The sequence below is a fragment of the Cupressus sempervirens genome, chromosome 6 (genome assembly GCF_028749045.1).
Source record: "Cupressus sempervirens isolate cs-2001-9-10 chromosome 6, ASM2874904v1, whole genome shotgun sequence".
NCBI lineage: Eukaryota > Viridiplantae > Streptophyta > Pinopsida > Cupressales > Cupressaceae > Cupressus > Cupressus sempervirens.
Genome location: NC_143123.1, coordinates 54753895 through 54825983, shown reverse-complemented (window position 1 = coordinate 54825983; position 72089 = coordinate 54753895).

Here is a 72089-nt window from a genome sequence, read left to right as displayed (position 1 = left end):
ATTAATAGTATATACATATACATATACATATACATATACATATACATATACATATATATATATATAGTATGCTACATATGTCGTCAATTAATGGGTCAAAGGGGGTCATACGTCACCCTATGACCCCCTTTGACCAATATAAAAAATTCTAATATGTCCCTAGGGGTCCTAGGATGACCCTTAGGGACATATGTCATCATTTAATGGGTCAAAGGGGGTCATAGGTCAACCTATGACCCCCTTTGACCCATATTAACAATTCTAATATGTCCCTAGCGGTCCTAGGACCCCTAGGGACATATATCATCATTTAATGGGTCAAAGGGGGTCATAGGTCAACCTATGACCCCCTTTGACCCATATTAACAATTCTAATATGTCCCTAGGGGTCCCATATGTCATCATTTAATGAGTCAAAACCTATGACCCCCTTTGACCCATATGAACAATTCTAATATGTCCCTAGGGGTCCTAGGATCGCTAGGGATATATATTGTCATTTAATGGGTCAAAGGGGGTCATAGGTCACCCTATGACCCTTTTGACCCATATGAACAATTCTAATATGTCCCTAGGGGTCTTAGGACTGCTAGGGACATATGTCATCCTTTAATGGGTTAAAGGGGGTCATAGGTCACCCTATGACCCCCTTTGACCCATATGAACAATTCTAATATGTCCTTAGGGGTCCTAGGACCCCTAGGGACATATGTCATCATTTAATGGGTCAAAGAGGGTCATAGGTCACCCTAGGACCCCCTTTGACCCATATGAACAATTCTAATATGTCCCTAGGGGTCCTAGGACCCCTAGGGACATATGTCATCATTTAATGGGTCAAAGGGGGTCATAGGTCACCTTATGACCCCTTTTGACCCATATGAACAATTCTAATATGTCCCTAGGGGTTCTAGGACCCCTAGGGACATATGTCATCATTTAATGGGTCAAAGAGGGTCATAAGGTCATAGGTCACCCTATGACCCCCTTTAACCCATATGAACAATTCTAATATATTCTTAGGGACATATGTCATCATTTAATGGGTCAAAGGGGGTCATAGGTCACCCTATGACCACTTTTGACCCATATAAACAATTCTAATATGTCCCTAGGGGTCATATGTCATCATTTAATGGGTCAAGGGGGTCATAAGGTGAACCTATGACCCCCTTTGACCAATATGAATAATTCTAATATGTCCCTAGGGGTCTTAGGACCCCTAGGGACATATGTCATCATTTAATGGGTCAAAAGGGATCATAGGTCACCCTATGACCCCCTTTGACCCATATGAACAATTCTAATATGTCCCTAGGGGTCCTAGGACCCTTAGGGACATATGTCATCATTTAATGGGTCAAAGGGGGTCATAGGTCACCCTATGACCCCCTTTGACCCATATTAACCATTCTAATATGTCCCTAAGGGTCCTAGGACCCCTAGGGACATATGACATCATTTAATGGGTCAAAGGGGGTCATAGGTCACCCTATGACCCCCTTTGACCCATATGAACAATTCTAATATGTCCATAGGGGTCCTAGGACCCCTAGGGACATATGTCATCATTTAATGGGTCAAAGGGGGTCATAGGGTGAACTTATGACCCCCTTTGACCATATGAACAATTATAATATGTCCCTAGGGGTCCTAAATGAATCACCCTATGACCTCTTTTGATCCATTAAATGATGACATATGTCCCTAAGGGTCCTAGGACCCCGAGGGACATATTAGAATTGTTCATATGGTTCAAAGGGGGTCATAGGTTGATCTATGACCCCCTTCGACCCATTAAATGACGACATATGTCCCTAGGGGTCCTAGGACCCCTAGGGACATATTATATTGTTTATATGGGTCAAAGGAGGTCATAGGCTGACCTATCACCCCCTTTGACCCATTACATGATGACATATGTCCCTAGGGCCCCTAGGGACATATGAGAATCACTCTTATTATACATATTAATATGTATGTTATTAATATATATATAATAATGTAATATTTTCATTAAATATAATATGTATTATACATTATTATATTAATATGTATAATAATATAATATATGTATAATAACGTAAAACATTATATATATATATATATATATAAAATATGTATTATATATTATTACATTAATATTATTATATTAATATGTATGCTATTAATATATATAATAATGTAATATTTTTATTAAATATAATAACATTATATATATATATATGTTATTAATATATATTATTATATTAATATGTATGTTATTAAGATATATGTATATTATTAATATATATGAGTCAAAGGGGGTCATAGGTTGACCTATGACCCCCTTTGACCCATTAAATGACAACATATGTCCCTAGGGGTCCTAGGACCCTTAGAGACATATTAGAATCATTCTTATGGGTCGAAGGAGGTCATAGGTCACCTTATGAACCCCTTTGATCCATATGAACGATTCTAATATGTGCTTAGGGCTCTTAGGACCCCTAGCGACATATGCCGTCATGTAATGGGTCGAAGGGGTTCATAAGTCAACCTATGACCCCATTTGACCCATATGAATGATTCTAATATGTCCTTAGGGGTCCTAGGACCCCTAGGGACATATGTGATCATGTAATGGGTCGAAGGGGGTCATAGGTCAACATATGACCCCCTTCAACCCATAAGAACGATTCTAATATGTCTCTAGGGGTCTTAGGACCCCTAGGGACATATGTGGTCATTTAATGGGTCAAAGGGGGTCATAGGTCAACCTATGACCCCCTTTGACTCTCATATATTAATAATATACATATATATTAATAACATACATATTAATATAATAATATATAATACATATTATATATATATAATATGTTAACTTATTATACATATATTATATTATTATACATATTAATATAATAATATATAATACATATTATATTTAATGAAAATATTACGTTATTATATTTAGTAAAAATAATAATAATAAAAATTATATTTATAGATTATAATAAGAATAACATAATATATTATTATATATTAATAGATTATATCTTATATCTTTACATTACATTATATATATATATATATATATATATATATATATATATATATATACATCTTTCCATAGTAATATAACTGAAATAATTTATAAATCATAAGCTATAACTCTTAAACCCAGTTTTCCCTCCAAAATGGGTTGGGATTTCAAAATTTTTGACAAAATTTATAGAGCCGTATCAAATATCCGATTTGAAATCAGATATCTGATTAGGCTTGGTATTTACCAAGCCTACTCGGTCAACCTAAAAGATGTGTTTGAAGAGGTTTTTAGTAATACTCAGACTTCAGGTAGTCATCTGATAATGTTATTTTGATCGAAATTGAATGAAACAAAAAGGGTTTTTTAATATCTCTTTCGAGATTCCATCAATATAATTTTTGTTAAATTCTAAGTTCGATAAGTATTTATTAGTTAATTATCAATGAAGATTATTGTAAAGTGTTGATTGGCATACTGATTGAAAAATAGCTATAATTTTCAAACGGTATAACTTTTTTTAAATCGTCACATTCTATGCTTTGCCTAGTATAAGAAAAAAAAAAAAATTTGATAAAATTTCTATTAGTTTAGGTGGTTAGACACGAAACTTTTTTTTTTTTCTGAAAATGTTTTGGTAGAAAATTCATATTTAATTATTTATTTGGAATAAAAATATCAAAAAATATACGTCACATCCAGGCATGATTCTACTTTTCATATCTATAATTATATTAAAAACATATTATCATTTGATTTTGATTAAGGTCGTTAGACATACACTTACTTTTTATTTTTACCTTAAAATTTTTGTAGTACTGCATTAAAATTCAAACTTTTGACCAATCAATTATTTTTTTCCCCTGATAAGGCCTAGTAGTTTAGAAACTACATTCAATTTCCTACATATTATTTTCTTACAACTTTTTGTATATAAAGTCCATAACCACTTCAAAATTATGTGTCAAGTTGACATAACCCTGATTTGCTGATTTTCCACTGCCACTTAAGGCCATAGTTTGGTACACCATGATCCTGCACATACCCTATAATTAATTGGGAAAGCCTCAAGTAAGACTCTAGGAATTATTTTGTGGACACAATATAAAGGAAGGTTATTTTCCTTGTTTGTATGTATGCATTGAGGTTGAGATCAAGTGAGCAAGAGAAGAGCATTTGGTAAATGTGTGTAAGCGATCCAAGGGATTATTGGATGTGAAGTTGGTGATATGATTTTGAGATCATAAGAGGTTTGGTCTGGTCAAGAGCATAGAGAAGGAGCTAAGGTTAATTCATTTCTATTATTCTGCAAGGAATAATATAGAGATAAGTTGGACAATGAGTTCGATTGTCTTGCTCCTGAAGTTGTTTGGATAGTGGGTCCTTCTGACTTCTACAACTCCTAATGGGGCTAGAATCTCCTAACATGGATTCAAAGTCTCCTAACAAGGATTGGTATGTACTGAATGTATTTCATTAACTCCTAACATAGTCCATCCTCTTACAGAGGACTTTCATATTAGTACATCATTTTGTGAGCACCATCCCCACCGAGGTTTTCCCTCTGATCAAGGGTTTCCCTAATTACCATATCTGATGTCATTGTGTATGCTTATCTTCTTATGGTTGCTGATTATATTGTTCACATGGTTAAGGATTAATAAGGTTGATTGTGTTTTAATAGTTGGCTAACTTATTCACTCCCCTCTTCCCCCATCTCAATTATCTTGGTGGACTTTACATTCTAACAATTGGTATCAGAGGATTAGGTCCTTGAAGAAAAATCTTAACTTAAGGAGATCAATGGTGGGCTAATTCAATAAAGAAAGTCCTAAATTTGATGGAGTTAACTATGATAGTTGGAAAGAGAAGATGAAGACTCAATTTCTATGTATGGATCCAGGGTATTGGCCAATGATAAAGAATGGTAAGAAGATTGTGGAAGAAAGAAAACTTGAGAATTGTAATGAAGCTGAAAGACATATGTTTATGTGTTACAATATTCTTACAAGAGAAGCATTATTCTCACCTCTTCCTAAGAATGAATACAATCAGGTAAATTCCTTAGAGACATCTCATGCAATTTGGAAAGCTTTAGAATCTACATTTGAAGGTGATAAACATGCTAAAAGAATCAGAATACATAATTGGATATGTTTGTTTCAAGATGCTAAAATGATGGAAGATGAATCTATAAGAAGCTATAGTGGTAGAATATCATAAATTGTTGCAGGAATTAAGTCTTGCATTGGACCTAAAGATGAAGATGAGATTATATGGAAGATCTTGAAAAATTTGACACCACCATCCAGACATACAATGTAGATGATTGAGCAAGCAATACCTTATACTCAGAAGCTTACCAGAGAGAGTGACTCTACTTGGAAACATCAAAAGTGAGCTAAAAGAAATCAGGAGAGTTGCCCAGAGTGGAAACAACTTTTAGTGCATTAAGTGTTCATTCTTCCTTATCAAGAAGTGAAAGTACTGGTGGGTACCATGCTAGCAGTAGAAAATCTAGATCTAAGGAGGACAAAAGAATTGAAGAAGGAATTACCCTACTTGCAAAAATAGAACTAGATTGTAAGAGAATCTTTAAATGTTGGACTTGCAAATAATTTGGTTATTATGCTTCTAAGTGCCCTAAAATAGAGAAAAAGTATAAGAAGAATTTCAAGTCTAGAAGATCTAGAGATTATTTGTATGCAAATGAAGATGATGAGTCTGAATAAAGAGTTTAGACTGAAAATGACAATGAATTAGGATTGTAGCTATAAAATAAGAAAATCTTGAAAAATAAGTCAAAGAAGAGAAAGCCATAGTTTCACAAGTTGAAAAGAGAACTGATTGGAATATAGTAGTGGTTGTTCACATCATATGACTGGAGACATGAATAAATTTGTGAAGTTTAGTAATCATGATGGAGGAATTGTCAGATTTGGTAGCAATGCAACTTGTCATATCAATGGAATAAGATCTATTACTCTTGATGGAAAGAATAACACTAATAATGTCTATTTTTTGATGGATTAAAGCATAACCTATCGAGTGTTGGACAATTGGTTGATAAAGGCTATCGGTTGCAATTCATAGAGAAGACATGCATTATCAAGGATAAAGATGGTAAGCTGATTGACACTGGTACAAGATCCAGACTTAATATGTTTCAATTGAATCCTACAAAGATGAATTGTTTGGTTGCAAAGGTGGATAATAGATGGTTATGACATAGAATATTTTGGCATATAAACTTTGTCAATATTGTGAAGGTTAGTAGTGCATTTTTTGTTAGAGATTTACCGAGAATTGTGAAGCCTTCTAATGTTGTGTGCAAAGAATGTGTTATGGTGAAGAAGAAGAAAGTTTCTTTTCATAGAAATAATTTCACTACTATGACAAAATTGGAGATTGTTCATACAAATTTGATTGGTCCTACCATAGAAAGAGGATTCTATGGTGAAAGGCACTTTATGATTTTTGTTGATGATTTCACTAGAATAATGTGGGTAGCATTTCTTAAAGAAAAGTATGAGTTATTTGAAAAGTTTAAGTTGTTTATGAACATAGTTGTGAATGAGTTAGGAGTAAAAATAAATTTCTTAAGATTAGATAGAGGTGGAGAGTTTAACACCTTTTGTGAAGTAAATGACATTAAGAGACAACTTTCAACACCTAAGACCCTTGAGAAAAATGAGATTGTTGAAAGAAGAAACAAGTCTATACCAAAAGCATCAAGAGCCATGATGTTTGAGAATGATGTATCCAAAACATTTTGGAGGGAAGCAGTCAATACAACATTATACACAATGAAAAAAGAGCAGATTAGAAAAGGTACAAACAAGACTCCCTATGAATTATGGCTTGAACATGCACACTAAGTAAAACATTTCATAATTTTTGAAAGTAAGTGTTACATAAAGAGAGATGATGATATAGGTAAGTTTGATGCAAGATGTGATGAAGCTATGTTCCTTGGTTATTCATTGAAAAGAAAAGTTTATAGATGTTTTAATCAAAGAACTAAGACTATTATTGAATACAAAAATGTGAAAGTGGATGAAAAGTTTGGAGTCAAATAGAAAATGCTAGATTATAATACTAATGAAGAAGATAATCCTAAACCTATAGGAACTATTGAAGTTTTCTTTGAGACTGACAATGATTTGAAGAATGTTTTCCAAATTGTTGAACAAAGAGAAGAACCAAGATTTGAACCTAGAGATGAAGTAAGAGTTGAAATACCAATGCCTACACCTAAAAAGAATTTGACAAAGAACCATCCTTCTAATCAGATCATTATAAGAAAATAAAAAGGAGTTATGACAAGAAACAAAGTACATGAAGAATTGTGTTTGATTACTCAAGTTGAACCAAAGAGTGCATATGAGGCATGCAAAGATGACCATTGGATTCAAGCAATAAAGGAAGAACAAGATCAGATTGTGAAGAATGAAATATGGGAATCAATTCCTAGACCTAAAGACAAGAATGCTATAGGAACTAACTAGGGTTTCATAAAAAAGATGAATGAAAAAGGTGAGGTTGTGAGGAATAAAGAAAAATTGGTATGCAAAGGATATTCACAACAAGAAGACATAGATTATGAAGAGACATTTGACCTTGTTGCCAAAATTGAAGAAGTAAGAATGTTCTTGGCTTATGCAGCAAATAAGAAGTTCAAAGTGTATCAGATGGATGTAAAGTCAACATTTTTGAATGGAGAACTTGAAGAAGAAGTCTACATTGAGAAACCTGAAGGATTTCCTTTGACAAAATAAAAGGACAAGATATGTCGATTGAAGAAAGTATTGTATGGTCTATAGAAAGAACCTACAAACTGATATACATGATTGGACAAATATTTGGCAAAGTTGGGATTTGCTAAAGGTATGACATATAGAAATTTGTATTTAAAAGAAATTGAGAATTTTTAAATTATTGTGATATTTTTGGATGACATAATATTTTGAGGAAATCATGAAGAAAGTGAAAAATTTGCCGATGAAATGAAGAATGAATTTGAGATGACTATGATTGGTGAGATGAAGTATTTCTTAGGTCTATAGGTTCTATAGAATAGTGATCATATTTTCTTATCACAAGCTAAGTATTTGAAAGACTTACTAAAAATATTTGGCTTGGATAGTTGTAAGCCTGATGGTACACCCATGATAACTGGTCACAAGTTATCTAATGAAGATGAGACACCTACAGTTGAGAAGAAGAAGTAAAAATCTATGATTGTAGGTCTACATATCTGATCCACACCTCACTAGATATAGAAAACGTAGTTGGTATAGTAACAAGATTTCAAAAAGACCCTAAAGAAGCACATTATGTAGTAGTGAACAAAATATTTAAATATTTGAAGGGTACACCTAAATTTTGGTTTATGGTATGACAGATCAAGTGATTTTACTTTGTGTGCATATACTGATGTAGATTGGGTAGGCATAATGGATGACAAAAAGAGAACCAGTGGTGGAGCACTTTTCCTTCGAGGAAGATTGGTTTTTTAGCTAAATAAGAAACAAGACTGTATTTCATAGAGTGCAACATAAGCAAAGTATGTAGCAGCAACAAACAATTGTAATCATATCATGTGGATGAAGTAGATGTAAAAGGACATTGAGATATAATTTTCAGAACATTGTGATAACACAAGTATAGTAAGTATGTCTAATAATCATGTGTTACATTCTAAGACTAAGCATATATCTATTAAGTATCATGTTTTGAGAGATAAAGTTGCAAATAAAGAAATTAGATTAGAGTATGTGAGTACAAAAGAGCAAATTGCAGATATTTTTATGAAGCCTTTGCCTAAGGATACATTTGAGTATTTGCATGGTATGCTTGGGGCTATGTCCTTGCCTATTTATGAGTAGATGATGCAAAGCATGCATTAGTCCAGTGGTATATAATACTATTATTTATCTGGACTGAATACTAATGCTTCCTGTATGGGGAGTATCTAAGATGAGCAGAGGCATCAAGGACTCTTGGTAGTTTATATAGAATAGTGTCTTTGGACAATTGAACTAGTTGAAGACTTGGAGTAGATTATTGACATAATGAAGCCTTTGTCATTGATGTCAATGGGGAGCATGATCACATGAAAAACATCTTCTGATAGTAAGTGGAAGATGTATGTATGGGGGAGAATTATTCATGGATAGACTAATATCAATATTAATGGGGGAAAAGAGTGAAAAATGATGACCATCCATAATAATGGTGAGTTGTTCATGTGAGCTAGAGTATGAACAACTAATGTCAATCCTAAGAGTGAGGAAGAAGACAAAACAATATTCATGTGGGTTTTAGATTTGATTTATGAAGAGGGTTTGAAAAGAAGAAGAGTAGCAACAAGAACATAATTAAATTTGGTATTCTTGGAACTTAGATGTTTTTCATCTGTGTTTCCATCAATGCTAAAGGGGGAGATTATTAGCATGAATGAGATGATATTCCTTTGGGGGAGTAGCCTAAGCATCAGAGAGATAGTCAACATGATTGACATGTTGCATTCATGACTGTGTTTTCTATTGATGTCAACATAGTATTGTTTCAGTGAAGAATAACAGAGCAACAAAAAAAGAATGAGGTCATATGGATTGTGTATTGATGATTAGGTCAAGCACAATTGAGGATGTATTCTACATTGTATCCTAGTTCCATGGACAAGAGCACGTACAAAGAATCAAAGACACGTGAAAGTTATTCATAAATTACAAAAGACAGTAAGTGGACAAAGTACTTGATAAGTGGTTTATGATGTTTGGATTGTATCTCTTAACATGGAAATAATTATGATAAGTGAAGTTAGATGGTGATAGAAGACAACCTAATGATGATGTCAACAAGTGTGCAAGGTTAGAGGTCACACAACTCCTAACAATGTTGGCACAACTCCTAATAGGGTTGGAATCTCCTAACATGGATTCAAATTCTCCTAACTCAGGACTGATACGTATTGAATGCATTTCATTGAATCCTAATAGAGTCCATCCTCTTACAAGGAAATCTCATATTTGTACATAATTTTGTGGGTACCATCTCCACCAGGGTTTTACCTCTGATCAAGGGATTCCATAGTTAATATATTTGGTGTCATTGTGTATATTTATCTTCTTATGATTTCTAATTATATTGTTCACATGGTTAAGGATTAATAAGGTTGATAAATGTTTTAATAGTTGGATAACTGATTCACCCTCCCTCCCTCTTAGTTATCTTGGTGGACTTACATTCTAATATTATCTTTATTAGTTATGGATCTTGTTCTTATTTAGCTTTTGTAGAGTCCCAATTTATTGCCTTTAACATTTGACATGACATGCACGTGATTGGTTTGTGATATCATCATCTATCATGGACATTAAAATATTTGAGTAGCTTCTAGAGGCACATAAAATTTGAATTTGGATTCCTACATCTTCCAATTTATGGGAGTGGCTTATCCTATCTCTAATGTATTGATTTCTTCTGAAGGGGAGACATATAGTTTATAGATAAAGGATCATTTTTTAATCTTGAGGCATTCATCATGTTGGCAAATGAGATAATTCTTCATTAGGAATATTCTTATCCTTATTTTATCTCTCTTATGGGGTTGGGGGAAGGGGTACTCATTGTACTATTGCGAAAGATTAAACACTTGTGGAACATCTTAAATCATTCAAGTTTGTCACATGTACTTTGTCTTCATGGCATCTCTCACTTATGGAGAGGGATTTTTTCCCATGTGGATTTTCTTCTTTTCTCCATCTAGAGAGACCATATTTGTGTGAGGTGCATTGCTTTACATTGGTTTTTATGAGTACCTAATCAACCTTCATCGTCATGACTCATTCATGCTACCATTCATTATTAAGTTTTTAGGTTTTCACTAAATTTATCTTAAGGGGTGTGTTAAAGTAATTAAGACATGTTATCTAATTGTTTATCGATTAGCTACTTTAATTTATTTTTAACTCAAACTAAAATTAGGTATTTTTGAGTTCATTTGGAGATCACTTCTTGTTAGCTTTCTCAACTTGTATTTGAGATTAACTTAGCTCCTAGTTTTCATTTCTTTAGTTCTCCTAAATGGCAATTAGAGAATCGATCACTTTTTATAAAGAAATTCATTTATGCATTCTAATTAATTATTGTTATGCAACCAATATGAAATTCTATGGTTTCTATAGAGAATATTATCTTTACTTGATGTCTTCTATATGATATGTGTTTATCTTCTAGATGATTCTTGACTCTTGAGATTGTTCCATTAACTCCAACACATTTTATTTCCTCAAGTAGAAATTATCATTGTATGTTTTTGTTGAGGCTTTTTATTTTGCAACCAATATGAAATTATAGGGGTTTAATAGATAATGTTATCTTTAATTGATCTCTTCTATGTGATAACATTTTTTCTTGTAGATGATTCATGGCCTTTGTGGTTGTTTCATAAACTCCAACACATCTTATTTTGTTAAGAAAAAATAATCATTGTATGTTATTTCCTTAGAAAAAATTATGGTTGCATATTATCTCTTGCATATTTGGTGATCTCAAAGATCAAAAGATTAAGTTAATCTTTCTCTTCTTTCTTTGAATCCTTGTATACCAAGAAACTCAACATGTGTATACTTCCACCTTGTGTTTTATAAGAAATTGGGTTGACAAAAAATCTTGGATCATGTTGTTTAGAGAAATTACCTAGAGATTATCATCTAGGGGGATGATCCCATTTTTTGTTCCTCGTGGAATATAAAGACCATGAGGTGAATCAAAAGATCCCTTTTAGAAGTAAAATCTCATCAATTTGAGCAAAGCTCCTAAGAACTATATAGCTTGGGGAATTTAAGGTGGAGATTTGGTTACCTTTTCCTCCATGTTATTTTGCATTATTCTATTTCATATGTGGATTTGGGCCTCATATACCTTGTGTATTTAGATAATTTTTTAACACCCTCATTTATCCTAATTTGAGAAGTTAAGTTGTTATTCCTTGTGGAAAACAACTATTAGGGAGAGAAAGTGATCAAATTGTATCTTTGTAAGGAGAGATAGAGTGACCAATTTAATCCTCTAAATTAAGGGGTGTATGGTGATGTATAATCTTACTTTCCCTAGCTATCCCCTGGATGTGATAATATGGTACCAAAGGAACAAATGTGGACATTCTACTAAAGTGTTGATGGATATTATCCTCATGAGTCCACAATATTTGACACATATTTTAATAATTTTAGTCTTGTAGAAGTTCTTGACATGTGTTTTTTTTTAATTTTTTTTTGCTAACTTATCAAACCAAATCTTGCTTATTTGAAATTGGTTTTGGGTTTTTTTGACTCAAACCCTTAGTCAAGTAAGATAAATTCAATCCATAATTCCATATTTTCTTTCAAATCCTTTATTCATCCCTCTAGTCCAATTCCTCATCCATCCAAACCTCCCCAAATCACTACCAACTAAGCTTAAACCAATCCTAGATCTGATTTGATCATTCACATTTATCCTCAAATCTCATTCTACTATTATTCAATCTTTGTCCAATGAATAATCTTAATTTCCATACTCTCTCCAAAATCAAAATCCATCTATCATAATCAATATTTTATGAATTGTCCTATTCTTCTCCTTTCAATCATACATCTAATTTAATCCATTGTCTTTAATGTTAGTTTTCATTCTTCTAATCCATCATCTTAATTTCCACCCTCCACCAAATAAAAGCAAAACTCTCTTAATTATTTTAATATCTTATTCTTATGATCCCACTCTTACATGAAATCAATCCCTAAACCCCACTCCAAATCTCATCTATTTTGAGACCTAGTCCCCATCCAAAGCTCCATAAAACCCTTAACTAAATACCATATTTAAAGTACTATGGATTAGTTTGAGAAAATGGTTATGGAAGTGCAATAATCAATATTTAATCTCATTCCTTAACCCATACCTCTAACATATAACTATACCAATATGACTTATCTAGGCCTCAAAGCTATCCAAAATTTTACTTATTGTTACATATCATCCCAGCCCACTTATCAAGTCCCATAACCTCATATCCATATACTATATCTCCAACCATTTCACCTTAAAAAATTATAAATATAATCCAAATCCATCTTTCATATCATATCCTTTCTCTAGCTTTGACAAGGGAAGATCATCTTATTTCTAGTGCATGTCTCTATCTTATCTCTCACCTACATATCCCTCCCAATTCATATCAATATCCTCATATTCTTTTGTATCCACATCCCAATCTTCATCTTTATACAACCACACCCACAATATGGGTCCCTAATACTGTAATATTCCAAAACTTAATCCTAATCCACCAAGTTCTAATAAAAATATCTCAATCCATTATCTTAATCTCACATCTAATCCTAAAGCTTTATAAAATCACAATCCTTATAAATTCAAAATGATTCCATTAAAAATTTCACTGTCCCAATCCTCCACATCATTTTTTCATATTTTTAATCAAGGATTATTAGAAAAGGAAATAGATTGACACCTTCAAACAAAACTATAAAAGATGTCATGCATCCACCTTCATCCCCTCTAAATCAAAACAAAACCCAATCTCCTAAGCTTCATGAACCTCCATTTGTCCTTCCACACATGTTGAATTCCCCTTCTCCTCCATCACATCATCCGCACAACACTAATCATGCTAATATATTCTTCCAAAGAATTCTATCATATATCTCATGCCATTTCCTAATGAAAACATCCAACCCATCTCATCATTCCATTCCTTCCATTTCACTTCATGATCCAATTCATAAACAACTTCTAGATATCCTTTTTGTTCTATCCAATGAACCATCTTTATCGCAAGGTCCAAACACCCCTACCATCCCATCTAATAAAACCTTTTTTTATCAAGATCAATACATCCACCCCACCCCACCCCACCCCACATGACACTCATGATCCTTTCCCAAATTTAGATCAAAATATTCATTCCCTTTAGAGAGGTTTCATAAGGAAATAGAAAAATAAACACTAAACATTTGATTTCTACTATCCCAATGAAATGAAATTACAACATTTTAAAAAAATAACATGCTACGACCACATGAAATTTTTTTATTGCAATAATTTACAAGCCAGAGGGCTTCGTACACAATACTATAGCAATCTTTTGTAACCCTTTTTCATCTTCTTTATTTAGAATTCATAACCACCCTAATATGCTTTGGAAAGTGAAATACCATTATTTTTTGTTCCAAAACTAACCAACCATTTTTTTGCTCAAGAGATTATTTTTTGGAATTCTAGTAGTTGAGCTTCTAGGAACCATAACTTTCTATCTAGCCATTGGATCTTTAATCATTATATATCTTTGGAAACCTTGAGATGATTCTTATGACAAAAAAGTCTATAAAAGCACAATGCAATCAAGTTTTGAGATCATTTGAGGTTTATAAGGTCCTCAAAATTGCATTTGTAGCTTTACTTTCCTTAAACTTATTAGAAAAATAGAAAAAATATTTGATGCCACATGATACTAGGTGTAATGTCCCCAATTTTATTAAATAATAATATTTTGTTATGTGTCCAAGAATCAATGTTTTTAATCTCTCAGGCCCACCCTTTATTTTTAGTACTTGTCGACCTATTGCCATTTTCTAATCCTTTTGGAAGTTTCCTCGAATCCCTTTATAAGGCCTTCTTGTAAGTTGTTTTAGGCATGCGATTTGGATTACTTTCTTTGTGCTACAAATTCTTATTGGAGTTCTCTATTTTTTGCCATTTTGGAAGTGAAAGATCTTCCCTACTTGGCTTTCTGATTTTAATGGGATTCAACTCTCACTGTATTTCATTGCTTGTAATACTTTGCTTAGAATTGACAAATCAGAGCACCATCTTTGTTTGTGAGTGTTAATTGGAGAATATCAATACTCAATATCTATTCATGCTTGGCATTTATTTGATAGTGTTGTATTCTAATATTACTTGTATATGAGTTTGTATTCTTTTTCCAATACAAAACCCTATGTACTCTTCCCTCCATACTCCTTCTTCCATCTACCTCTCTTTGTGCTCCTCCCTCCACCCCTCCATACTTCTTCCTCCATCCCTTTGTACTCCTTGTACTCCTTCTGCCAACTTCCAACTTCCAACTTCCATCTTCCAACTTCCATCTTCCATCTACCAACTTTCATCTGCCATCTACCATATCCATCTTCCAACTGCCATTTTCCATCCATCATCTTCTATCTGTCAACTTCCATCCTCTATCTTCCATCTCCTAAACTTCTATATTCCATTTTTAAATTTCCATCTGCCATCTTTAAACACCATCTTCCATCCTACAAAATTCCCATACGACATTCCATTCTTCTGTATGGGCATATCCATTCCACCATATGACATCCTTCTCCATCATATAGATTAAAAATTTCCCCCTTCAAACTTAAACAAATGGTAAGGTTCAAAAAAAGGAACATTACAGTGGTATCAGAGCTGGTGATTCTGCTAGCCTGTTGGGAGAATGGAGAACTTTGACTTGGATTACACTGTGGCTCAGTTTTCATTCAATTGGAGGGCACATCTATTAGTTGAACACTCCAAGAATAATTTTGTGTGCCAACTATTGGATGGTCAAGTGCAAGATGATAGGTATAAGGTGATTAACGATGTCATTTACCTCAAAGATAGAATCTATTTGGTACCTGAATCAAAGATGAAGGAAATGATTATGGAAGAAGGCACTTGCACAAATAACATTAAAGCAATGCTCGACAATCAACTTGTTGAAACTTTAGGTTCTACCAATGACCCTCTGAATAGGCAAGCTCTACCAGCATTTGTTCAACCTCTTGGTGATGCAGATTCAATTGAGGATTATTTGAAGGAGAAATCTTTATAGTTGGCTGATTATGAAATCTATTCCCCAGTGGAAATCATGATGGATTACATAGATGAATTTCAAGTCTAGGATCTTGGTGGCTCAGGACGGAACAATATTTATATTAGATTGGCGCAGCGGAGCCTGAATGATGGTCTACTCATCTTAATTGAATTCAATTATGCACATGTGATCCTAAAGAAGCATGGAGTTTTCAGCAATTTGTACCCATGCATGGTTTGGGATCCTAGAGTTTGCGTATTTCTTGAGGAAAAGCAATCTTTGGCCAGCAAGGATTTGTAATGTGCCCAATTTTATTAAATAATATATTTTTTTAATGTGGACGAGAATCAATTTTTTTAATCTCTCGGGCCCACCCTTTATTTTGATTACCTATCAACTTATTGCCATTTTGTAATCATTCAGGAAGTTTCCTCGAAGCCCTTTATAGGGCCTTCTTGTAAGTTGTTTTAGGCATGCAATTTGGATTATTTTCTTTGTACTACAAATTCTTGTTGGAATTCTCTATTGTTTGCCATTTCGGAAGTGAAAGATCTTCCCTACTTGGCTTTCCAATTTTAGTGGGATTCAATCCTCACCCTATTCCATTGCTTGTAATACTTCGCTCATATTTGACAAATTGGAGCACCATCTTTGTTTGTGAGTGTTAGTTGGAGAATATCGGTACTCAATATCTATTCATGCTTGGAATTTATTTGATGGTCTTGTATTCTAATATTACTTGTATATGAGTTTCTATTCTCTTTCTAATACAATACCTTGCGTACTCTTCCCTCCATACTCCTCCCTCCATGCACCTCTCTCTGTGCTCCTCCCTCCACTCCTCTGTACTTCTTTCTCCATCCCTTCATACTCCTTGTACTCCTTCTACCATCTTCCATCTTCCAACTTCCATCTTCCAACTTCCAACTTCCATCTACCACCTTCCTTCCATTTTACAACTTCTATCTTCCATCTGCCAACTTCCATCCGCCATCTTCCATCTCCATCTTCCATCTACCATCTTCCATTTTTCATCTTCCATCTACCAACTTCCATCCACTATCTTCCATCTCCCAAACTTCTATCTACCATCTGCAAACTTCCATCTACCATCTTCCATCACCATCTTCCATCCTCTCAAATTCTTGTAAAACATTCCATTCCTCTATATGGGCATATACATTCCACCATATGACATCTTGCTCCACCGTACGGATTAAACATTTCCCCCTTTAGACCTGAACAAATGGTAAGGTTCAGAAAAGGAAGATTACACTAGGGGACTCTTTCATTGGTATCTTTATAAAATTAATGAGGTTTGTGTAAGATTTTACACAAAACTAAAAAAAATACTAATTTAGTCACCCTACCAAAAATACCCCTTATTAAAAATTTGAACAACATTTTTGGGTGATGAAAGATTGATATTTCACCTTGGACTCTCCTACAATGACCATGAATATTGAAATCTTATAACAACTATGAAGAAAAAATCTCATTATGGTTTTGTATATAAGCACATAAAAATCCTAAACTCTTAGATAAGACACTTTGAAAATGGAAAAAAAATTCAAAGAGAAACTTACCATCACTTTTGTAGATGATCCAAATTCCCTATATAGAGTTTTCTTATGGAAAAGTGGTTACTACTATCAACATAAAGAAGAACACATACCAAATATTTAGGTTGTCATTTTTCCCAAGGTATCTTGGGTCCTCGATTTCCATGATCTTGTCCTTATTGCTTTTAATTTATGTTTTTTTCCCCTATGATTCTTCTCCTCTCCTTTATTTTCTCTGAACAATCTTCTACATGCTATCCACCCTCCATTCTCATGATCTTTTCTCTTCTTGAATATTGTGATTTATCTCTCATTAATCCCCACTATGTGATGAGAAGAGTCTTCAAAATATCAACACTCATTATATGGCACTAATTTAGTTATTTCCCATGTACTACCCAAGACTCATATACAATTGAATTTCACCAATATGTATATGTGTGTGTGTATGTGTAGTTATATGTATGCATGTATGTGTATATATGTACATACATACACACACATGATCATAATTCTATAACATATGTTCCTGTCTTTGTATACACACATTCATTTATACCATATGTTTATGTGCAAATAAATATACATTTATATACACACTTATAATCAAATATTCCAATTGACACCACCATAATATTCCAAAAGCTATTAGAATAATTTAAAAAGCCATGACATATTGATACATTTTCCATGCAATCTCAAAATTAAAAAATCATGATTTTGTACAAATAATTTTCATAGTGTAAAACATACAATTTCACACATTAATAGAATGCTTGAACCCATTATTCAATTATTAGTAAAATAATTTTTGAAGTGTGTGTGTGTGTGTGTGCGCGCGCGCGCATGCATGTGTGTGTGAGTTCCTATATTCGTGACATCTCTTTGAATGAGTTATTTTATGAAGTATAAGATGTATCTAGAAGGTCCAATGGGCTTCTTAGCAATAATCACATGTTTTAGTTTAATGCTAAGGGGAATATTAACAAAAATGAATGATAACTCAGACTTTACATGTTTATTTGTATGATTGGAAACATGAAACACATTGACTTGATTGTGATCTTTGATCTTCAAGGGGTCATCTCTAGAAGGGACAACATCAAAGAAAGTGTGGATAATGTCATCATATTTCTCCAAAGTATCTTAAATAGTGATTTTTTTTGGGAGAGAGATTAACACAATTTATCAATGTCTCATCTTTAGAAGGGAGGTCATTAGTCAATAAAATATATAGTATCATTAGGAAAGTAGCCATGATATCACCCTCTTGTAAAAAAAAATCCTTATGGGGGAGGTGCATTTTAGGAGATGGATTAACATCATTCCTCAATGATTCATACTTGAGAGTGAGACTTTTGAAAGAAGTGTTGATAACCCCTTCTTGCACCAAAATGTCCTCATGAGTGGGACCAATTTTGGAAGAGGAAAAACATAGCTATATATTGAAGGAAAAACTATGTTATCATCATATGCGTAAAATTGAATGCAATGAATATCTTGGATAAAATTAAAATTAAACTAGAAAAAGAAAATAAAATTCTCTCATCCTACAACTATTGACAATTTTTCAAATGACACTTCCTCTACTTTGTAAGCTTCAAATTTTTATTCTTCTCGTCTCCTTAATGGTGGGGAATTGGACCTAAGATGAGAATTATTGAGACTAGGTTCCCCTATCTATTAGTCTATTGCTATTAATCTGGAGGAGGAGATGATTTATGAGATTGATCACTGCACCTTTGATCTTTCTTCTAGTGTGGCTCTATGCAAGTTTAGGGGTTTTCAACCTAGTTTTCCTAGTCTCCACACTTAAATTTCTAAGCATTGGGAACCAATAATTTTAGACTTATTTTATATGTTACCTATAGCTAAGGGTCTCTTCATTACCGAATTTAACAATGAGGAAGATAGAAAGATCATTTTATGTCAGAATTTTTTCACTTGGGGAATCACTTCCCTTTGATTATTAAACCCAGATTTAAGGATTTCAATGCTTTTTTTTGAATCCTTCTATAAGATTCCAATTTAGGTTAGATTCCTCTATCTTCTACACCATCTTTGGGTTGATTCAATCTTAGAGGAAGTGGGCAAGGCACTTAGAAAATTTAGATGGTAGTTTAGAGTCTTCTAATATTCTTCACTCTATCTACACTCATATTTTGGTAGATATTAATTCCTTTAAGGGTTTTCCAATGACAATTTAACTTATGAATCTTGAGATTTATTGGATAAAAAATCTAAACTAAAAGGGTTTTCCTTTATATGTAGAACATGCTTCAATAATGAACATGTTGCAACTAAACATGAGCAGAGTAAGTAAAAATAATGAAGCACTCTTCATTTTGGAAATGGGCCTCTTTCCATCACTATATGGTATTAAAGATTTATTCTTAGGGATAAAAATATTTAATGGTTCTCAAATGGATGTGAGTGCTACTAGTTTCTCCTCCTATGGATTTTGGGATGAACTCATGAGAAATGTAGTTTTTTGATGTTGCTATTGGTGTTCTTACTATGGTTTCTTTTGGGGTAGTAGATGCTTCTACTATAATTTATATTGATCTTTTTATAGTTGTTTATGTTAGGGATTTTGTTGGTGAGTTTCTAGGTTTCATCCATATATCTTTGGATGTGGTTGACACTAGTTTTGATGGTTCTTTGTAGTGTACTATCCTATTAATGGGCGTTAGAACCTTTGTGTAAGATTCATTGGCTTGGTAGGAAGTAGTTGCTAAGGTGGAAGATGCTACATTTTGATTAAAGGTGAAAATTATAAGAGGTGTTTGTAATCACCTAAAAATGGTCATCTAGACTATTAGCCCACTTCTCAGCACTAAAGCTAAATTATTTAATAATTTACCTAGGAAAAATTGCTAAAAATCAATTAATTTGATTTAAACCTATAGTTTGACTATATTATCCTAAGTCCATATTTGATTAAAAAAAAATGTCCCCCTTTTAATTAAATAAAAGACCTCACTGTTCCAACCCACTCAATGTGCACACATAAAGTCTTTTTTCTATTTGCAAATTAAAAGAAAAGGATTTTGTCTCACATGAAAAGTCAACTCCTTTTCATTGGTTGACTCGCTCTTAAACATGGATCATGCCAAAAGGAAACCCAAACCCTTGAATTTCCACTTCCTTGATCTTGATCTCAACCATCCATCTAGCTTTAAAAGAGAGAGCTCTCTCCTTCTCGAAGTATCCATCTTTTGGAGTACTTTTATTCTACAGGTTTCTCAATAGATCTTCTTAGAGCTTGTGGAGAACTTCTACTTCTTGTCTAAATTCTCTCATTATCATCCTCATACTAGCTTAGATTCATTTTTCAAGTAGCTTAGTTCATTTTGTAATAGCTTAAATCACATAGTTTAATTAGAATGGATTTTGTAACACTCTCATTTTCTTAATCTAGTTGCATTGTAAATCTCATTTTAGCACATATCATACTTGTATTACACATTTGAGGACTTCTTTTGGACACTTACATTCTTGTTCTTGTCTAAGGAACCTCCTATTGTATGGTTTACTAGAAAGGGTTGCATCTCTATGGATCATTTGAGAGCTCATTTTATACTATTTTATGCACCTTTGCACTCAATGGATAGGGAGATCTAAGCCAACATTCAAGCATTCCAATTCATGGGATCTCTTGTATAGAAGGGTTAAGAAGAGTGCACTTTCTTAATGTACATTTTTGGCACCCACCGTGGGGCATAATGCTCTAGTTTTTCCTCTTAATATGTTCCTTTTCTTGCATTTTCCGTTTGTTGCATGGTATTTAAAAAAAAATTGCAATCATGATTATTGTATGATACTTTCTTAGTATCGTATGACATTTCTTAGTACTATTATGCAATACTTTTCCAGTAAAAGTATCGTGCGCCCATAGAAAGGTCTATCACACCAATATACAAGAAAGTATCGCTTGGGTATAGTGCAAAGTATTGTACCACTATACTAAAAAGTATCATATGATACTTTGTCAACAAAAAAGTACCACCCAATCTAAACTTGTTGCTGTTTGGATTCTTTGATCTATTTTTTGGTCTATAGCAATCTCTTTTTTGGGTTTTTAGTTTCATTTCTTTCTAATAGAGGTTTATTTTAGGTTTTCAATTTATTTTTGGGACTAACCTTTGTTGGACTAATGTTTGTGCTCATAGTTTTTGGCCCTAACGCTTGAAAAAGAGCCTTAAAAGAACACATGTCAAAGCTTCAAATGTAAAAAGGCTACTCAGAATTTTTTGCAGGGCTACCTAAAAGCATAGAAACCAAACAAGTTCTTGTATTTCCACTATTTTGTGTGTGGTAATATTGCAAATTTTTTATATTTCATAGGCACATAAGACTTTTGATTGTGGTCTCTTGGTGGTAGGAAAGTATACTCTTCATCCTTGTGGTGAATTAGAAATCTTGACCCACCTTTAGATTTCAAAAGCAAGAGGGTTAATGGAACCTGTTTGATGTGTTTGGGGTAAACAATTGGGATAGGAGAGTATGCTCTTCACCCTTAATGTGAATCAGAAATATTGATCCCCAAGAGTGGATCCAATCTATTTTAGTCTAGAATCCTTTAGAGGGCTTGCTCTTGAGCAATCAAGAGGAACAACCTAAGTGGGGACAAGTGAAATCGACTGTTCTAACCCACTATAAAATCAAGGGTATCAAGGACACAAAACCTTGATAGACATAATACTTTTTTTTCTCTTAGTGTGAGTACTTGTGGGATAGGAACCATGAGGAAAATGCAAACCAAGAACGCTTAAGGTATTCTTGTGACCACAAGGTCTATTACTTTTCGCAAGGCAAGGTGTCCCATATTGGGTACACAAGGAGTACTATGGACGCAAGCCTGATCTAAACACTCTAGGTTGGAAACTACCTTCTTTTTCTACTCAACTTCTTGGTGCAAGAATCAATCCCAGTGGACTATCTAGATCACCCCAATATTTTATAGTCACCATTTGTGTCCCCTTGGTTATGCTAATGACATCTCCATGACAAAGCCAATATCTCTTGTGGGCAAACACTTAGTGTGAGGCAAAGGGTCACTTAGTGTGGACCAAGTTATTGAGTAATGAACCTTGACTCTTAGGTAGATCTTCTTGGCATGCATTTTTGAATGTGCTCAACTTGTGTTAACGTTCTTTCAAATCAAACATCTCATTAGCATTGGTAGGAATTTTCTTTGATATCACAATTTCATGTTGGCAAGGTTGCTTTGTCCCTTGTCGAACTATTTGAGACATGCAAATTAACCTCACTATTTGCAAACCATGTTTTTCTCTGATGAAAACTAAGGTCCTATACTATCTGCATAACACTTTGGTCTGAAAACACTCAATAGTCAACCTAAAACATAAGTTTTTTTTTCTCAAAACTACCTTTTTCACAGTTCACTCACCCTCTATCGTATGATTATTTGAAAAAATATTGTGCAACATTTTTTGATAAAATTGTATCGCATACTTACTATAAATTCTTTCGCTTGACTATAGTGAAGTATATCGCCCTCCTTAAGGAAAAGTATCATTTGTCACAAAAGTATCACCCAACTACTATCAATTCTATCGTACGATATATTTTGCTATTCAAATATTGTCTTCTTCTCAGAGAAATATCACTTAGTTTCTATTGCTTATAAAACAGAGTCAAAACTACATCTTAGTTGGTCTAGGGGTGTTGTCATTTTATCCTACTCAAATCTGGTTAAAAATATCTATGTTAGGCATTGTTCTAAGTTGAAAAGATGGGTTTAGTCTATTAGAGGTAAGCTAAAAATGATCACTAATAAACACGTGTCAAAATCCAATTACCTTTCTATGCTAACTACTTGCTATCAAGCTTCTTGCTCACTCTCTTGGCTTGAGTCACTAGTTCTGTAAATTCTTGAGCACTCTTGACAAGCCACTCACTTCTTCTATATTTGACAAGTAATCATTTTTTACCCTGTAAGCTTGAAATCTAAAACACTTTTCTCATCCTATTAAAAAAAGACATATCCTTACATGCCGATTGTGACTAGGTTCCAAATTGGTAAACGAAGTCATCCTTTCACCTTTGAACAATTGGAAACTCTAACTAGGAATCCTTGAGAACAACCTTGTGTGGAGGATCCCATCTCTGATAAACCAAAATTAGCTAATACTTGGAATAACCCACTCTATAGCTTTAAGAATCCATTTTATATTCACTTTGACACACCTAGGGCTAAAGACAACATGTCACTCACCATGCATCCTAAGGAGAGGAAATGTCGCTTAGAAGAACAAGCACGAGAAATTGAAAGACTCAAAGAGGCCATACACATGGCCACTAGAGAAAGAGCCTATCATCAAGCCGAGTTTGATGCTCATGCGCATAATGATGAAAAAAAGCATGACTACCATAGAAAACCTTTTGATAACATCCCTCTTGGGGAAGTTATCGAAATAATACACCTCCTAGGACTCCTAGAGTAAACATAAGAGCGTGCCCATCACCACCAAGGAATTCACAATCACATCACAAAAGTGAGACCAACAAAAAAATCACTAGTGTAGACCTTATGAGATTTCAACAAGACGGGTCACCCAAAGGCTAATGCTTAAAGCCTTGAAACAAAATGGGGACCAATACTTTCAATACATGACAACGTAGGGATGGAAATTCCCTCAAGACTTTGATGTGCAAAGAATAATCCAAAAGCGAGAGCCTACTAAAGCTGAGATATTGAGAGAAGAAATGCAAGAATTCAAAAATCAACTTGCACAAATACAAGTCTCCAAGGAGCAACCCAAGACCTCCTTTGTTGAATCAATATGTACTCTTCCTTTCAACATAAGTCTTTACATGGTCCTATTTCTTAGGGATATAGAGGTCCCCAAATATGATAAATATGATAGAAATGGTGATCCTCACAACCATGTAAGGCACTTCTATGCTATTAGTATGAACTTCATGCATGAAGACACTTTACTCATGAGGTTTTTTCCTAGGATCTTGAGAGGCCAAGTCATGGAATGGTTCACAAAACTGTCACCTCTTCTCAAAACATTTGACAAGCTCGCATAATGTTTCATCCATCAGAAATATTACAACATTCAACATCCCATTACTATGCTAGATTTGTGCAACATCAAACAGAAACAAGAAGAACCCTTTGCAACATACCTCCAATGATGGAGATCTCTACATTCTAGGTACCCTCAAAAAATTCTTGAGATCGAGAAGAGTGACATTTTTGTCAATACTCTTATACCTGATCTCTACTACGACCTTACAAAAAAATTGTTCACATCCTTCAATGCCATGGTTGAAAGTGCATATTGCATTGAGGATGTTTCTATTATAAAATGTGACATTGTCTTGAATAAAGACACAAATGGCAATGAAAATGGTAAAGACAAAAACAAGCCTTGTAATAAGAACATGTTGTCAATGATGGAGTAGTGGATGCTCCTAAGACCAAGGAGTCTGTCTTTAACCTTTCCAATGCTATTTCTGTTGTGAAACAACAAGAGACTTCAAAGCCTCAAACATATGATAAAACCAAAAAAATTCTAAGCCAAGACATGTTTACACACCTATGGTAGAATCTTATGAAGTGGTCTTGAAGACCTTGCTTGCGAATAAATTGGTCACTCTTCCAGACAACTCCCGACCCTATGATCAACCCATCAGACTTACATGGTGGAGAGAGGACTATGTCTGTAGTTATCATAGGAGTAAAAGCCATAGCACTGAAAATGCTTCAATCGCAAAGATATTATCCAAGATCTCATCGATTTTTGCAAAGTAATAACAAATGGCTTAGTTAAGAATTCTGATCACAAGGACTTCAAACAACAGCTACCATAATATGAAAAAGGGGAATCATCTAAGGCCAACAAGAAAAACCTTGATTCAAAGATCAACTACACATATAATTGCACTGACAATGTCATAAACATGATAGAACCTATTGAATATCTCTGCATGATTGTTCATAAGTTTGACAAGGAATCCAATTATGATACAGATGATGAAAAAACTAAGTAGTCTTCAAAATTCACAATGTTCAACGACAACATAGGGACACTCGACCTAAGGTAGTTCTTAGGGTGGAAAAACCTTCCTCCTCACATGGTGAGACACTTAATGTTGTCACTAGGGGGAAATCTAAAGTTGTCCTTAAAGTTGCAAATGATCCTAAGAATGCCTCATCATCTAAACAAGAAGCTACCCCAACTATCTCCAACTATGACCTTGTCAGTTGGTTGCAAATAACCTTGACATAAATATCAATCTTTGAGTTGCTAGAACTATTTCCTTTGCACAAGGAAATTCTCAAAAAATCTCTACATACAACCAATATTCCAACAAATATTGGCACAAAGAAGTTCCAAGGTATGGTGAATCACCTATCTTCAGCACATTACCTCACATTCTCTGAAGAAGATGAAAAGTCACTAAGTCATCTCCATAATCTCGCCCTACACATAGAAGTCCAAATATTTTGTACTCACATTCCCCGAGTCTTGATAGACAATGGTGTAGGGTCAAACATAATCTCTTTCAATGTTATTCAATAGCTAGGCATGTCCAAATTTGCTATCGACCCTAGGTGAAAGATCACCATCAAAGCCTATGATGAGGTTGAACAACCTTCTAAAGGTCTTATTGTGCTACCAATATTTGTTGGTCATGTTGAAAAAGATATGATCTTCCAAGTTTTAGACATCCCACTAGCATATAATTTATTGCTAAGAAGACCTTGGATTCATGATATGAAAGCAATACCACTGACATACCATCAATGCATAAAGTTTCCTTTTAATGGTACCGAGATAAATAGTCCTAGGGACAACTCAATATCTATTAACACACTATCTACTATTGAAACACTAGTCTCTCATAATCTCTCTTCTCATTAGCTTAAACCGTCCCTCAAAGAGTGTGAACAAAAATTGAAAATGCTGAGCTTGATTATGGGCAAGTACATTTTGGACTCTATTGTTTCTCTTCTGGTTTCTCCTCAATATTATAGGAAACCTTATGCAAAATTGAAGCCCTTAGCTTCTTCTATGACCATTTTTGGCACTTTTGTTCAATCCTCTATTCCCTTAGAAGCAAAAAAAGAAGACCAAGCTATCAGAGATTGGATATATAGGGAAGAGGAAGATGTGGAGGAAGTTAACATCACTACTCTTATCTATCCTAAATGTTATGGAAAGGGCTACAAATTTATGAAAAAAATGGGCTATCATGGCCAAGGGTCCTTAATTGGTGATAAGAAAGCCCTTGTATAACCCTTAAGTCATACTGAGGGTCACAAACATAGGGATACTACCAGCCTAGGCTTTGGGCTAGAAGATGAATTACCAAGATTTGATAGAAGAGCCCCCATGTTTAGTGAATCAGAGGATGATGACCCACCTTTTGTTGCTTCTACTCTACAAGAAGAGGGTTTAATGCATCCCACATCCCTCTTTTGGGGAGAAGAAGATATGGTTACCTATAATTATGTTGAGGCTTCCACCTCTAGACAACACCAATCAGATGAATTTGATCATGAAGATCCAAATAGAGGAAGGATAAGAGAGAATATTGCTCACTTGATCACTAGGAACCAAAGTACAAATTCTAGTGAGTATGAATGTGTAACTCTCTCAAACGCATCTTGTGAACAAGGAGTGGATGTCATCCATGCCTATGCTACCCAACCAAACATAGTTGAAGAGTTTGGTCTACAGTCAGACAAGTTTGGTTCGCAAACTACTTTAGTGGATAATGCTGATCCCTCTAGGCCTATTCCTAATTCGGATTCCTTTGGAACTTTCACTATAGTATCGACCTATCATGTCACCAGAGATGAATCCTACCATATCAACAACCTTGAAGCCTCCATGTCTCTCTTGTTAATCCAACTCGATCTCATAGATTGGTCTACTCAAGTTTCAACACCAAAGACTTGAACTACCATCTTTCCAAAATGACTATGAGATCACCTACTACCTAAACGCTATCGACCCCATTATATCTTCCACTAGTGAACTTGTGGTTAACATGATGAAAAAAAATATCAAGTACCTCAATCATAAAATAAAAATAAAATAAAAAATGAATGTTTAGATGGCGAAAAAACTTTGTGGCAGTTTTGAACCTAAAAATAGTAAAAATAAAAATGTATCTAAGGGTGAAATTTTTTTTGAGGTGCCTGCAAATGAGGTACTTTCTAGTCTACCAAGCTATTTTCATGATAGATCTTCAATTCTCATCAAACCCACTCAATCTATAAAATTGGGTACATAAGAGTCTCCCAAAAATATTCATGTGGCTTAATCTCTATTGGTTGAAGAAAAAGAGAACTTCACTAAGTTCTTTCAAGAGAAGAAAATAAAATTTTGTTGGACCTACTTAGATATGCCTGGCCTTGACACTAATCTCATAATGCGTCATCTATCTATTTCTCCTGGTGTCAAACCTATTAATTTTTTTTGAGAAAAATGCACTTGTATGTGGCTCTCTTGGTTAAGACAGAACTAGAAAAGCTCTTAAGTGCAAACTTCATTAGAGCTATTGATTATGCAGAGTGGATCTCCAATATTGTACCTATGTCTAAACATGATAAGTCCATTCAAGTATGCATTGATTTTAGAGAATTAAGCAAAGCATGCCCTAAGGATGACTTTCCACTACCTAACATAGACATGATAGAGGACATGACCATGGGCTATGAAAATGTACTCTTTAATGGATGACTTCTCTGGGTACAACCAAATAAAAGTTGCCCTTGGAGATTAGAAAAAAATAGTCTTTACATGTGCATGGGGTACCTTTTGTTGGATTTTTATGCCCTTTGGGCTAAAAAATGTAGGAGCTACCTATCAACAAGCCATGACCACCATTTTCCATGACATGATGCACAAAAACATGGAAGACTATGTTGATGACACATTGGCCAAATCTAAAAAAAGAGATACACATTTGGATGACCTTAATTTGATATTGGACTGTATGGAACAATTTTAGCTTAGTTTAAATCTCAAAAAGTGTGCCTTTGGTGTCATGTCAGGAAAATTGTTAGGTTATATCATATCAACAAAAGCCATTGAATTTGGTCCTGAAAAGGTGCAATCCAGCATGGAAATTCCTCCTCCTAGAAATATTAGTTAATTAAGAAGTCTTCAAAGACATCTTCAATCCATCAGGAGTTTCATATCTCAGTTTGTTGATAAAGTTCAATCCTTCAACAAGAACTTGCACAAAGGCTCCACTTGTATTTGGAATGAAGATTGTCAACAAAGATCAAATCAAATCAAAGGGTATTTGGCTAAACCTCCAGTATTGATGCCACCCATATTAGGAAAACCTTTGATACTATACATCTCAGCTATAAATTCTTCCCTAGGATTACTTTTAGCACAAAGTGATGAGACTAGAAAAGAGTGTGCTATTTACTATATTAGTGTGGTCTATGAGATGAACTACAACAACATTGAGAAGGATTGCCTTGTAGTGGTGTTTTCCTCCCAAAAGCTTTGACACCACATGTTGGCTCATACCATGCATCTCATTACAAAAATAGATCCCCTCTAATGTCTATTGAGTAAAGCTATGCTTACTGGATGTCTGGCTAAATGGATGATGATTCTCTCCAAATTTGACATCTAGTACGTCGAACACAAAGCTATCAAGGGGCAAGCCATAACTGATCAAACAACTAATTTTTCATTGCAAGATACCACTCCTATGTAGATTAAATTTCCTAAAGCTTCCATCATGTACGTCACTAAAAGATCATGGAAGATGTTCTTTGACGGTTCTCATACCCTGAATGGGGCTGGTGCAGGCATTCTATTTATCACACCTCATGGTTACACTATCCCTAAGTCCTACAAAATCTAGTTTCCTTGCACTAATAATATAGAAGAGTATGAGGCCTTAACAAACAAGATTAAAATGACTTTAGAATGGAGGATCATAGAGCTGCATATCTATGGAGATTCCTTGCTTGTCATTAACCAAGTTAACAATGATTATCGGACCAAAGATGAAAACTCGGTACCCTATATGAAATTGATTGATGCTCTACATAACTACTTCACATTTGTGACATCTCAACAAATTCCTAGAGCAGAAAACAAGGCTATAGATGCTATGGAAACCCTAGCATTTAAGCTTTAGTTACAAGAACATGAATCCCATATTGAGTTCCTAGTGGAAGAATTATGTCACCCCGCATATGAATTCTCCAACAACCATGTGATTTGCACTATTTTCAGCCATGACTCCTCATGCAACTCCACCATTTTCTCCTACCTGCATGATCAGATTATTCCTAAAAATCTCACAAAAAACCAAAAATGCCAACTCCTTCATAATGCCTCACATTACACCCTAGTTTTTGGTGACTTATATAGGAAGGGTCTAGATGGAATGATCCATAAATGTCTAGAACTAGAAGAGTCCAAAAAGGCACTATTTGAAGTCCATGATAATATTTGTAGGGCACACTCTAATGGCCTTGTGCTTGCTTGGAAGCTACTTAGGGTGGGCTACTATTGGCCAATCATGCAGGCTAACACTATTAGATATGCTAAATCTTGTGAGAAATTTCAGCTACATGGTAACTTGATTCATGCTCTTAGATGTGAGCTTATACCTTCTATCACATATTGGCTTTTTTAATAGTGGGTCTTTGATTTGGTAGGAAAGATTCATCCAAGTTCATCTAGTGGCCACAAATTTATCATTACAATGACAAAATATTTCTTAAAATGGGTTGAGGCTATACATTTGTCTACTGCTATAGGTAAACATGTTGCCTTATTTATTCTCAACCACATTATTTTTTGCTATGGCATCCCATCCTCCATTGTTACTGATAATAGATGACAATTATAAAACAAGGACCTTAAACAACTTAGTAAGAAATTCAAGATCAAGCAAGACCAGTGCTCAATCTACTATCCCAACAGCCAAGTTGAGGCCTCTAATAAGACATTGCTCAAAATCCTACACAAAGTGATCCAAAAATAGGTAGAGATTGGCACCTACATATCAATTTGACACTATGAGCCTACATGACCACCATATGTACTCCTACAGGGGCTGCACCTTTTTCTTTAGTCTATGGTTTTGAGGTTGTCTTACTCTTAGAAGTTGAGATTCTGTCATTATGAGTCTCCCTACATGGGTTGATAACTAATGAAAACCATAGGGCCACAAGGATATAAGAGCTAAAAACCCTTGATGAGTGCCACAAGGCTACTTTTGGTCACATAAGGGCGTATAAAAAATGAATGTCTACTACCTAAAACAAAATGGTTCATCCTAGTGCATTCCATGTGGGTGAGCTTGTGCTTCGAGAAAATCCCAAAAATCAACAAAATAGGAAACAAAAAGGGAAATTTGAGCCTAACTGGTTGGGTCCTTACATTGTCACAACATCATTTGGGTCCAGTTCCTATTAGCTTTCTACTTCTGAAGGGGAACAACTTGTTGAGCCTATTAACATTCTACATCTAAATACATTCTATCCTTAGGATTCACAACTTAACTGTCTGTATATATCTATTGATCCTGAAAAAAGTCTAAAAATCAGAAAATGTCTTGAAAAAATGACCATCTAAGTGAAAACCTAGCAATAGGCTCTTTGATGTATTAATAAAATATTAAAAAAAAAAATAATTTTTTGAAAAAAGTCTTGAAAAAAGATGCCAAGTGGTGAAAACCTGGAAATGAGTGCTACTTGAGACCCTCACACCTATGTTTATCAGTCTCACTCACTCTACAACACATTTCCTAGCTTGGAATCATCTCTCGTCCTTGTCTTAAGGGCACAAATTCTTAGCTTCTTAGTGTCTTCTTGTGCATTAAGGTTTCTTTGGCAACTTATTCAAAAAAATATTTCTCAACACTGCCCACCCCCTTGACATTGAGTGTTTCTCAACACTTTTCAGATACCTTACCTATAGTCTAGGGTACTATGATATTTCTTACTAACAGATTGAGGTCTTGAAGAAATGGCCATGTGACTTACACACACACACTTAAACATTAAACTCACTGAGCTATGATAAATTTTATCTTCTTTGTGTGTTATTTATGATGATTTCTTTGTTGATTTTTCCCTCCCTAATAATCTTTCGAGGATGTCATGGACTAGAAGATAGGGGACATGGGGCATGTTTTACTTGCTTTCTTCTTGTGAGTATACTTTGTCAGTCTAAGGTGTTTAGAGCATTCATGCATGTTCTACTTGACACTTTGGACCTACAATGTATCATCCTTGTCTATTTTTTTGCAAGACCACACTTGGGTGTTATCCTAGTGCTTATGCCTTGATACAGGTGTAATTTTGATATACTAAGCTTAGGGAATCTAACTACATTAGTCATCTTGACTTACATGTCTTTGATTCTTAGATTGGATTCCCACATTTCTATCTGACATAGATCATATTCATATCCTTATAATTAAACTAGTGATGGTTGTATGATCTTTTGATGTCCCTAATAATGCTCAATGATGAAATTAGAGTCGAGATGTTTTTCATCCTTTGCAAGTAAGCCATTTTGCATCCTAGTTTGCACCATAAGTACATCCTATCTTAGTATTACATTTTGCATATGGGGAGAGCTCTCTCTTCATCTTTTCATGGACACATCAGATAATTGCTTTTATATTTTCTTCACTTTCTTCTCTATCATATCTTTTCATTTTCGTAATATTTCATGTCACCTCTTTGATATCCTATCATCATAAGGGGTTAATCTAAAACATCACATCTAATCTTTCCAAGTATCACATTTTCAAAACATGAGTTGACATCATATACATGAGAGCTAAACATATCCATGAGAGAGATCCATTAGCATAAAACTGAGCATACAACATAAACTAAAACATCCATATACAATATCAAACATATGAACATAAAGATGAGACAAATACATAAGTACATCAATTGAATCTAGTATCTCATATATATCAAATGTGTCACAATATATGTACAATATGGGATCCAAAATCTGGATGAATGTCTCAAAATATATATGATAAAAAAATGTCACAAGGACATCATCCTTGGATACTCCTAACTCTAGGTCTAACTCCCATCCTCCTAGGTTTATGGTGGTCATGGAGGTGGAGCCTATCTCATGTTTGGTAGCTAAATCACACCCTTTGATCTCCCTGACCACTTTGAGTATTCTGGAAGTCCTTGTCTTGGAGGTACCACAACTCTGTATGTAGCATACTAATATGTGGTCCATGCTTCATGATGCTCTGACTCTTGGTTAGTAGTATCTAGCTCCTTGTGGAGCTCCTCTCCCTGTGCTTGCTCATCTATCAGTTGTTAATCTCACACCACTAAGGAAATTCACACTATCTACAACTCTACCTCTGGGGCCTGAATCTTTGCATCTCAAACATCTTCCCCACTATCTCCCTTGATAGGGTTCTCCTATAATGGCTTTTCTTGCTCCACTCTTCTATATTTCAATAGGCACTCCTCCTCCTCCTCCTTCTCATCCTCACTCTCCTAAACTGTCATAGCCTAAGTCCACATATATCTCCTCCCACTTTCTTGGGATCTACTTCTTACTTTCATCTACCCCTTATCATACTTCCTGATGCATCCTGTATTTTGAACCAGCCTGTTGAAAACAACTTCCTATCGTAGTCTAAGTAAAGTAGTTCTCATTAGACAAAAATTTTGCGATAAGCATTCATTGAGATTAATTATTTAGAAGAGTGTGATCAATTATTCAGAGGCGTGTTAATAACATTCATAGCATTCATAAATGTATTGCGTCTAATTGTTTAAAGGTGTGAACTTTATATTATAATTCATTTGGAGAAGTAATCCTAGGTGTGTGGTAATTTAGACAAGTTCAATTTATTAGCAAGTAGTAATTTGCATGCATAAATCTCTTGATTTATTATCTTCACCCCTTGAGCAAACAGCCGTGATATCTCTTGCAAGTCGACGATTCTTAGATTGACATTCTTAGGGTAATTTCAATTCGATTATATCCATATAAAAGCCATCCAATTGAACCCCAATTTTACCCAACATTTTTGGCAACGTTGCCAGGGAGAGATTTGTCAATTTGCCTCAAACTTTCCTTTCTTTTCACAGTTCTGGAGGTTCTTCATATTATGTTGCAAAACTAAGTCATCCACTTCAAACTTCCATGGCTTGACTTTCTTGTGATACTAAAGCTGAAGGTGATTTTGATACGCATAAAGGTGGTTTAGGGCATTGAGTCATCTCTCATCAAGAAGTTCCAGCTCTTGCAAGCGAGAAACTTGGTATTCTTCTTTCGATATCAAATGCTTGAGAGAGATTCTGAGGAAGGGAGCTCAATTTTGATGGGCAAGATGGCTTTAGAACCATAAACAAGGGAAAATGGGGTGGCTCCTGTGGGGGTGTGGATGGAGGTACGGTAGGCCCAAAGGGCGGGAGCAATTTGGATGTGCCAATCATGACCAGTTGAATCAACAATTTTCTTTAGGATTTTCAAGATGGTTTTATTGGTAGATTTAGCTTGGCAATTGCCTTGGGGCTAGTATCTAGTGGAAAAATGCTAGATAAGTTCGAATTTCCTACACAATGTGGCAACTTCCTGATTTTTGGAAGGGGTTCCATTATTAGTCATGATATCTTGAGGTATACAAAAACAAAAAATAATGTAGTTCAAGATGAACTTCAAAATCTATTTTTTGATGATGTAGGTTAATGGAATAGCTTTGATCCACTTTGTGAAGTACTCAGTGGTGGTAATAATGTACTTGTGGCCATTTGAGGAATTTGGCTATACTTGACCAACAAGATCGAATCCCCAATGGGAAAAGGGCCATGGGGTGATGGTGGGTTGAAGGTCTTGGGCGGGAGCATGTATCAAATCACCATGTTATTGACATGGAACACATCTTTTCACAAATTGATATGCATTTGCTTCCATAGTGGGCCAATAGTAACCTGTCCTAAGAAGCTTTTTGGCTAATGTAAGGCCACTAGAGTGGGCACCACAAATCCCTTGGTGAACCTCTTCTAACACCATTCTAGCTTCATCTAAACTGAGACATCGGAGGAGGGTTCCATCAAAGTGTTTTCGAAAAAGTGTGTCACCTAGGATGGTATATCGGGCGGTTTGGCGGACGAAAGTTTTGCTTTGGTTTGGGGTGAGGGCTATGAGAATGGTTTTGTGACATAAATAGGCAAAGATGTCAGTGTACCATGGAAACTCAGGACCAACAATCTCACACACCAACTCCGAATCAATTTGCTCATAAGCATGAGTAAAAATATTCTCAAGGAGAAACTCACATTTAGGACTATATTCTAGCATGGCAATCATAGAGGCAATAGTAGCCATGGCATCTGCTACTTTATTATTAGCCCTTAGAATCTGCTAAAAAACAATCTCTGTAAAATGTTGCTTAAGATCCTCAACTATTCTGTAGTAGGGCAATAATTTCTCATCCTTGGTGTGGTATTCATCTATGACTTGTTTAATGACCAACTATGAGTTTCCAAAGACAAGAAGGTTTTTGATATTCCATTTGATAGCTTGATGTAGTCTTGTGACTAAACCTTCACACTCAGTTATATTGTTTGTGTAAGGGAATGAGATTTTATAAGACTTAGGAATGAGGTCCCCTTGTGGTGTCACAAAAAAAATTCTTCCCCCCAATTCCTTTTGTGTAAAGGATCCATCAAAAAATAATTTCCATGGTGTAATAGGGGCTAGGGTCATAATTGTGTCATCTGGAAAATTGGCTACAATGGGATGGTCCCCTTGAAGAGGAGCTTCAGCAAGCTAATATGAAATTACTTGTCCTTTAATGGCCTTATGATCCTTATAAACATTGTCCAATTAATTTAAAATTAAGACCCATTTTGCTGCTCAACCAGTGAGGGCGGCTTTTGATAACAAATACTTGAGTGTATCTATCTTGGCAATGAGATATGTAGTATGATTATGCATATAATGACGTAGTTTTTGAATACAAAAGACTACAGCCAAACATGCTCTCTCAATAGCAGTGTAGTTTAACTCATAGCCAACTAGTGTTTGACTGAGGCAATATATGGCTTGCTCATTCCCCTTATCATCTAGTTGTGTCAAAAGTGCTCCTAGGGAAACTGAAGTAGCTGAAATGTATAGAATCAATGGTCATCCTGCAACTGGAGGTACTAAAACTGGAGGATTAGCCAAATATGTCTTAATTTGTTCAAATGCTTTTTGGCATAGACAATCCCATCGAAACATGTTTCCCTTGCGAAGCAAATGCTGAAGTGGATGGACTTTATCTGCTAGTTGTGACACAAATCTCCTAATAGATTGTAACTTTCCTTGAAAACTGTAAAGTTGTTTCAATGTGGTAGGTGGAGGCATATCCATGATGGCCTTCACTTTTGTTGGATCTACCTCAATACCTCTTCTTGACACAATGTAGCCTAACAATTTGTCTAATTTGACCCCAAATACACACTTCTTAGGATTAAGGTGCACTTTATATTTCTCCTACCTATCAAAAATAGTGGTAAGGACATCAATGTGGGATTCTCTTGTCTTGAATTTTCCTAGAATATCATCAACATAGTCCTCCATTATGACATGTAGAAGATCATGGAATATGGTAGTCATTATGCGTTGATAAGTGACGCCGGCATTTTTCAAGCCAAAAGGCATGACTTGATAACAAAAGGTTCCCCATGGGTTGGTAAATGCCATTTTATGTTGACCCTCTTTTGCAATTCTGATTTGGTTATAACTGGAAAATCCATCCTTCAAAGACAACATCTCATGTCAAGCAATCAAATCCACTATGATGTCTATGTTAGGAAGTGGAAAATAATCCTTGGGACATGCGAGATTTAAATCTCAAAAATTTGAACAAACACGGATGACCCCAAATGCTTTCCCTATAGAAAAAATGTTGGAGACCCATTCGGGATAGTCAATAGGATGGATGAACTTTGCCTCTAACATTTTCTGCAATTCTGCTTTGACTAGGAGTGCCACCTTAGGGTGCATTTTGTGCAACTTTTGCTTCACTGGTTTAATATTGGGATCAACTGTCAAATGATGCACAACCAAATCTGTGTCTAAGCCAGGCATGTCTTTGTATGTCCATGCAAAATTGATTTTTCCCTTTTTTAAGAATTCAGTCATGGCTTTTTGTTCCTCAAGACTTAAGGTAGCAGCAATGTAGGTGATTCGTGGATTATCCTCTGTTCACAAATTGATTGGAATTGTGTCTTCATTCAAAATAGGTGACTTTTCTGGTGGCAAAGATCTAAATGGCAAGTCAAGATCTCCCTCTTCTGGTGCCTCTAAGAGGTTTTCACCAGAAGATGCGTCCTTTATTTTATCTTTTTCTTCATCCAAAAGTGCCCCAAAGGAGTTTTCACTAGAGGATGTTTCTTTTGTTTTTCCATTTTTACTTTCTTTTTCACTTTTGCTACTAAGAGAGTTGACTTGGCTAACAAAGTAGGCTTCCTCATTGTATTGGATCTCATGTTCATAATCTTGGAGACTCTTAAGGCCAAAGAGTGCCATCACTGCTTCATCAGACTTACAGATATCGAGAGCTGGTGGTGTATCTTGAAGGTCCCAGTCTATCATGTTAGGGTTAGTGAGAGGTAATTTGATGGATGAAAGGTCATCTATGGTAATGGTGTGAACATAGTTATCTAGGTCATCTTCAATGTATTGGAAAGGTACTTCAAAAAATTCCTCCTCTTCAGTCTCAGAATCAGGTTCAACTGTACAATAGTTGTCAGCAAAGAATACCTTAGGTTTAATGGAGCCCAATCCACATCCTTCAGGATAGCTATTAGCTTCTAAGGGTTGTCTAATTGCATCTTCTTTCGGTCCAAGGCCGATACCATGATATCCCATGTTTTCAATAATGGGAGGTGCCTTAACATATTTATCCTTAGGAAACTCCACAGGTTCATCTTTTCCATCATAATATAGCCAATCTAGGATATTATCTCCCATGTGCTCATCACTAAGTGAACTCCAATGCTCAAATGTTGTCTTGCTAACTTGCATGGTTTCCTTATTAGTAGAAGGTGATAATTGAGAAGGTTTTCCAAATGAACAAGGGGAGAGTGGTAGTTGTCCAATACACAAGGCATTTTCAAACTTATACTCTCCCATTCCTAAATTAGCAAAAGTAACCTTCTTCCCTGTGGTGATAATTTTAGTATCTCCAACCTTATCTTTTCGCTTGCGGGCATTTGAATCCTCATTAGCTAATTCTGGTACTGTTGTGGAAGGTGGTTCTATTATGGTGAGAGACTTAGCTATAACTTTGGCAAACTCACTTATTGGACAAAAATTTACTGGTGCACCTTCCAATCTTTTACAAAATTCAAAAGGAGTGGGATCCCCTGGGATTGTGATCTCTCTTCCTTGGTGGGGAAATTTCAAGCATTGATAATAGGTACATGGAACCGCCTTTAGTGTATGTATCCACGGTCTACCAAGCAAGATGTTATAGGGAAAATCCAAGTCTAGGACACATCATTCAATATTTATGATGGTTGGTCCAACTTTTAGAGGCAACATGATAACTCCTTTTGATTCTCTTTCCCTCTCATCATATGCTTTTATTGTGATCCTTTTATTAACATCTAGAAGATCCTCTGGCAGTCCCAAGAAGTGAATCATTTTCAATGTACATAGGTTCAAACCGGATCCATTGTCTATAAGGACTCTTTTAATCTTATGTCATTGTATAAGGACTTTAATGTGGAGCAACAAATTATGGTGAGGAATAGGACCTTGGAAATATTTATCTGTGAAGAAAAGGTGTTGTTGGGCGGCAAGGTTTCTAATCATAGTGGTGAATTGGGAAGCATTAATGTTTTCATGAACACGAGGCTCTAAAAGAGCCTTCTCCAAGATCTCTTTATGGATGGGTGATGTGGTAAGAAGCTCGAGAATGGATATTTGTGCAGGAGTCTTACCTAGCTGGCACAACACATCATAGTGAGAGGCGGGTCTTTGTGAGGTGGATGGTGTAGCAGGCGCATTTGATGGATTAGTGTTATTGGAAGTGGCGGCTTGCAAAGTGAGTCTTCCCTATTTAGTGGTGGCATCACAATTAGCTGCTTGTAAGACAAGGGTATTCACATGAGTGTCTACCTCTTCAATGTGACCACATAAGGAGTCAACTCCACATATATAGCTGGTTTCTATCTTACCACACAAGGAGTCAAATCCTGATATGTGGTTAGTCGAATAGTCATAAGGTAATGCATTTGATGTGGAAGCTTGATTCACATTGTTGGTATTGTTATTATCATTGTTGTGATCAGGAAATGGTTTTTGAAATATCTTTAATTTAGCATTTTTAGAGGTTGGACCTCCTTCCACTTTAATTTCCCCATCATCAACAAGATTTTGGATAAAAACTATGATATTGATACATTTGTTGGTGTCATGTCCTTTGATACGGTGGTATTTACAATATTCATTTTCTCTATACCACTTTGACTTTGGTTGATTTTCATAAAAAAGACATGTGTTAGGAAATACCATCAAGTTGTGATCCACTAATTTTTGAAAGATGGCCTCCAAAGGTTCACGAAAGTTAGTGAACTTTCTATTTCGATCATAGTCATGATTGTAGTTGTTGTTGTGTGGAAAGAATTGTGTTTGATTACAGGATTGTTGATTGCCTTGATTGTCATGATTTGAATGGTTGTTGTTTCGATTGTAGAAGTTGTTGTTGTTCCCTCCTTGAAGGTTTTTGACATTAGTAACACCATCATGTGTAACACCCTTATTCTTGGACCAGAATTTGAGTTTGCTATTGTTGTTTGACTCATTGTTGGAGGATGATGAACCATAATGTTTAATGGTACCTTTTTCCAAAAGTCCATTTTCAATATTCTTGCCCTTTTTGACTAAAGTGGAAAAGTCTTCGGGACTAGCCATTTTCATGTGGAAAGACATTTCAGGTATCAAGTTCTTGATAAATATATCCACAAGATGGGAATCTTCATTTTTATATGACATACGATTAGCAAGATGTCTCCACCTTTGTAGGAAGTTGGCAAAAGTTTCTCCATTTCGTTGTTTTGTGTTGCACAAGTTACTCAATGAGGCATGATGTTCAATGTTTTAAGAGTATTGTGCTATAAACTTGCTTGTCAAATCATTGAAAGAAGTAAAGGAGTCCTTAGGTAAATTCATTAACCACTCAAGTGTGGGGCCTCCAAGACTTCGTGCAAAGAGCCTCTTAAGATAGTCATCACTGTAGGCTACTTCTTGGCACAAAATGGAAAATTCCTTGAGATGGGTGATGGGGCATGTCTCTCCCGTATACTTGTCAAATTTAGGTATTTCAAAACCGGTTGGAAATGGCACCATATTAATGGATTTATCAAATGGAAAAGGAAAAATTTCCTCAAAAGAGACATCCTTCACCCCTTCGTTGTTCATGTTAAGGACCAAATTTTGCAATTCTTGGAATTGTTGAGCCAAATCTTGATTAGGTTACACTTGTGATTGTTGGGAGTTCACAAATCCCCCTCCTAAATTGTAAGGAGTCCCAAATGTAGTGTGAGGTGGTGGAGGTACTCTAGTTTGGCCAATGTATTGATATGCAGTTGTTGGAATTGGCACAGATTTCTTTACCATGGTAGTTGGCACTTGTAAATAAGAGGAGTGCATTGGTTGTGTCGGGATTGCCATTGGTTGAGTAGGCACTTGTCCAATGCCTAAGCATCCCACAGTTGAGGTTGTCAAGGTAGATTGTGGAATACTAGCATGTGTGGTAACATTGGGCATGGCACTAATGATTTGTTGAATATGTTCTGCACTCAATTGAAATGTGGGTTATGTTGAAGTGCTAGATGTAAGCATAGCACTAGTTATTACCATGGTTTCTTTCCCTTTGCTAGAAGCTAGAGCTATGTTTGAAGTGGGTAATACGGGAGCACCACCTTTTGTAATTTGTCTAAACAAAGTGTTCTCATCAAAGCTTGGGGGAACATTAACACCATCCTTGACCAAATTTAGGAATATCTCATTTTTGTTTTCCCTAATGGATTTTTCCATCATTTCCACATTGTAGGGGTCTACAAGGAATGTCCTAACATCACTAGGTACATCGTTAGGGTCAATAGGATCTTCATCTTGGTATACTTCTTTGTAATTATCCCCCAAAGTTGTGTTATGGAAGGGATCTTCTGGTTCTTGTGTGGATGTTGAGTTAGGCATACCAAGGTTCGAACTAGAGGGAATTTTGTTCCCTAATGAAGTTGTGAGTGGAGAAAAAGGATTATCCATCTTTGATTGCCTCAATGATTCCCACAAACGTGACATGGGATTAAATATGAACTTTCCTGATCGTGTGTGTACCATACACGAGTGACCAAGCCAATGGGTGGAATTTTATGGAAGAAAAAGAAAATGAGGATAAGAGCTATTAACCTTATGTGATTAAAGGGTCAACTACCCAAGTTTGAACAAAAGACCTTGGTTTAGCAAACAAAGTTTGATTAGAGGATAGTAGTATCTTTCTCCTACCAAAGATAGCCAAGTGATATTTAGGCAAGGTAGGACACCAAGTTGATTGCTCACTATTTGGAGATGGACTTGTGATCTCAAATAAGTAAGTGTGATTAGGATAAATGTTTTCTTATAGCTGAAAGGTCTAATGTTGCAATGTCAAAAGATGTTTTAAGGTTTAAGCTCTCTAGAAGAAAATTTGAAAATGGAAGACTAGGAGTTTGGAAAGATGGAGGTAGATATGAAAAAATGAGACCATTGTGGTCACTAATGTAGTTAACTCAATCCTCGTTCACTAAAAATAAAAACTTTGGGTTCACTCTTGGGAAAGCAGACCAGTTTCAAAGTTTTCCATTGTATTCAATTCTATCATAATGGTCTTTTCTAGCTTCTTCCTTTTGAATGTCTTTGATTACATATTGAAATTGTTTGTCACTGTGTGCTAGGTTCTTCCTTTCCTTGTAGACAAGTGGTTTGGACAACTTCACTTTCTTATGTTTGACTTGGTTGACTTTATCGATCATGGCAGGAATAAAACAAGACCCAAATTTCAAGGGACTAGACTCAACCAATTCCAAAATGCAATCTACCAAAAGTAACTGTGAGTCAAGAAGACCCCACTTAACCTATCTCACTCAATGAAAGGTTACCTCACAATTTCACTCATTTTAGAACTTGTTTGATTTTTTGACTTTGGTTTTGAATGTTTGAACAAGCATGTTGAACACGCCAACAACCCTAATAAGGCTATCTCTAGGATGAACAAGGCTTATCTAAAGGACATCCTCAATATACATAAGGTACGTGAGGCCCAAATCTATAGATGAAAGGAAATACTGCCACACAGTCGAGGGGAGATGGTAACCCAAATCTCCTCCTTCACTTCCCAAAGGTATAAAGTTCTTTAGGGCTTAGCCAAGAGTGAAAATATTCCACTTCCAAGAGAGGTGTCTTTCGATTCACCTCCCGATTTTTATACTCTGCCAGAACACTAGAGTTGAAGTCATCCCAAGGGGTGATGAAATCCCCAAGCAAGCCTCCTAAAAAAAAAAAAACAAAACCACTTATTTCTTGTACACCCAAAATCACCCGAAGGCGCGAGGGGAGATAATATGTAAGTGATCTTGGGGTTTAAAAGACACTTGTTCTTTCCCAATGAAGCTTTACGTTTTCTATCTACTTGAAGACACTTGTGATTAAAACACACAAGGTTCTTTCCAACTTGAAATAGTGCCAACGTAAATAAAAACATGAATTTGTTGACAAGAAAGTAAAGCGAGTGCGTGAAAGTAAAATGCTGAAAATAAAAATGCGAAAAATAAAGTCAACTTACTTTAGGGCATTCAAGAGTGTATGACTTCATTTTAAGCACCAAACTCAAATGTGATCTAGCCTAGGCATACATGTCCATTTTAAGCACCAATTCCAAATATTGTCTAGCCTAGGCATACATGTCCATTATCCTTTAAAACATTCAAGATGGTGTGAATTCTTTTAAGCACCAAATCCAAATGTGTCTTCTACCCTAAACATTCATGTCCATTTTAAGCACCAAAGTCCAAATGTTAGCTACTCTACACATTCATGTCAATTTTAAGTACCAAGTCCAAATGTTAGCTAACCTACACATTCATGCATTCAAATGAAAGTGTTTAAATCCATACAAGTTCATTAGCCCTTAAGGTTTAAGTGATAAAAATCACTACAAATCTTCTTTAATGATAAAAATCACTATTGGTTTTGCTTTTTAAGTTTTTTAAGGTTAATTCTCTGCATCAAAACTGTCAGTCAAAGCCTGCAAGCCAATTAGTTAGCGAAAATTATTGTTAAAAATTGCACAATTTGCTAAAATGTGGAGATGCCAAAATCAAGGTGCAGACGCTAGTCTGCAAAGATGATGAAACACACAGATTCCAAAATACGTAGACGACAAACTCGTAGTTGATAGAAGACACTATGTACGATTTTAAGACAAACTATACGATTTTCTAAATGGAGAGAACATTGTGAAGTGTAGAGATGCCAAAAGTTGGAGATGACAAACTAAGGGCTGCACACAACGTAGACGACAGAATGAATTCACAGATGACAAAGTATACCTCATACACGATAGATTAAACTTCACAAATGACAGAACTAAGTTCACAGACGACAGATTAAACTTCAGAGATGACATGAGACACTTCGAAGATGACAAAATGGTTCAAGCGGAAATGTAAGTATGATTTGAAATACTGCAGAGATGCTAAAGAGCGGAGACGCTGGTTTTCAGAGACACTGGTTTGCACAAATGATAATCATAGATGACGCTGCAACCTACATAGATGACAATGTGATGGTTTATGACTGAACCAGAGTTGTTTGCGATTTTTGAAATGAAACCAGGGATGTGGGTCCCATTGGGCATGCCAAAATGTGTGCTAAAAAATGTGACCTGTTAGGAGCATGAATTAACAAACAAACATTAGTTAAAAATCTTGAAAGTATAGCAAAGATTCATCAAAATACAAGGAACAAACACTAACTAATGCTTGCTTGAGTTTTGCAACCCTAATTAGCTAACAAACCTAATCTTCTAGCCACCTCTACAGCTCAACAAAGGCACCTATAAGAGGCCTTGTTGGTGTGTTAAGATGGGGAGGTATGTTTGGTGTGCTCTCCCAAATACAACAATGGAGTGAATCTCTTGAGTGGATGTGCAAGTGTGAGTAAAAATGAAATATGAATCTAGGTTAGATGAAATGAAGAACACCTCAAGAAATGACTATGGAGAAAGCCATACTTGAAGGTATTCAAGGATGAAACTATGGAATGCAACTAAGAAACTAATAAGATATGTAAGCTAAATTAACAAGTAAATGCAAAAGAAATGTAAATGTAAATGCAAACTAGCTAAACCATGCAAATGCAAAGCTAAACCAGCTACCAAACGGTTAGTATGCACCTAAAAAATCACTATGAGAACTCTACTAATGCAAGCTCAAACTACCATGAAAGCTCAAACTATGAATGCAAACTCAAATCTCAAACCAACATGATAACAATGCAAAAATGAGAGATGCAAATGCTTGAGACAAGCCCTCTATTTATAGGCTTGAGGGAGGGCTTGGTGAGGTGGTATCCATGTAGATCCATGTCATGCAAATGGTCAAGAATTCAAAATTTGCTCGCACATGTGTGAGAAAACTTGAGAAGAAGAGTGGGAGACAAGGGTGTGTAAGCATGCCCTCTCACACATGTGTGAGGACACTCTTAGGCTAATGAGGGGGATTAGGGAGATGATTAGGAATGATTAAGTGTGATTAGAGAAGAAGTAGGCTTAAGAGGATGAAAATGATGGTTATAGGCTAGGCTCTAAGTTAGGCTTAAGATTAAATTAAATAAAATTTAATTTAATAATGGGTTTAGAGAAATTAATAGGATGTGGGGAATTTAAATAAATACAATCTATTTAAAAAGAGGAATATGGAAGATCATGTGTTAAATTAATTTAACACATTAAGGCTAGGAGTATTTAAATTAAATTAAAATACCTAAGAGAATGAACTCATTTAATTGATTAGTTTAATTAAATAAGTAGAGGAATGTGAGCAATATAATTAATTAATTAATAATTAATTAAAATGTCACGAAAATATTAAAATTAATTAATATAGTGTTTAGGGATGATTTTAAGCATCTACACATACTTTGCTAGTATGAAGTGTTAGAATTGTGGTCAATTAAGCTATCCAACATATAGATGCCCTAAGAAGCCCTCTTCTTCAAGCCCTGACAAAAGAGTGGCATATGAACAAGAGGATAACTCTAGCTATAAGGAGAATGAAGTAGATCACATAGAGTCTAAGAAAGGTGAGAATATTATGTTTAGGAGGATACTAATTAAACAACTTGCCCTTGATGAACCTAAGCATAGGAGGGCTCTATTTAGGATTAGATGCAAGATCCTTGGGAAAGTTTGTAAGGTGGTGGTGGATTCAAGTTCTACTGATAAAAAAATATCAAAAGAGGAACTTGAGAAGCTTAAACTAACTAAGTTACCCCATGTGAATCCATACAAGGTGACTTGACTTAGTAAAGGTCAAATACTGGTGAATAAGAAGAGTTGGGTTGACTTCTCCATAGCAAGGTACAAAGATAGGCTATTGTGTGACGCATTACCCATGTATGTTTTCCATATACTATTATGTATACCCTAGAAATATGAAACAGAGACAATATATGATCACAAGGAAAACTCCATATCATTCAAGAAAGAAGGCAAAACCTTTAAAATATGATATTTGTTGGAGGGAGAAAAACCATAGTCTAAGGTGCCTAGTGTATTGTTATGTAGTGGGGAAGAATTTTTTAAGGATCTTAAAGATGAAGAGAGCCAAGGCTATGTAGTGGTGTTGAAGTCCAAGGGGGAAGACAAGACAACCAAGGACCCTTTTCCTACAGAGGTTCAAGAATTGCTTGAAAAATAAAAAAGATATTGTGAGTGATGGTACTCCTGCTACCCTACCTCCTAGAAGAGTCATAAGCCATCAAATAGACTTTGTTCTTGGTGCATTCTTACCAAAAAAAGTAGCATACAAACTCACTCCAGGCTAGAACCAAGAAGTGGCAAGACACGTGCAATAATTATTGGACCAAGCTCTGATCAAGAAGAGCATAAGCCCATGTGTAGTCCCTGTTGTACTGGCATCCAAGAAGGGAGGAAAATGGAGACTGTGTACATAATCAAGGGCTATAAATAGGATCATAATTAGGCTATAAATAGGATCACAATTAGGTATAGGTTTCCCATACCTAGGATTGAGGATCTCATGGATTGTTTTGGAGGAGAAATGCACTTCACAAAGTTGGACTTGAAGAGTGGGTACCACCAAATTAGGATTAAGGTGGGAGATGAATGGAAGATAGCATTCAAAATGATAGATGGGTTTTATGAATGGCTTGTGATGTCATTTGGTCTCTCTAATTCTCCTAACACATTCATTAGGCTCATGAATGAAGTTCTTAAGGACTTCACTGGAAGGTTTGTGGTGGTGTATCTAAATGACATACTCATCTTCAGCTAGACCAATGAAGAACACATTAAACATGTGGAAGGAGTAGTGCAAAGACTTCATGAGGAGAGGCTTGCTATAAAACTTGAGAAGTGTGACTTATTCAAGCAAGAGCTTGTGTACTTGGGCTTTGTGGTGTCTAAGGGATCCTTGAAGATGGATCAAGAGAAGGTTGCTTCTATCCTCAACTAGCCACCACCTACTACATCTACTAGGGTAAGATGTTTTCATGGTCGAGCTCAATTCTATAGGAAATTCATAAGGAATTTTAGTGGCATATGTGCACCCTTTCTAGATACCATAAAGGGTGGGGTCAAGCTTAAGTTTAAGTGGACCTTAGAAGCAGAGAAATCTTTTGAAATGCTAAAGAAGCAAGTATCCACCCAACCTATTTTGTAATTTTCTAGTTTTGAGAAATTTTTCACCATAGAGTGTGATGAAAGTGGCCTAGCAGTGGGGGGAGTGTTGAGCCAAGAAGGTAGGCTAGTAACCTTCTTTAGTGAAAAACTTAATGAGGCCAAAAGAAGTATTCATCTTATGATGTAGAACTATGTGCCCTACTTTAGTCTCTTAGGAAGTGGAGACACTACCTCTTGCCCAAAGAATTTGTTGTATTTACAAATAATCAAACTCTCAATTACATCAATGCCCAAGAAAAGTTGAGTAATAGGCACTAGAAGTGGATGGAGTACTTAGAAGCTTTCAACTTCACAATCAAGCATAAGAAAGGGTAGATGAACAAGTTGGAAAATGCATTAAGTAGGAGATTGCTGACAGTTCAAGAGGTTCAATTGCACATCATTGGAATAGAGAGCTTCAAGAGTCTCTATAAGAAGGATGAAGAATTTGTAGAGGCATTTAAGGCTTGTTCTAATTTTGAGAACCATTTCCATAGTATGTTCTCTGAATTTACCTTGCAAAATGGATTACTATTTAAGAGTAATCAATTATGTGTATAAAGGGGATCAATAAGGGAGAATGTAATACATGAAAAACATAATGGAAGCCTAAGTGGACACTTTGGTGTAAGAAAAACCCAAGAACAAGTCCAAAGGTTCTATTATTGGCCTAGACTAGTCAGAGATGTGACTAGGTATGTAGAGCAATGCATGGTACGTATGAAAGCCAAAGTAGGAATGAGTAATACAAGTATTTATCACCCCTTACTAGTCCCAAATAGGCCATGGGAGTGTGTGAGCATGGACTTCGTAGTAGGTCTACCCAAGACAAAATAAGGTTAGGGACAATATCTATGTAGTTGTTGGGCACTTCATTACATGAAAAATTACCAATGATGCACACCATATTGCCCATTTGTTCTCCAAAGAGGTTTTGAGCATTCAAGGACTTCCATTGAGCATAGTTTCATACAGGGATGTAAAATTCATGATTCACTTTTGGAAGACTTTATGGAGTAGACTTGGTACTAATCTTTCTTTTGGGTCAGCCTACCATTCCAAAATAGATGGTTAGAATGAGGTGATCAACATGGTGCTAGGTAATATCTTGAGGTGCCTAAACAAGCAGTATGGGAAAACATGAGATGTTATTATTCCCCAAGTAGAATATGCTTACAATGATAGTGGGAATAGAACCGTAGGAAAAATTTCCTTTGAAATTGTGTATGAACTGCATCCAAGGGGTGTGTGAGAGTTGAGGGATCTTGGAGGACTGGAGCATAGAAGTGAACATGCTAAAGATTTTTCCCAAACCATGAAATAAATCCAAGAACAAGTCAAGAAGACTATCCAAGACAATACACAAAAATTGAAGGCCAAGGTGGATGAAAGAAAGGAAGACATTCAATTTTCTGTTGGTGACTATGTTATGGTGCATTTGAACAAATCCAAATTGAAAAAAGGTATGCCAACCAAGATACAAATACAAAGAGTGGGACCTTGCAAAATCATAGCCAAATACGGAGTCAATTCCTATAAAATTGATTTGTCATCCAATTTAGGCATCTCTCCTATCCTCAATGTCTAGGATTTGGTTGAATTCAAGGGTTCAATACCTCAGAGTAGTCATAGGGTTAGTACTGATTTGGAGCCTACAATAGTACCTTCCTCAAGCAAGTTGGAAGCTGAACAAGTGTTGGATTCTATAGTTAAGAAGGCAACCAGGCACTAGGTGTATATGGAGAACCTCATTAAATGGAAGGGTAAGATTGATTCAAAATAAACTTGGGTTGCTAAAGCAGATTTCAACAAGGAAGGTATCCCCCAAGACCTATTGTCCATAGGAGTGACATAGTTTTCTTTTGTTGGGGAGTATGGTGCAAGGGCCCCTAGGTAGACTTATGGAAAGACCCATGGCTTCTAGGATATTTTGGCTTCTAGTGACATACTAGCCATACCAATAGTTCAATAATAGGGATAGCCTAGTCCAAAGGTGAAGTTGTTAAGGGTAGGATGCCTTATGATGTTTTCATTGCTCATAATTTCTCATAGTTGCATGTTAAGTCCAATAGGGAATTTTTCTATTTTTAAGGGCATGATGCCAAAATGATAATTTAAGGTCCTTTTTACTTGTATTTAATCCATTTAAGGCTTTTGGAAAATTTTAGTAGCCATTGGATCAAGTTTGAAGGTCAAACTCCAAAATATGTAAAAGTTGCTCAAAACTTGTTAATATTGTCAATGGCAACATTGCCAACTTTTGTTGCATTCAAGCAACTTTGTAGTTAGAGCCTTGTAACTATCTGATATAGTTAGGGGGAGACTTGGGATGTGTTTATAAGGCCATCCTCAACCTTATTGCAGGGTTGGAAGTTGGAGTAAATTCTATGTGTACGGACTGAACAACAAGTTATAATCACAATTTTATGCTTTTGAGGATTTTTGGCGTTTTAATGGATTAGATTTGGAAGTATTATTTCTTGAATAGTTAGAGGAGTTTGATTTGGGTTTCTATATAGTGCTAGTTTGTGTTTTGTGGAGTTTTTGTCGCTTGAATAAATTATTTTGGTTTATGTTACCTTGTTATTCTCAACCAAGTACTTGAGCAAGATGGAGTCATAACTCCCTTTCCCATTGTAGGATCTGTATAACCTCTTGGGATTTGGGAGATGACTTCCTTTAGATAGTGTACAACAAAGGAGGGCCCTTGGAAATCAAAGAAAGTAATTGTATGGTGATGCCCTAGGTGAGCCAGAGATGCATGGCTTGGAGTCACATTCAAGTGCAAAGGTGTTAGAGTGATTGAATGGTTATGATACTTCAATCAAAGCTTAGTAAGTGTTAGGAGGATGTGTATTGAAGCCCTAGTTTCAATGGGAGGCATTGATGGAAGTTATAGGGAGGGAAAGACATGTTTCTTATCAAGCAACTTGCTAAACCCTTAAAACCCTTGGTTTTAGGCTGAATTTGTGGTCATACTGTACAAACAAGTTGAGAAACCTAGACCACAAAAATTTTTGAGTTCTTTGAAAAGGGTGTCTAGATTAGTGGTTTAATTGACCCCTTGTTAAGGAATTTTGCAATTTATTTTGGATTTTCTTCATTAGGAGGGCTAATTTATTGTGGTCCTATTTCAAGTAATTTTGTGAAATCTTGCATGTTTTTGGGAACTCGACCAGGGTTTCAATTTTGTTTGTGGTTGTGAACCTGGATGAAGCTAGGTGGGAGAAATAAAGTTTTTTTGTTCTATTCTTGTATTCACATTCCTTCTGCAAGCTGGGGTTTGGTTTTTTTTATTGTGGGGGGTGTTTTTTCATTATTTTCTATTACAATATCAATATATCAGAAAACTTCAAAACACTTTCTTAAAACAATGTCTGAGACCTCTTCTTCTCTAGTGCTTCTAAACCCACATAAATATCACACATGGAAATCTGCTATGCAACAACTTCTTTGTTCAAAGCATTTGTGGTCTAGTTTAGATACAATATGGCCAATATTTCAAAGTCAATATTAGAATTTTTAGCACATGAATGAGATGGATGAAGCCATAAGTTTAATTTCTTTGAGTTTTTCAGGCAACTTACAACTCCATCTTGATGAGTGTTCCACTCCTCAAGAAATGTGGGACAAGTTCAGGGACTTGTTTGGTACCATCAACGAATTCAGAGCACTTCAGATTGAGGCAGAGCTTTATTCTCTTATACCATATGCTTTCCCCTCTATTGAAGACTTTCTCATGAGGTTCAAACAACGAAGAGCTTTGTTATAGGGATGCGAGAAAGAGAAGACATATAAGGAGTACATCCATCTGATTCTATAAAAGCTTTGAGGAAACTTTCAAATTTTCTCTTCTACCTTTTTTTCCACTATGGATACCTTGGGTCCTAGATTTACCATGCCCACTTTTTAGGTTTTTTTGTGATCAATTGACTAGAAAGTAGTCCAAGCTTACATAGTTGGATACTATCATAGGTTCAAATGCATAGGAATTGGTAGCCTAGATATCTACAGGGAAGCTAAAGTCCAAGATAGATTTAACAGGTAGTGAGAGTTTTTCTAAGCCTACTCCTAAATAAGATGCCTTAAAACCCACTCCAAAGGGTAAATATTCTAAATTTGTTGAATCTTCCTCCAAGACTAAGAAGTATATATGCGATCCTTGCAATTTTTGTTTCAAGGAAAGACATCTAGTTTCTAGGTGTTGGAAATGTCTTGAGGCTTTAGAGTGGACCATGCATCAACATAGTATTACTTCTTCGAAGCCACTACCTCCTCCTTTAGGGAAATAACATGCTCTTTCTGTACGAGCATTTTCCTCTACAACTACTTGGATTCTTGATTTAGGTACTTCCCACCATATGAAACACTCACCTAATTTGGTTACCTCACTTGCTCAGAGTGTTACTACACATATTGTAGTTGGTGACTACACAACTTTCAGTTTCAGGTTTAGGAACTATCTCTTTAGAAGGTGGTTCACTACATGATGTTCTATTAGTTCCAACCATTTCTACAAACCTCCTATTTGTCTCTCAGATTTGTCATTCTAGCTCTAGTAACACAGTTGAGTTATCACCACATGATGTGGTTATTTGAGACCTCCACAATCTTGACTTGGTTGTTGCTTCTAGGAGTGTTGATCTTTAGTCTCACTTATATCAGTTTGATGGCTTTGAGAGATCCGATTCTACAAGTGTTTCTATTATTGCTCATGCAGACATAGTGAGAAAGCTTTGACATGAACATTTTGGCCATGTCAACTACATATATCTGAAATAGATGAGTACACATGAGCTATTAGTTGGGCTATCTTAGACTTGTACTGACGGTGTTTGTGTGGGTTGTGTATTTGGAAAACATCATAGAGATTCATTTTTTTCAGGTAGATCCACATGTGCTAAGGTACCATTAGAGTTTATACATAGTGATCTTATGTCATTCCATACTCCATCCTTTTTAGGTGCTCGATATGTGCTTACCTTCATAGATGACTTCTCTAGATGCGCATGGGTGTACTTTTTGAAGCACAAGTTTGATGTCTTTGATTCATTTTGAATCTTTAAGACATTTGTGGAGAAGCAGTCTGGTCTTTTTGTTAGGTGTATTCGTATTGAAAATGGTAGGGAAAATGTGAATCAATCTTTGAGATATTTTTGCACTGAGCATGGTTTACAACATCAAATCACAATTCCCCATACCCTCAGCAAAATGGGGTTGTAGAGAGAAAGAATAGGACATTACTGGAGATGTCCAATTGTATGATATAGTCTCGAGCTATGAGTTCTTCATTTTGGGTTGAGGGTATCAATTATGCAAAATATATTTAGAATCAGATGTCTCACAAGGCATTGTGACATTTGAATCCTGAGGAGGCTTGAACTCATTTCAAGCTTGATGTTTCTACATTCTATATTTTTGGGAGTGAGGCTTGGTCATTTATTCTAGATGTTCAACAAAAAGCCATGGAGAGGAAGAGCCAACCACTAATTTTTGTTGGCTACTATGAGGATGTGATGATGTATAGGTTGTTTGATCCTGATTCTAGAGATGTCTTGTTTTGGTGAGATGTTCACTTTGATGAGCATTATCCTCAGATGGAGCCTCCATCACCAACTTTTCCCTCACTAACCAATACTTCCTCTAATCCTTCGTAGGATTATGCATCCTCTAAGGAAGATCTTGATATTGATCCCCCTTCAACACCCTCACCATTTGTTTAGTGAGTGCCCAAGTGGGCTCATGATATTCTTGATGTAGTATGACTTATGGTAGGTGATCCTACGGATTCTCATTGCAGTCATGCTTAGACTTCTGGTATTGGACTATTGAGTCACGTCATTTCAGATGATCCACATAATTTTTCATAGGCAAAAGGACACTTAGAGTGGGATAAGGCTATGGATGAGGAGTACTCTTCTTTGATGAAGAACACATGGGATGTTTGTCCTCTTCCAAAAGGAAGAAGTTGGTTCAGTGCCAATGGGTGTACCATACCAAGTATGTTGTAGATTATTCTATTGACATGTACAAGGAACATCTTATGGAAAAGAGCTTTTCATAGGTTGAGGGTATTGATTACTTTGAGAATTTTCTCTTGTTTCCAAGATGAATTCTATTCACCTTGTACTCTTTCTTCCATCTTTACATGGATGGATAGTTTTTTAGATGGACGTGAAGAGTGCCTTTTTGCATGGAGACCTTCATAAGGAGATCTATATGGAGCAGCCTCATGGTTTTTGCAAGACTCTTCATTAGTATGCAAGCTTCAATGGTCTTTACATGATCTCAAACAAGCCCCTTGGGCTTGGTATGAGAAAATGGATTCCGTCTTGCTTGCTTCATAGTTCACTTGGTGTCATTTTGATCCTACAGTTTACATTCAATGTCATGGGGCTGAATTATTGATACTTGTGCTTTATGTAGATGATCTCATTATTATAGGTAGATCATCCTCCATGATACAGAGTATTTAGGGAGCTTTGAGAGTGTAGTTTGAGATGATAGACCTTGGACTTCTGCACTATTTTTTGGGCCTACAGGTTGTTCAATCTTCAGATGGGATAGCCATACTCTAGAAAAATTATGCTCTTGATATGCTTCATAGATCCAACATGCTTGATTTCAATACTGCTCCCACCCCTTTTTAGTTGGGTGTTGTTTTATCTACCACTTGCACTACTTCAATAGTGGATTGCACTTTATACAAACAACTTGTGGGTAGTTTGTTGTATTTGACACACACATGTCTTGATATTTCCTTTGTAGTTAGACTTGTCTCTCAATTCTCCCATGATCCACATAAGATCATTGGATAGCTTCCAAATGTATCTTGAGGTAAATTCATGATACTTCATGTTATGGCATTCACTACACATAAGGGGATTCTCACATTGTTGGTTATACAAACTCAGATTGGGGTGGTGATATTGATGATCACAAGTCTACTTCTAGATTTGTTTTCTATCTTGGTTCTAGTCCTATCACATGGTCTTAGAATAAGAAACATTTTCATGCATTATCATCTATAGAGACATAGTACAAGGTAGTTGTGCTACCTAGTCAAGAGGTTTTATGGCTTCAATAGTTGATGAAAAAGTTTGGATTTCCTCCTAATAGTCCCACCTTTTTTTGGTGTGATAATTAGAGCGCTATACACATTTCTTGCAACCTAGTTGAGCATCAACAAATGAAGCACATTGAGCTTCACATGCATTTCATCAGGCATATGATTCAAGACGACTCTTTGAGCTTGGAGTACATTCCCACTACTAAATAGGTTGCAGACATCTTCACTAAAACTTTTGCATCCTTGCAATATCTTCAATTGCATTTATCCTTGGGGTGAAGGAAGTTATCCTTGTGGGTCTCAGTGATGAGTCCTTCCTTCTTTTCTTGTTATCTCTTTTTGGATTAGGGTTTCTCCCATGTATTTTTCCTTATTTATTTTTTTCATAGATATTTGGTTGTGATTGGGTACCTCATTAGGCCTTGTTTATAGGACCCAAAATTGATTTCAACATTGTAGTTTCCTTTCTTTTTCATGCATTATTTGTACCTGCATTGTTGCTCATATTAAGGTTGAGTGTTAGAGTAAAGGGTTAATTTAACTTAATATATTAAATTAGCTTTACTCCTATCTTAATATTTACCTTTCTGCACTTACATTTCAATTTAATAATTAATTAGTAATTATTAAATGTTATTTACCTCTTAGAGTTTCCCTTTTAGGTTTTTCGTTCGCCTTCTATAAGGAATGATCTTTTGTAATTATCTCTCATTCTTTTCAATCTGATAATATAATTTTCATATTCTCAGAGAAAAATCATTGCCTCTTCTTTGTCTTTTCTTCTCTTTAACAGGTTCTTGCATGTAGGTGTTCTTCGGGTTTTGTGGATTTGCATTGCTCAAATCCTTCAGCCTATTCTTTAAAACCCTCAAGAGAAGTGGGGCTATGCTTGCCTATCATTTAATTTGCTGATGGTGTGTGGGTTGTGTAAGCTTCTTTGATTTTGGTTGGAGGATGACTTGGCTTTGTTGTTGTTGGCTATTTTATTTAGGGGTTTGTTAATATTTTACCTTATTCTCTAAGCCTTGTGCAGGGTTTCATGACTCCTTAAAAGTTTCTTTTTATTTAATAAAAATATCTCCATTCATAAAATGCATTATGATTAAACAAGATACTAATTAATGTTCAATTTAAGATAATATTCAACTAATGATGGAATGAATTTCTAAAAATTCATTAGAGAAATTAAATCTAAAATTTAAAACTAGAAAATATGTAAGTGTAGCATGTGTTGGGTTTGAAATAATTTAGTGTATGGTGACATAGTTCTCTAAATACATGTAATTTCTCTAAATACATGTAATTTAAGAGCATAAGTGATGGAGGTTATTCCCCTTACACACTTAACACATTCTCTGATACTATTTTGATGAAGGGTACTCCCCTTACACAGTCAACACATGCTCTAGTATCATTTGATGGAAGAGCACACTACCCTTACAAGTCATAACTAAAGATAAAATAAAATAGTCAAATATATATAAAAAAAATGATTCCCAAAGCATGTATTGACAACACTTGAAGATGATAAAAATGCTTGCAAATATTTGAGAATAAAATCTTTACAAATCTCTTGCAAGAGATCACTACAAATTCTTACAAGATGAGGCTAATAAAAACACTCTCCAAAAATAACCCATATGAACAACTTGGAAACTTGCAAAAGAAAATGTTAAATATTTATTATTCCATTGGAAATATACACTCCACCACTCCTACATATACTAGCCAAGTTGGCTTCCTATACAACTAAATACTAGAATCTTACAAATTCTTAAATATAAAATCCTTTCTTCTTGAGGATCTTACACTCCAACCCCATTCATAATCAATTTCCATCATTGATGCAATGTGATGGGTGTGCAAATTGCTTTTGTTTTTGTACATTCTTTATAACTTTTGCCTTGTCTTAAGCCTATTTAAACCCCTATTTTTCCATTAATTATTAAGGAATATAATGCATATAATAAAGTCTTAAGGTTTGAAATATTTCTTGAAAGAGTGGATGTTTAATGTATAAATATTGATCTACTATAGGAACTAAAGATGCGAGAATATGGAGTCAACCATTTAGCTAGAAGAACAGTTTTGAAGTTGTTGTTTTGTTACATTAAGAAAATAGTTTTGAATGGCTCAGTTTTGCCCATATGTTATTTTAGCCAGACTATTTTATAAATTGTTATGTATGACCAGTGACCAAAACAAACTATTATCCATGTTTAGGAAACAGGCTAGCAACCATTCTAGGTAGTTATCAATATGGTTGAACATTTTAGGCTATATAAGTGAATGTGAATCAAAAGACATATCATCTATAATCTATGAAAATACTTTGTTTCATATTATCTTTGAAGTTTTAAAGCATAGTCTTTTCAGTAGCAGTTGGCGTTTAGAATATCTCTCACCTAGCGAAATAGAGGAGGGCCCCCTCTCCAAAAACTTGGTAAGATTCCTATAGATTGCTCTGTAAGTATTTCAGTATTATTGATTTCGTGTGTTCCTTTCAAATTTTATTGTGTGCATTTATAAGAAGTTTTCTATATATATGTTTGCTAATCAAATCCATACAAAGCTTGTTGATTAATCAAGAATTCAATTGTTTGATGGAATCATTGGTTGCGATAGTCTTATAAAGGAATTGTTTGATATAAATCATTATTATGTTAGTATATAAATCTATTACATAATATTGTTCACTCTATTCTTCCTACTGCTTCCATTCAGCCTTGGTACTCATAATATCATTTTCTATATTCCTCCTACTGTATCCTTTAAGTCATTGAGCCATAATACTCACAACTTCCTGTCGCCATCTATAATACTGCCTGTCACCCCTTATCATACTTCCTGATGGATCCTGTATTTTGAACCAACATGTTGAAAAAAACTTCCTATCGTAGTCTAAGAAGAGTACAATTCTCACTAGACAAAAACTTTGTAATAAGCATTCATTGAGATTAATTATTTAGAAGAGCGTGATCAATTGTTTAGAGGCGTGTTAATAACATTCATAGCATTCATAAATGTATTGTGTTTAATTATTTAAAGGTGTGAAATTTAGATTATAATTCATTTGGAAAATTAATCCTAGGTGTGTGGAAATTTAGACAAGTTCAATTTATTAGCAAGTAGTAATTTGCATTCATAAATCTCTTGATTTATTATCTTCACCCCTTGAGCAAACAACCATGATATCTCTTGCAAGTCTATGATTCTCAGATTGACATTCTTAGGGTAATTTCAATTCAACTATATCCATATAAAAGCCATCTAATTGAACCCCAATTTTACCCAACATTTTTGGCGCCGTTGCCGGGGAGAGATATTAAAGGCGTGAAACTATAATAAATCAAGATAGGAATAGTGAGCCTTTGAGAAATCTTGAGCAATTGTCAACCTTGCTTAGGATAGTACCTTTGTCTTCCACTATAGTAAATAATTTAGGTGCATGGATAGGCCTAGAGATAGTCAAGGTAGATTTGTTAAGAAGGAATCTGTAGGTAGTTCAAAAATTCAAAAACCACAAAAAGAGAAAAATCCATCAACTATAGAAATCAAACCAAGCGGTGAAGTTAAAATCCAGCCATCCTCTCAATTCACCTCTCCTACTACACCCTTTGAAATTGCTGAACAATTTGCAAAGTCATACAAAATTAGGTGTAGTAAGCCTCCAAAGCCTCAGGAACAATCCTTTAAAACATGTTTTACACAATGGGCAACCAAAGTTTTGGAAGAAGTCATGGCTGGCAATGTCAAAAACAACAATGTAGGGGGAAATAATGCTAGAAACAATAGGAATGAAATAGTTCAACACAATATGACTTTTGAGTTCCCTATTCAGCCTCCTGTGGATGATGTCCTTATTAAAAACATCCCTCCCTCTGCACTTCCCATATTTAGAGGGTTAACCTCTGAAGATCCTAATATGTTCTATTTGAATTTGATGTCCTTTGTAATAGCTATGATTATCAAAGTGATGCACAAAAATTAAAGTCATTTCCAACTACTTTGAAGGATGCTGCATTACAATGGTTTATGAGTCTTAGGGACATTAGAACATGGAACCAAATGAAAGATGATTTTCTATCCAAATATCAAGAGTACTATAAGACCATAGAGGTATGGGATGAAATTTTTCATATGAGTTAGCATGAGGATGAATCTGTTGAAGATTTCTTAGAACATTTTTCTTTTAGCTTACAATGTTCAAGACACCCTGATTTAACCACAGATACTCTCAAAATGCTTTTCTTACGTGGAATTCAAGATGAAACCATGGATGCGTTAAATCTAATTAGTTAAGGTTATATTTCTAAATTATCTTTTGATGATATCTATGACATATGTAGGAATTATTCCCGATCTCATTGATCTATTCGAGGGCATATAAGTAAGTTTTCTACCATGGGTAATACATCGGGTGTTTCAAAATGTGAACTTGGTAATTTACTTGATGATCTTAAAATTGATTTATTAAATCATATGGGTAAACAAATTGACACTTTGTATTCTCGTAGGAAATATGAGAAGGCTGAAAAAGCCTTGGCAGTATATTGCCCGATTTGTTGGAAGAAGCATGGACCAAAAGATTGCCCTTACAATCAGACTCACATAACATCAATTGAGGAAGCAAGTAGAACTTCAACACTGCGACCTCTTCCTGAAGGGATGATTCCTATGAAATATGCTGAAGAACTAGTTTATCATATGGCCCCATGACACCCATTTTTTCCTAGAGGGTTTTCTAATGACCATTTTACTGGATCATCTTAACAATTCCCTACCCAAGGTCCATGCTATGGAGGTTGGAAACAACCCCAACCTTATTAGAAATGATCCCAAAATTTCCAATAGAATACACAACCATGGCATCAAGCATGGAGGCCATATGCACCACAAACCTCCTATCTGCCTCCACAACCTTATATGCAACCCTATTTTCCACAACAATCATTTCCTTCACCACCAATGATAAGTCCTTACCATCAATCCCAACAATTTCTTCCTCCTCCATCATCCTCAAATTTGATTTCAAATCCTCCTCAACCACCTAAATCTACTTCCATGCCAACTCAAGCAAATCCAAATCACAACAATAAGCCTCCACAACCACTTTATCATAATGAGATAGCCAATTTTCCTTCATATCCCATAAACATAGTGGAGTTGGATGGAGTACAACTCCAGTCTAGAAAAGCTCTTAAGGGACCTACTATTACGAAGGTTAATGACAAACTCGAAGAAGTTATAGAAAAAGAACTAGACCCTCCTTTTCTTGACCAATTTATTACTAAGAAAGACCCTAAAGAACCAACACCTGCAGGATTTGATCTTATAAATGAATTATGAAATGTTAACATCAAAATTCCTCTTTTGCAGGCTCTCAAGGATATTCCAATATACAATAAAATAGTACGTGAATTATGTACTCGACGATAGAAAAAGAAGGATCCAAAGACAATCCAAGTCATTAGATAGTTGGCAGAGTTAATGTTGGGGAATATCACTAATTCAAAATATGTAGACCCTAGCAGCCCTGTTATCCAGGTAAATATTGGTTCAATTGCTATTTCAAATACACTTGACTTAGGTGATGCCATCAATGTAATGACTAATGAGACCAAACTTAAATTATTGGAGGGACTTAAACCTACTCCTATGGTACTTTAGGTGGTTGACCGATCTTTAGTTAGACCTGAAGGGTTTATAGAGGATGTTATTCTTTCCATTGATAGTTGGGATTATCTAACTAATTTTATAATCCTTAAGCCAAAAGCTAAGTTGCGGGGGTATCCTTTGATTCATGGACGACCTTGGCTAGCAATAGCTAATGCCCATATTAATTGTCGAACAAGGAATATGGTTATCTCTAATGGTGACCAAACAAAAGAATTGACCTTGTATCCTCCTACCCAACCTTTGTTAGATATTGAGGAACCTACATGGATAGATAGTGATATGGAAGATCCTACCCCTATCCTCACCATTGGGCAAGCATCATATTGTGATGAACCAACTAATGAGACTCTTTTAGAGAACTTCCTTTAGAATAGGTATGAGCCTAATGATACCCTAGAAACCATGGTTTTTCCTTCTTGAGCCACTATTAATTGTCCTTTTGGAAAATTTCCTTTAGTAGGAAAAACTCGATCCATCCAATACTTTCTCATGTTACATCATCTTTTACCCCATTAGAGTTTATACACTCCATTATTATCTTTAGATCATCCACCACAGTCTATTTCTGATGCTCCCTCATCATCTAAACCTATGGAAATTCTACTAGGAAGAATGCTCAACATTAATCCACACTTAACACTTGCCCAAATTCAAAATCTTATAGATACGCTTAAAGAACATCAAGCTGCATTTGCATGGGAATATCAAGACATGCGAGGTATTCATCCAAACACTTGTACCCATCATATATACATCGAAGAAGGGATTCATCTGGTTCAACAACCACAACACTGACTTAATCCTACTTTACACAATGTGGTCAAAGAAGAACTCCAAAAATTATTAAATGTTGGTTTCATTTATCCTATTTTGGATACTAGGTGGGTATCTCCTTTGGTTGTTGTTCCAAAGAAAAATGGTAAGTGGTGTATTTGTGTTGATTATCGAGCTTTAAATAAGGCTACTAAGAAGGATCATTTTCCATTACCCTTTATTGATCAAGTTTTGGATACTCTTGCAGGGAAACAATTCTTTTCTTTCTTGGATGGATTTAGTGGATACAATCAAATTCGCATTGCTCTGGAAGATCAGGACAAAACTACCTTTACTTGTCTGTGGGGGACTTTTTCTTACAATGTTCTTCCTTTTGGATTATGTAATGCCCCCGCTACTTTTCAACGTGCAGTTCTAAGCATATTTTCTGATTTGGTTAATGATTGTGTGGAGGTTTACATGGGTTATTTTACCATCCATGGGGACACTTTTGAAGTAGCCAGAGACAACTTGGAAAAAGTGCTTAAGCGATGTATAGACACTAATTTATAAAAGTGCTTAAGTGATGTATAGACACTAATTTATCACTAAGTCATGAAAAGTGTCATATGTTGATGACTGAGGGCATTGTTTTAGGACACTTAATCTCCTCAAAAGGTATCCAAGTTGATCCCAAAAAGATACAAACAATCCAAGATCTTCCTACACCAGTCACCCAAAAAGATGTTAGAAGTTTCCTAGGACACATCGGGTACTATAGGAGATTTATTAGAAACTTCAATAAAATTGCCTCTCCTTTGTTTGCTCTGTTAGGCAAGGATGTTGCCTTCACCTAGACCCCTCAATTCTAGGAAGCCTTTGAAACCATTAAAGAAAAGCTAGTAACCACTCCCATCCTTAGAGGTCCTAATTGAGCACTTCCTTTCCATATCCATACAGATGCCTCTGATTCTTCCATGGGAGTAGTTCTTGGACAAAATGAAGATAATCTTTTCATTCCATTTACTACATTAGCAAGAACTTCACTGGTGCTGAGGTAAACTACATTGTCACTGAAAAAGAATTTTTAGCTATTGTTTATGCTATTAATAAATTTTTACATTATATTACTGGTTATAAGGTGTTCATTCATACTGATCACTCTACAATTCGGTACTTAATGAATAAGCCAATAGTCATAGGTCGGGTCATTAGATGGTTACTTTTACTACAAGAATTTGATGTTACTATACTTGATAAGCCTGGTCTAGAAAATGTGGTTGCAGATTTCTTATCTAGAGTGCAGAATTCAGATACTGATCCTATCCTTGTTGATGATACATTTCTTGATGAACACCTCTTCGCCATGTCCACCAAGATTCTATGGTATACTGATATTGCCAATTACTTGGTTACATGAAAATTCCCATCTCATTTCTCTCCTCGAGAATGCCGAAAGCTAGTCGGTCTCAGTGGGCAATATACTTGGGTCAATGGTCTTCTCTTCTGTACTAGTATTGATAATATCATGCGATAGTACATTCTTGAGGAGGTTGTCTTTGATATTCTCCATGCTTGTCATACTGAACCTTGTGGTGGACACTTTGCTGCTCAATGGACTGCTCAAAAGATTCTTACTGTAGGTTATTATTGGCCTACACTTCATAAGGATTGCAGCGTTATGTCCAACATTGTGACCAGTGCCAATGTATGGGTCATCCTATACGATCCGATGAAATTCCACTTCACCCTCAGCTCTCCATTAAACCCTTTGAAAATTGGGGTCTTGATTTCATTGGACCTATCAACCGACCTTCCAAAAACAAGGAACATATTCTTTTTTGTACAGATTATGTTACAAAGTGGGTTGAGGTGGTTGCATTTAAGCATGCTTGAGATACCAAAGTTTTTGAATTCCTATATTCTAAGATCTTCACTCACTTTGGTGTTCCACGTGAGATTACTACTGATCAAGGACCTCAGTTCACTTCAGACCTCATTGCTACACTTATCAAGGAATATGAAATTTGCCACAGAAAGTCATCACCTTATCACCCCCAGGCTAATAGACAAGTCGAGGTAACTAATCAAGAATTGGAGAATATTCTTACTAAAACTGTTGCACTTCATAAGCGTGATTGGGCCACACAACTTCCTGAAGCCGTGTGGGCCTATTGTACTACGTGGAAGACCACCACTAGTCTGACCCCTTATGAATTGGTTTATGGTAAGAAGGTTGTATTTCCTATTGAGTTTGAGATTAAGACTCTTCGAAGTTCCCTTCAACTCAAATTGAGTCTCTCTAACACTCAGAAGGAACGCATCACATAGCTCCACTCCCTTGATGAGTTACATCAAGAAGCACTTTTGCATACTAAACTTGTTCAAAATCAAAGAGTACTATGGCATGACAAACACATTTTCCAGTGTTCTTTTCAACTTGGTGATTGGGCACTTCTATACGACTCTTAGTTCCAGGATTTCAAGGGCAAGTTTCATGCAAGATGACTCAGACCTTACAAAGTTGAGCGTGTCTATGGAAATGGTGTAGTTCAGCTTCCCATTGTAGACTTTGAATGTCACATGTTCCTTGTTAATGGTCATCGACTGAAGCTATATAAGAACCCTCTCTCTAGGGAAGCCTTCTTTGTGGAACTTTCCAAGGAACTCACTATGGTTCCTTCTAGTTTCCTTCAACATTGATCTCTCTCTCTCTCTCTCTCTCTCTCTCTCTCTCTCTCTCACACACACACACACACACACACACACACACACACATCTTTATATTAAATTTTAAAATAAGAAAGAAAGAGAGAAAAACATCTAAAAAGATCCAACAATGAAAACTAGTCTCTGGCATTGTTGGCGAACTACCGGTTGAAAACTAATTCATCAGTGATCGGTAGTTGTAAGCTCTCTAGAAGTGAAAACTAGTTCACCAGTGCTTCCAGACGACACTTGATTGAAAACTAATTTTTCAGCGGTCTTGTGTCATAAATAAATAAATTTAAAAAAAGAAGAAAGAAGACAATCTTTGATGGTTGTGATAGGAGGTTTCCTTGTTCCTTTCACCCTTCTCTTCCCATCATAATAGCCACCACCATCTACCACTCCTCTTTGCTAGCTGCGACAAGAGGTTTCTTCGATCTTGTCAACATTATCTCGACGTCCTTCATAAATCACTCTCCTATTGCTCAGAGTTCTTCGGTGGCCTACATTGCCATGTGTCTCTCTGCTATGGTGGCCATTTCCTTGCAAATCTTTTTACGACAAATTTTTCTTTGTCCTTACGTGCCTGCTATCATTTTTCCTTGTGGTTGGTGGCTCTATACTTTCCTTGTTGAGACGATCTTCATGAATTTGTTGATAGCTTCACCTCGACTTCCTCGTTGTCACCACATCAAGAAGTATTTTCTCACCTTATGCTTTATTTTATGTATTGTATTTTCTTGATGATTACTTGGCATGATTGGGAAAAATTAGCTAATTAAGTTGGGGGGCGGGGAGGGGGGGGGGTTATGTGCCATGCAATCATTTTCACATACACCCTTATTGGGTCATCATTTCCATGCCATTTATTACATGCTCCTTTCCATTATTTGTGATTCTGCACTAGGTCACTTCTACACGAGCCTTTTTTCCTTACTAATTAATTACACCTACCTTGCCATTATTACTACTTTTTGATGGTATTGTCCTCATTTCCCTGTTGCTAAATCTGTTTCATACTTCCTGTCATTTTCATTCTCACTGTTACTTTTTGCTTATTTTCCACTATGATAAACTTTTCAAATTCTGTCATCATGGGGGGGGAAAACATCTTTGCTTTGAACTAGAATCCTTGGACAAGTTATATGCTGAGAAGGAAGCCTTGAAAATTATCTCTCATGTTGGATGGACAAAATTCTTCAAACGCTTGTGTGGATTTGATGTGACCATAGCTGTAGAATTTGCTTCAGGATTTTAGGAAACTCATGCTACTGTTTGAGGATTACAATTTCCTATGAATTTAGGGACAATTGCAAAAGTCACCGGTCTACCCCAAATTGGTGATCTTTTCTTCCCTATTTCATCATCCAGGGTTACAGATTTAAAGCCTCATAAAAAGTAGTTTCTACAATGAGGAGAATCGGTTGAAAACATCTAGGGGTAAGGGGTAGCGCCAAAATCACTTCTGGAGCCATGGGATGCTATTGCAAAATTTTTAATTCATTACATCACATGCGAAGGACATTTCAAGTATGTATTTTCCCACCATTTCTACTTAATGTTACATTTGTGATATGGTGTTCTTGTTAATCTACCATATTACTTATTTTGCTCCCTAAAACGGTCCTATGACTAGTATAATTAGGGACATGCTGATTCCTTGGCCCACCATGGATTAATTAAGCTCATTGTTAACCATAACCTTTGCTTGGCTCAACTAGCTCTCGAATGGTATGCATTTGTGAATTAGACCCATATACAAAACCCTCAACCTCCTACCATTGATAATACCCACAAAGCTAGTTCTTCCAAAAGTGACGTTTGAAACCCTCAAGCTTACCAAAAGAAAAAGCCTTAAAGCTTAAAGGAAAAGCAGAAAATGAAACCCCAAAACTTAGCCCTCATCCCATGATTACGTGACAGAAACAACATACCCCTAATAAGTTGCAAGGGTTAGTTGAAACAATAGAATCTACAGGTGATATGGAAATTTTGGGAACAAAAGAACCCCAAATAGAGAACACCCAGCTTTTAAGAAGAATGAGAAACTAGGAGCATAGGAATAAAAAACAAAAACAACAAAAAGAAGACTCTACCCCTAAGAAACCAACTTCTGAAGAAGAAGAGCCACCTGAACAATGAAATGAAGAAGAAATTGAACACCATGATATCAAATTCAAAAAAAAAATTGGTGAAGAAATTGGGGAGGGCACTAATGTTGAGATTAATGAAGAAAGGGGTACTATGGAAGATCAGTAGGAGAATCTTGAAACTACAAAATTACAGGAAGATGTCCATGAAGAGCATGCTCAACAAGAAGAGGCCATAATGCATGAACACTCCAATACTAATACTGATATGGTCCTTAATTTATCAGGGTATAAATGTCGAGCATCCTCTTCTTGAAACTGCCCTTGCAATGGTTAATATTAGTAAAGATAACTCCCTGTCGCTCTTACAGTTCAGAATGACCCCAATCCAATTGCTATAGGAACAAGTGGAATTCATGACTTTCCTAATGTTGAATAGGGTATGTCACTCTTTTCTAATGCACAATTATAGAAAATGGTCACTCAACTCAAACAATACAATCAATAGTTGCAGTTACAGTTACAAGCACTCGCCTCTTAGGAAAAGGGAACCATTGGTGCAACCAGAGTTGAAGCAGATATAGATATATTCAATGTGAAGCCTATTGGATCCAGCCAAACACCTCATTTGCATGAGGACATGCAAAACCTTTAAGCTGGGGGGAATGATGGATGTGCAAATTGCTTTTGTTTTTGTACATTCTTTATAACTTTTGCCTTGTCTTAAGCCTGTCTAAACCCCTATTTTGCCATTAATTATTAAGAAATATAATGCATATAATAAAGTTTTAAGGTTTGAAATATTTCTTGAAAGAGTGGATGTTTAATGTATGAATATTGATACATTTTGATTCATTCTACTACAGGAACTAAAGCTGTGAGAATATGGACTCGGCCACTCAGCTGGAAGAACAGTTTTGAAGTTGTCATTTTGTTACATTAAGAAAATAGTTTTGAATGGCTCAATTTTGGCCATATGTTATTTTAGCTAGACTATTTTATAAATTGTTATGTATGGCTAGTGACCAAAACAAACTATTATCCATGTTTAGGAAATAGGCCAGTGGCCATTCTAGGTAGTTATCAATATGGTTGAACATTTTAGGCTATATAAGTGAATGTGAATCAAAAGACATCATCTATAATATATGAAAATACTTTGTGTCATATTATCTTTGAAGTTTTAAAGCACGGTCTTTTCAGTAGCAGTTGGTGTTTAGAATATCTCTCACCTAGCGAACTAGAGGAGGGCCCCCTCTTGGGAAACTTGGTGAGATTCTTGTAGATTGCTTTGTAAGTATTTCAGTATTATCGATTTCGTGTGTTCCTTTCAGATCTGATTGTGTGCATTTATAAGAAGTTTTCTATATATATGTTTGCTAATCAAATCCATACAGAGCTTGTTGATTAATCATGAATTCAATTGTTTGATGGAATCATTGGTTGCGACAGTCTTATAAAGGAATTGTTTGATATACATCATTATTCTATTAGTATATAAATCTATTACATAATATTGTTCACTCTATTCTTCCTACCACTTCAATTTAGCCTCGGTACTCATAATATCATTTTCTATATTCCTCCTACTGTATCCTTTCAGTCATTGAGCCATAATACTCACAATACTCACAACTTCCTGTCGCCATCTATAATACTCCTTGTCACCCCTTATCATACTTCCTGATGCATCCTGTATTTTGAACCAGCCTGTTGAAAACAACTTCCTATCGGAGTCTAAGTAGATTACAATTCTCATTAGAAAAAAACTTTGCAATAAGCATTCATTGAGATTAATTATTTAGAAGAGCGTGATCAATTGTTTAGAGGCATGTTAATAACATTCATAGTATTCATAAATGTATTGTGTTTAATTGTTTAAAGGTGTGAACTTTAGATTATAATTCATTTGGAGAAGTAATCCTAGGTGTGTGGTGATTTAGACAAGTTCAATTTATTAGCAAGTAGTAATTTTCATTCATAAATCTCTTGATTTATTATCTTCACCTCTTGAGCAAACAACCGTGATATCTCTTGCAAGTATACAATTCTTAGATTGACATTCTTAGGGTAATTTTGATTCAACTATATCCGTATAAAAGCCATCCAATTGAACCTCAATTTTACCTAGCACAATGAAAGACAATATAATTCCCAAAGGAGATGTCCTAGCCACCAAAAAATAACCACACAAAAAAAGAATAACGATATCTCAGAGATTTTACAACACATATTCTCATAATAGAATCATCCAACATGCTCGACTGTAAGGCCTTCTAGGTTACAACCAAATACATCAGCGATTACAATAATAGTTTGGAAAGACCTTGCAAGATCCAAAATTTTGCTATCCCAAACCCAAAATTTGGTAGAAATCCCAAGAAGAGTCTAAACTTGTTCTCGCAAGCCACCAAGCAACCTTCTTGTTTCCCAAGCCCACACTTAGCTACTAGCTTTGCTAAACTTTGCTCCTCCCAACCACTCCTTGTTGAACTCTATGCTGAATGAATCCCTTAAGACATCACAAGATCCTCTACTTATACTAAACCAAGCCATACGTTGGCCTAGAAAGTTACGTTAAATACACCCTTACATTAAATAAACCCTTAAGCCAAAAGTTGGCTTGGCAACAAACATTAAATAAATGAAATAATAAATAGTAAGGACAAGCCCCAAGTTTACAAGACATAACTTAATCATATATTATCATAAAATTATTCCCCCTTAGGAATAGGTCCACATGCCATCCGAATATCCAAATACAAGAGCGCATAAGCTAACTCCCTTGGATCAAAGCTCACAAATACAATCTCCAAGGTCTTCCCAAGAAACAAGAACACGTTACTAGCAACCACTAGAAAGGCTCTAACTCCAAACAATCACTCTAATCATTATGCATACATAGGACAAGGTCCAACAATATGCCTTGAACACCTTTCCAACCACATGAATAATAAGTTCTACAAAATCCAAGATCGATGCTCCTGCATCAGACTCCCTAGGTAGATAGAAAAGTATGTCCCATACTTTGATGCCAAAATAAATTTTTGCAACCAATTTCATCTTCACCAAAGGCTTCTAATTCATCTTAGACATAGGAACACATTTGCACATCAACCATCTCTGCTTCAGTCATCCAAAAGTTTGAATTGAAAGAATCTCAACAAACCAATCAACATGTTTACTCCCAAGAACAAACTAGACATAATGCTTCACCACTAATTCCTGCAACTGATTGCAACCAACCATAATAACATCCTCAAACATGATATCCATGTTAGCAACATCATGTAACTCCAAAACCAAATCAACAACATGTAAGCTCAAATGTAAATCCTCAACCATGTCAATGATTGGAAAATCAACAACATCCAAATCCACATCAATAATAACATGTATCCTCAACCACATCAACAACATGTAAATTCAACTCCATATCAGTAGCAACATCTACATCAACAAAAGAATCTCCAACCATAGAAGTAACAACATGCAAATCCAAAACCATATCCACATTAAAAAAAAAATGGAAATTTAAATCAACCATATCAGAAGTAACTTGAACATCCTTAATCATCTCAGCATCAACATATGAATTCGGATTCATATCAGCAACCATATGCAAATCCATATTCATATGAAAATTCTTAAATCAGCAATCTCATCATCCACAATAAGATGCTTTGCAATTTCCATGTTAGAAACAACCAACTGATCATGAAAAAAAATTCTCCTTTCTAGTCTTAATAAGGTTAGGAACCTCTTCAGTAAGCTTAGGTATGTCAACAACAACCACAAGTTGCTTTATAGGTTTCATATCAGACTCCACAAACTGATCAACAAATCCAACTACACATACCTCTTCAACTTTAATGAAGTCATCCTTTACCTCTTCCTCATCAGGAGAGTGTCTTCTTCTTTGAAAAATCCTTCTAATAGGACATACAACTTTCTTCTTGATTGGTAGACTCCAACTCTAGTAATCTCTGCAAAACTCAACTATCCTTTCCTTGATTCAATCAGTTAAATTAAGTTCTAACTAAGAAAAATTCTTTGTTAGCTTCATCTCCACCATAGCACAGATATCTACAATCTCTCTAGGGTCCAATCTTCTCGAAGGAATCTTCCAAGATCTTCAAAAACCCTTTGCAACAAATCACAACCTAGATCAAACCTTCCATCTTCACAACCATCTACATATCAAGATCCATATGTGAGTCCTCTATAATTGTAGGTCAGAGCCACAACCTACCACCTCACAACAAAGATATCTAGAACTCCAAAAAGAACAATCCACCAAATGATCAAAACCAACTCCACAAGATCAACCAGCTCCACATGATCAACTAGCTCTATAAGATCAACCAACTCTTCAAGATCAACCAACTAGATCACAACTAGCTCTGATACCACTTGATGTAGTATAGGATATGAGAATCCCCAAAGGAGATGTCCTAGCCCCTAGAAAATAACCACACAACAGAAGAATAACAATAAGTCAAAGATTTTGATCAATTGTAACACATTCTCATAATAGAATAATCCAATGCACCCAACTGTAATGCCTTCCGAGTTATGATCAAACACATCAAAAATTACAATAATAGTTCTACAAGACCTCAAAAAATCTAAACTCTAGCTAGCCTAGACCCACAATTTGGTGGAAACCCCAAGTAGAGTCTAAACTTGTGCTCACAAGACACCAAGCAACCTTATTGTTTCCCAAGACCACACTTAGCTACTAGCTTTGCTAAACTTTATTTTTCTTAGCTACTCCATCTTGAACTTCATGCTAAATGAGTCACTTAAGACATCACAAGACCCTCTACTTATACTAAACCAAGTCACAAGTCAGCCTAACAAGTTACATTAAATACACCCTCAAGCCACAAGTCGTATTGGCAATAGACATTAAATACACAAAATACTAAATACTTTGGACAAGCCCCAAGTTTACAAGGAATAACTAACTCATATGACATCATAAAAGTACATGCCCTTAGGCATAGTTCTATGTGCCATCGAACTATCCAAATCCAAGAGCGCATAAGCCAACTCTCTTGGATCAAAACTCACAAATACAATCTCCAAGGTCTGCCTAGGAAATAGGAACAACCACCATAAAGGCTCTAATTCCAACACGATCACCCCAATCATCGTGCACACAAAGGATATAGTCCACCAATATGCCTCAAACACATTCCTAACCTCATGAACCATAAGGTCTAAAAAATCCAAGTTCGATGCTCTTGCACCAATGATACACACAATACTTCCCACCTAAAAGACTACAAAGATAACCATTGTGGGATCAAAGGTAGGTGCAAGTACCCTGCTACAAATATTTATTGCATTATGTAATTGAATTAATGATTTCAATATTTTATCAAATAAGAAACTTTCCACAAACTTTTGAAATGTCACCCATGAACCTTGATAAATGAAAAGTAACAAAAAGTAACTTAATGGTTTAAAAAAAATTCAGATTCATTTAATTTTTTAAATTTTTTTCCCTTTTTTAACCCTTTTCTTTTTCCTCTTCTTCTTATATATTTTTCTCTTCTCTCTCATTTTATTTGGATGATGCAAGCTTTCTCTTACAACTGAGGTGCTCCCACATGAATAAGTGAGATACTTTAGAATTTGATTGAAAATATAAATCAATTAAATGTATGCAATCCAATTAAAAAGATTAAAATAATAAGATATGAAAGTATAAGATATAATAGGTTCACTAAAATTTACTATATGAAAATGAACTGTCTAGCACAATAATGCAAACTATAAACCATTTCCAAACAACATTGCATTAGGGGACAATCAATTAAGCCCAACTTTAGACCCTAGGGAGGGTTAGACACTTAATGGTTGATTTTTCTCTTTTGATTTCATTGTCTAGATATGAAAAGAAAATAAAAGAAGCAGGCTAAATGGTGCAAAAATTATCAACACCAACATCTATAGACAAATCCATATCTGCAAATCACTCGAAATGTATAGAATTGGACATAAGATGGAAAAATTAACTTGCATATATGATATTTGAGCTCAAAATGGTTGGACAATGGTGTTAGGATAAAACCACAGACAGAAATAAAAACTACATGCAAATATAACCAATAACAGAAAATAACAGATCACACAGAAATGAACAAAAGGCACCAAGATTTAACGTGGTTCACCCAATCCCTGGGCTACGTCCACCAAACAACAAGTCCAATCTTATTACAATCCAATGATTACAACCTGATTACAGTTTGTAATCCCTTACAACTCAACACCGCCGCAAGAACCAATTTTGCATCACATTATAAAAATAATCCCTAACCATGAGCCCTTTTATACAAGTATTAAACCACTTTAGGGTTATAACATGTCGGCCATAAATTAGCCATAACTTTAGTGGCGAATCTATGAATAGTACCAAAAAAAAAAATTCAGGGCGATGCCCCGAACCCCACAAAATTATGGAGTATGTACAATACTTTCCTGATCAGTCACCACAATTTAACAAATGGAGCTAGGTGGCATAGTCTCCAAAAGTGTCTTAGATGCAAAACATGGGCCAAATTGGTCATAAGAGCCTCTAAACCACTTTTTGGTCAAAATATGAGGACAATAGTGGTAGTTGACATTATCTAGGTTTTGTTGCTAAATTTTGTTTAATTGTCCCTCTCTTAGTTTGCATTATGCTCTTGTGCATTCAAATTGAACACAGGACTTTCTTTTGAGTATGAAAGTGCATTAAAAGAGAGAAAAATGGTGTTAGGTTATATAGAGGCTTGCCTCAGTCAAACCTTGGGTAGGTGTTAATCTTAGCTACAATAATTCTATCTGGAAAGAGAGCTTTCCATTGCAAGGAAAATGGTAAATATGTAATGAAATAATGAATTGAAGCACTTAAATGAAGTTATTATACCTTTGATTGATTATGTAATGCTCTTCAGATTATCCCTCCATACATGTTGATGAAATTACATGATAAATCATCTACCAACATACTTGAAGACACCTTGTTGTAGCTTGTTAATCCTTGCACTTAGATTTGGTCTCACGGAAGAATTATTTCTTTTTAAATTAAAACTTACCGAATGAGATGATAAAATGAATTAGGACTCATGACGTATATGGTTCTCAAGGTTATTTTGTATTTTGGCAGACTTAACTAGATCTCAATATCAAGACTAGCTTCCATAATATTAAGGCTAATATAATAGTCTACTAAAATATCAACCAAAAAGTGTCTAATTGTGTTTGAGCCACATAGTTCTAACAAATAGGCCCCGATTTAAGAGAAGTGAGATAATAGGGCCCTAGTATTAATTTTGGAATTTATAGTAGGATGTCCAATATTTAAGTATGG